The following is a 72,089-nucleotide window of genomic DNA, read 5'->3' as shown; positions in this document are numbered from 1 at the left end:
TTTGAGCGAGAAGAGTATTGGGTATTGCTTGGTTGATGGAGTATTGGTTATGTTCTTTCGGGTTTTGTGTGACATTGTGTCATTTGCTTTTCCGTGGTTATGGAAATGCACTTTGGGTACTTGATGTCGAATTGCGCATGGTTATTGATTTTTAGCAGGGTGGCTTGAGGTATTTAATATGGACCAGTATTTGGATAGGGTCGCGCATTGCAGCAGAGTTATGTTGAGATATGATCCCTCATGTTAGATTCGTATGTTTTGGTTCTACGATGTGTGATAGGTTCTTAGCATTGCGTTGTGGTGGTACTTGTTGAGCTTGCAGGACAGTTCTCCCGTCTGAATCAGTTTTCCATGATTTGAGTATATTTGCAATGTTTCTTATTGGTGCATGGATTGCACGGGTTATGGCGTTAGATTGTAATGATATGGCATGTCACTAGAGTGGTCGTGTTGGATGAGATGAGATCATTGGACTTATAGTGGATACTATCGGAATTGATTACAGCATGTTTGGAAGGATAATATCGAAAGTCGGCTTAGAATTGGCTATAGTTCTTGTCGAATGAGAGGGAATTCCATGACTGGTTAATCTGATGAATGGTTATGAGTTCTGCGTGTTTCTTTCATCATCGGCAGTGTACGAAGGTTTTAGAACGAGGTTTTGTTTGACATAAGGTTTATTACCGATATTGGGTGGTTTTGAGCAGCCACTGTGATTAGATATTATTGCTATGAGTATTTGAGTTGTGTGGTATATCATGTGATTACATCTTGGGTTATGGTTATAGCTTGTTCAGACTTATACAGTGTGTAGATGCGAGATTATGATCTTATAGAAATTCCGGATGTTGGAAATTTGATTCTAAGTTTTATGGGCTAGGTTGAATTAAGAAACTATAGCTATGCTGTGTTGTCGGGCCTATATGGGATAGGGTGACGTGAGATCACCCCAGGGTATGTGCATAGTAAGGTTACACGGCGATTTGATGGCTTTTGGAACAACTCTTGGCACGTTCGAGAACGAACGTATGTTTAAGTGAGGGAGGATATAACGACCCGACCGGTCATTTCAGGTTATTCGGAATTAATTTGAAAGAATGATTCTCAGCTAGAAGCTTTAAATTTGAAAGAGTTGACCAAGTTTGACTTTTTGTGAATTTGAACCCGGAACGGAGTTTTGATGGTTCCGTTAGCTCCGTTGGATTATTTTGGACTTAGGAGCGCGTCCGGATTGTGATTTGGAGGTCCGTAGTAGAATTTGGCCTGAAATGGCGGAAGTTGGATTTTTGAAACGTTTGACCGGGAGTGGACTTTTTGATATCGGATTTGGATTGTGATTCCGGGAATTGGAATAGCTTCGTTATGTTATTTGGGACTTGTGCGCAAAATTTGAGGTCAATCGGACGTGATTTGATAGGTTTCGGCATCTGTTGTGGAAGTTTGAAGTTTCAAAGTTCATAGATTTTGATTTGAGGTGCGATTCATCATTTTGATATTGTTATGTTTGATTTGAGGCCTCGAGTAGATTCGTATTATGTTATGGAACTTGTTGGTATGTTTGAATGGGGTCCCGAGGGGCTCGGGTGTGTTTCAGATTGATTTCGGAACATTTTCTTCAATGTTGCTATTGCTGGTTCTGGTGTGACCGCACCTGCGACTGGTTTGTGTAGGTGCGATGGTCGCAGAAGCGACGAAGGGGTCGCAGGAGCGGAAATATTGCTGGGAGCAGGGTTCCACAGAAGCGGAGATTGCTTCACATCTGCAAAGGCGCAGATGTGGTGAGTTGAGCGCAAAAGCGGTTGTTAGCGCAAAAGTGATATTTGGGCGCGCATCTGTGAGTGCGCAGATGCGGGTATTTACCGTAGGTGCGTAGGAAAGCCTCCAGTGCTTCTCCGCTGAAGCGTGATTTTTGGTCGCAAAAACAACGCTGCATAAGCGGCTATTGTGTCGCAAGTGCGAAAGTGTTGGGCAGAATGATAAATACAAGGGTTCACGATTTTGGCTTCATTTTAACATTTCCAAGCTCGGATTGAGGCGATTTTTCAATCAAATGTCACCATATGAATTGTGGTAAGTGTTCTCTACTCGGTTTTGGTTATATTTCATGAATCTACCTCTATTTTTGTAATTGGATTGTGAATTTAAAGAGAAAATTGGGGGTTTTGGCCTAAAGTTTCATAATATAAATTTTTGAGCTTTGAACATCGAATTGGAGTCGGATTTGAGTGAAACTAGTATGGTTGGACTCTTAATTGAATGAGTTATTGGATTTTGTAAATTTTATCGGGTTCTGAGGTACGGGCCTGGGTTGGGCTTTTGGCCGATTTTGGGTTTTTGATTCAAGATTTGATCTTTTTCGATCGGGATTAGTTTCTTTAGCATTATTTGATGTATTTGAATTGATTTTGGCTAGAACTATTTGATAATTGTATTATCTAGCGGGTTGGGTTAGGTACCATCACGACTCGTCAGAATTTGGATCGTAACAGTTTTCATTAGTGAAGATTATAAGTTCAAGCAATCCAGGCTAGAATACCACATGTAAACATAAACTTTAATTCATACCAGGATCTTGAACATGATAATCTTATACATAATCATTATAGAAAACATACATGAAGCGGAAGCCATTATCACGAAGCGGAAGCGTTAATTGAAATCGATTTCTCGCCCCTTTCTCTAGCTTTCGTTACTGCCGCCTTTAATGATGGAAAAGAAGAATAGAATAGGTGGTAACCCTAATGGGTGGGGAGATGACCAATTTATAGATGTTCCCACTTAATCTGGTACGTCCATCAAGTAACCGATCGGACGGACGAGATTTGTCTTTCATTAAATACTAATTACAGGCCTTAAACCTATTGGGCCACACACACGTAGGAAAAAACTTACACAAGTGTCGCACAATTTAATATTAAAATATCAAAATGTAAGGTAAATAATGGAATAAATTAAAGATATAGAATTATGGCCAAACATCACGCGTGTATGAAGAAAACTTTTGTATGATATACTTCATCCGTCCCAAATTATATGTCGTTTTTCGCTTCTCAAAATTCAATACTTAAAAATGTATTTTTTTTTATTATATTGACATGAGAAGAATTGCAATCGATAGTAATTTTTGTATATAATTTTTTGAATATTTATATTTAAAGTTTAAAATTGAGCCGATCTAATCCAATTTTGCTTCCACAATTAGCCAATTGACTCTTAAAAAGGAAAAGTGATGCATATTTTGGGACGGAGAGTGTGTGTGTGTATATATATATATATATATATATATATATATATATATATATATATATATATATATATATATATGCATATATAAGTATGTAATGTATTAAATATGACGTAAAGTAGAAATTTAGTATAATATATAGTAGTTAATCATTTAGATGTTATGTTTGAAGAATTTCATAGGTGGATAGACTAACAGTGCACATGTTAAATAATCAAAGATTAAATGTACTTAACAAGATATCACAAGAATCAAAACAAAACTTAACTATGACTGTAGACTATAAGAAGAGTAATTTCCATCAAAGAATATGCTTCTTGAGTTTAATAACTAGTACATCTAATTTTCATAATTATTAGTGTATTATTTTATGAATGAAACTTACATATTCAAAACCAAGTAATAAACAGTTAAAGTACATAATTTTTATAATTATAGATATTCAAAAACATCATAATCAAAGAAAATTATAAAGTGAAATTTTTTTCAAGTGAAAATGATATTTGACAATTAGAGTTGTGTTTGAACATGAATACAATTGGAGTTGTCTTTGAAATTATTTGAGTACTTCCCACTTACTCTGATGTGCTTAGACTTCACTAACTGTTCTTAATATCATTTCTTCATGTATTATTTGACTTAAATATTATATTGTAAAGCAGAAGGGGAGCCTTGGCGTAACTGATAAAGTTGTTGTCATGCGATCAGGGGGTCACGGGTTCAAGCTGTGGAAAAAGCCTCTTGCAGAAATACAGGGTAAGGTTGTGACAATAGAGCCTTATGGTCCGGCCTTCTCCGGACTCCGTGCATAGCGGGAGCTTAGAGCACCGGGCTGCCTTTAGGACATATGAATTCTGAATTTGAGGTCTTAAATAATGTCAATTTACAAGCGAAGATAAAATTTACATCATCCACAAAAGTCAACTTAGATCGGGAATTTAACATTTGCTTACATCTAGCTATTAAGCAAAAGCAACTAGACTATTATCATCGAAGCATATGCGATTCTTTTCCTTGCGAACTGCCCATAATATATAGTACCTTTGGCATAAGACATGAGTGATTTCTTGGCAAGAATCTGCAATCCCTTCTCGTTCATATGACCCATTTTTTTGTGCCACAAATCTGTAGAAATCTCATCTTGTGCCACGTTCAATTCACCTTGGCATATTTCTGCATTTGTCCTATACAACGTGCCATGAGCAACTTCCTTTGCAATCACCAATGATCCCTTGGTGAGTCTCCACTTTTGATTTACAAAATAGTTCTCGTATCCATCTCGGTCTAAAGCAATTCCCGAGATCAAGTTCATCCGCAAATCAGGTACATGTTGCACGTCCTTTAGAACCAATGTGCATCCGATATTTGTTTTGATAAAAATGTCACCAATCCCCTCAATCTTTGAGTAACTTGTGTTACCCATTCTCACAAGGCCTAAATCACCTGCTACATATCTGCAAAAAAGATCTCTTACCGGTGTGGCATGGCAAGATGTTGCGGTATCAAACACCCATTCCGACTCTGGACCTGAAAAGTGCATGCATTCCTCTTCCTCGTTTATAAAGAAGACAACATTATCATTATTTTGCACCATGGCGGATGTGTTGTCGTCATTCTTCTGGCCACTAGTTTCACCTTTGCCCTTCCTTGGATTTGGGCAATCTCTTTTGAAGTGACCTGGTTGACCATAATTGTAGCAATTTCTAGCTCTTGCTTTGGATCGGTTCTTAGACTTCCCACGAGCTCCGGATCTACCATAGTTGTTCAAAATCCTTTGATAACTCCTGCCTCTACCTTCTGTGATGAGAGCATGTCCTAGATTTTCAGGCTTTTTTCTCATCTTCTCATTGAGTAGAAAAGCCGATGTGACATATTTCAGCTCAATGGTAGTCTTACCATGCAGGATGGTTGTTGCCAGATTATCGTACGAAGATGGCAAAGAGTTCAATAGCAAGATGGCTTTATCTTCTTCCTCGATTTTCTCTCCGAGATTGGCGAGCTGTGTGATTGGTTCGTTAAACACATTTAAATGTGACAAAAAATTTGTACCTTCACCCATGTGTAGGGCGTATAGCTGCTTCTTCAGGTACAATTTATTTGTTAGGGTTTTGTACATGTATAGGCTTTCCAACCTTGTCCAAATGTCACGTGCTGTGTCTTCATCAATGATGTTATTTACCACATCATCTGATAAGGGCAACCTGATTGCACTAGCAGTCTTTTCATCCAAGTCAGCCCAATCCTCAGCTTTCATGGTATCAGGCATTTTGGCATCAGCATCTAGTACCTTGTGTAATCCTTGTTCGATGAGCAGATATCTCTTCCTTCTTTGCCATGTTGAGAAACCGCTATCTCCGTTAAATATTGCTAACTCGTACTTTACTCCGAACATTTTTGATTTTCACCGAGTATAGTACTACCGACAGTGAATAGTATTTATGTAAACAAGCAGAACCTGCGCTATGATATCAGTTGTTGGGAATAAACCCCCTAGAGAAATAATATTCACAGTAATAAAAATGGAATAATAACGTAGCACCGAGATACGGTAATTAGCAAGAATAAAAGAGTGACAACGAAACCAAGATTTTTACGTGAAAAACCCTTTTGAATAAGGGAAAAACCACGGCCCCGAGACGAGCAACTGATATCACTATAGCAAGGAATTTTACACTTTGTAGCTCCGAATAAAATACTTCAAAGACCACTACAACACTCAAAATAAATAACCCTCTTTTGATATTCCCACCTCACTACAATATCGCTCACTCTCTATTTTTCTCACAGATTATTTTCTTATTCCTTGTTTGTGAAACCTCACTCTTTCTTTCTCTTTTTGTTTTGTGTATCTTCAACTGAATCAGGAGCAATCTATTTATAGACGTCCAATTCTCCTTGCATGCATCATGGATGACAATATCATAATATAAATGTCAAACTTTCACCTTGTGAAAGCAATCAAAAATCTGCCAACCCAAATCACATGTCCTGTAGATTTGGCAGCATGGTACTTTATGTCAAAGGAAGTTTGTCTTCCTTTCATATTCATGGGATGGACCCCACAATCTCCCCCTCCAGTCCCATGCACCTGAAGGAGGTATCTCCAGTTTTTCATATAGAGTTCATGCCGACAAGTTATTTGTATAGGTCGAACATGTCTCTTGCTACCATCTTGGTTAGCATATTCGAAGGATTCTCACTTGTATGGATCTTCTTGACCTGTATATATCCATTTATCTATTCTTTTTATAATCCAGTGATATCTCACGTCTATATGCTTCGTCCTTGCATGATACATGGTATTTTTGCTCAGGTCTATTGCACTTTGACTGTCACAATAGACGACATACTCGTTTTGATGTAGTCCAAGCTCTCGTAGGAACCGTTTCAGCCAAACCATCTCCTTGCCAGCTTCAGTAGCGGCAATATACTCTGCTTCAGTTGTAGAGATCGAAACACGCTTCTGCAACTTCGACTGCCATGATATAGCTCCCCCTGAAAATGTGAACGGGTATCCTGTAGTAGATTTACGATTATCAAGATCACCTATCATATCAGCATCCATGTAGCCCTTCAAGATTGGATCAGATCCTCCAAAACACAAGCAATCTCCTATAGTACCTCTTAGGTACCTGAGTATCCACATGACTGCTTCCTATTGTTCCTTTACAGGATTTTCAAGGAATCTGCTAACAACACCAACTGCATGAGCAATATTAGGTCTGGTGCATACTATTGCATACTTCAAGCTTTTGACTGCTGAAGAATAAGGAACTCTAGCCATGCTCCCTTTCTCTTCCACTGTTGTAGGACACATCTTCTTGCTCAATTTTAGATGACCAGCAAGAGGTGTGTTGACTGGCTTAGCATTCTTCGTGTTGAAGTGTTCCAGTATACGTTTAATGTACTTCTCCCGAGACAGCCACAACTTTTTGCTTGTTCGCTCTCGAACTATCTTCATACCCAGAATTTGTTGTGCTGGGCCCAAGTCCTTCATATCAAATGACTTGGACAAATCTTCCTTCAACTTTGCGATCAACCCCTTGTTTTTTCCTACAATTAACTTGTCATCCACATACAACAACAAAATAATAAAGTTGTTGTCAGAAAACCTTTTGAAGTATACATATGGATCAGAATATGTCTTTGTGTAAGTTTGACTTTTCATGTCAAACTTCTTGTGCCACTGCCTTGGTGCCTGTTTCAACCCATAAAGACTCTTATTCAGTTTGCACACCATGTGTTTTCTTTCAGCTACTTCAAATCCTTCTGGCTGCTCTATATAGATCTCTTCTTCCAAATCTCCGTGAAGAAATGCAGTTTTCATGTCCAACTGCTCCACTTCAAGATCTAGGCTAGCTGCTAAACTCAAAATTGTTCGAATAGAAGTCATTTCAACAACAGGTGAGAAAATTTTGTCAAAATCAATACCTTTCTTCTGCTCGAAGCCTTTTACCACCAATTGAGCTTTGTACCTGACAAGCTTGCCATTTCCATCTTTCTTGAGTTTAAAAACCCATTTGCATTTGAATGGTCTTTTACCCTTTGGAAGTTCAACCAGCTTGTACGTGCAAATTTTTTGTAGAGATTCCATCTCTTCTTGCATGGCTTTCATCCACTGGTTCTTTTCTGGATGAGATAACACCTCCTTAAGACTTTCTGGCTCCCCTTCATCACTAATAAGGACATACTCTGTGGAAGGGTACCTACATGACTCTACCCTTGGCCTCTCTAATCTCCTCAGAGGTTGAGGTTGTTCTTCTTCATGAGTGGGGTGCTCGACTTGCTCGACACCATCATCAAGTTGCTCCCCCTGCTCAATAACCTTACCAGGTTGCTCCCCCTGCTCGGCAACCTCGTCGGTCCTACTTTCTGCACTTGTGGGATTGTTAGAAGTAGAAGGAATAGTAACAAGGTTAGGAATTATACCATTCTTGGCCTTCTCTGGCATATAATCAGCAGTTCCAACTTTACTTTCTCGGAAGACTACATCTCTGCTTCTGATGACCTTCTTCTTTACATGATCCCACAATCTGTATCCGCACTCTTCATCTCCATATCCGATGAATATGCAAGGAACAGATTTATCATCAAGCTTTGTTCTCGGCTCCTTTAGTACATGTGCAAAAGCTCTGCAACCGAACACCTTCAGATGCCAGTAGGACACCTCCTTGTTAGTTCAAACTCTCTCTGGGATGTCAAACGCCAACAAAAATGATAAACTCCTATTGATCAGGTAATAGGCTGTCTAAAATGCTTCACCCCAAAATGACTTAGGCAGTTTAACCATTCTAAGCATGCTTCTCACCTTCTCCACAATGGTGCGGTTCATCCTTTCGGCTACACCATTGTGTTATGGGGTTCCAGGAACTGTCTTTTCATATCTGATCCTATGTCTTGAACATTACTCTTCAAATTCCCTTGAAGTGTACTTACTTCCATTGTCACTTCGGAGACGCTTTAGCTTTTGGCCTGTCTCCCTTATCACCATAGCATGAAACTTCTAGAAAACTTGAAACATCTGATCTTTGGTATTCAAAATATAAACCCATAATTTTAGTGAAGCATCATCAATAAAAGTAACAAAATATTTGTTACCGCCCATCGATTTATTTTTCATTGGACCACAAACATCAGAATATACCAAATCAAGTATATTCAATTTTCTTTTAGACGATGTCCGAAATGAGACTCTATGCTGCTTACCAAATAAACAATAGTCACAAGGTTTTACCGTTGTACATTTGGCGTAAGAAATGAGTGATTTCTTGGAAAGAATCTGCAATCCCTTCTCGCTCATATGACCCATTCTTTTGTGCCACAAATCTGCAGAAATCTTATCTTGTGCAGCGTTCAATTCACCTTGGCATATTTCTGCATTTGTCCTGTACAATGTAATATGTGCAACTCCATTTGCAATAACCAATGATCCCTTGGTGAGTCTCCACTTTTGATTTGCAAAATAGTTATTGTATCCATCTCGGTCTAAAGCAATTCTCGAGATCAAGTTCATCTGCAAATCAGGTACATGTTGCACGTCCTTCAGAACCAATGTGCATCCGACATTTGTCTTGATACAAATGTCACCAATCCCCGTAATCTTTTAGAAACTTGTGTTACCCATTCTCACAAGGCCGAAATCACCTGCTACATATCTGCAAAAAAGATCTCTTATCGGTGTGGCATGGTAAGATATTGTTGTATTAACCACCTATTCCGACTCTGGACCTGATAAGTGTATGCATTCCTCTTCCTCGTTTATAAAGAGGACAACATTATCATTGTTTTGCACCATGGCGGTTGTGTTGTCGCCATTCTTCTGGCCACTAGTTTCACCTTTTCCCTTCCTTGGATTTGGGTAATCGTTTTTTAAGTGACCTGGTTGATCACAATTGTAGCAATTTCTCGCTCTTGATTTGGATCAGTTCTTAGACTTCCTACGAGCTCCGGATCTACCATAGTTGTTCAAACTCCTTTGATAACTCCTGCCTCTACCTTCTGTGATGAGAGCATGTCCTTGATTTTCAGGCTTTTTTATCATCTTCTCATTGAGTAGAAGAACCGATGTGACATCTTTCAACTCAATGAGAGTCTTACCGTACAGGATGGTTGTTGCCAGATTATCGTACAAAGATGACAACAAGTTCAATAGCAAGATGACTTTATCTTCTTCCTTGATTTTCACTCTGAGATTGGTGAGCTGTGTGATTAGTCCGCTAAACACATTTAAATGTGACAAAAAGTTCGTACCTTCACCCCTCTGTGGGGCGTATAGCTGATTCTTCATGTACAATTTATTTGTTAGCGTTTTGGACATGTATAAGCTTTCCAACCTTGTCTAAATGCCACGTGCGGTGTCTTCATCAATGATGTTATTTACCACATCATCTCATAAGTGCAACCTGATTACACTAGCAGCCCTTTGATCCAAGTCAGCCCAATCCTCAGCTTTCATGGTATCAGGCATTTTGGCATCAGTATCTAGTACCTTGTGTAATCTTTGTTGGATGAGCAGATATCTCATCTTTCTTTGCCATGTTGAGAAACCGCTATCTCCGTTAAATTTTGCTACCTCATACTTTACTCGGACATTTTTGTTTTTCACCGAGTATAGTACTACTGAAAGTGAATAGTATTTCATTGAACGCGTAGAACTTGTGCTCTGATACCAGTTGTTGGGAATAAACTCCCTACAAGGATAATATTCACGGTAATAAAAGCGAACTAATAACGTAGCACCGAGATACGATAATTAGCAAGAATAAAAGAGTGATAACGACACCAAGATATTTACGTGGAAAACCCTTTTGAATAAGGAAACAACTACGGCCCCGAGACGAGCAACTGATATCACTATAGCAAGGAATTTTATACTTTGTAGGTCCGAGTAAAATACTCCAAAGACCACTACAACACTCAAAAAGAAATAACTCTATTTTGATATTCCCACCTTACTACAATATCGCTCACTCTCTATTTTTCTCACAGACTATTTTCTTATACCTTGTCTGTGAAACCTCACTCTTTCTTTCTCTCTTTGTTTTGTGTATCTTCAACTGAATCAGGAGCTATCTATTTATAGACGTCTAATTCTCCTTGCTTGCATCATGGATGACATTATCATAATATAAATGTCAAACTTTCACCTTGTGAAAGCAATAAAAAATCTGCCAACCCAAATCACATTTCCTGTAGATTTGGCAGCATGGTACTTTATGTCAAAGGAGGTTTGTCTTCCTTTTACATTCATGGAATGGACCCTACACTACACACAAAAATAACTCAATTAAGCTCAAGTGTCGCACAATTTAATAGTAAAACACCAAAATGTACGGTAAATAATGAATTATGGCCAAACATCACCCATGTATGAAGAAAATTATTGTATGATATACTCCATCCGTCTCAAATTATGTTGTTTTTCGCTTCTCAAAATTCAATATTTTAAAATATTTTTTTTATTATATTAACGTGAGAAGAATTGCAACTGACTAGATCTTTGCTTCCTTTCCGCTTTTGTTATTGAGAGCGGAATAACCCTTTAGTTATTCCATACCATCACTGACTAGATCCTTGGTCACTTAAATCCATTAAACAATAAAAAATTCATGTCATTATTGGAAAGGTTAAAAAACAAACAGATTTGAGCTCAAACAGCGAATTCTTATGTAAGTGCTTCAAACCTAAACTAATAGATTAAAGCATAAACCAACGGAATCACCATCCAAGCAATACATAGTTAATTTGAGCAAATATGCAGCAGGGTATTTAAGGCAAGAATTTTGCCATAATAAATGCAAACCCACATCTAAGCGAAACACCAACAGATACGTGAAACAAAGACTTGAGATAAGAGATTGAACCTTTAACAACAACAAATATTCCTTTATTAGCAAACTCCTCCAATGAAGTTACAACAGCTAATATCGATGCCGTATGGACTCAAACAAAGACAAGCCGCCGGAACTCAAACGTGATCCCACCGGAGACCCCCTTTTTTGTACTATTTTTCGCTCAAATTTGAAATACCAAAAATTGGGTTTTTCCTGCTGGATTTTTACTCGGTTTGAGAGGTTGTTTGACTGTTTTTTGTGGTTGAAACCAGTAGCTGGTGAATAAGGGGAGTAGAAGAAAGCTACTAATTTTGTGTGAAGATGACGAGCTTAATTGTGGGCTTTGACATTAATGGTGAAAAATGAGAAGGGAAGAAGATGCGTGTGTGGTTAGGAAAAAGAGAAAGCTCGGCTCCTCCTTTTGTGTTTTTCTTGCCCCTTTAGCTCTTAGGTGCTAATTTTTATCCGATTCCTCCTCCCTCCTTTTGCGAAGAGAACGCCCCCCTGTTTTCTCTCCCCTATGTTTTGACTTTCCTCTTCCACTTTTTTATTTTCCTCCCCTTTTTGACTTTCCTCCTCCCTCCTCTTTTTGACTTTCCTCCTCCCTTTTTAATTTTTCTCCTCCCCTTTTTGACTTTTTGTTGTATGTGTTTGGGGTAGTGATGAATCTCCTTCTTTTTTTTTGTGAGTATCCGTGTGTGTTGGTGGAGGGATTATGTGAGGGAAGTGCATGGGGAAAGTGAGAGTGTGAATGGAAAAATATTCACGCAGAGTAAAAAATATTACGAAAAGCAACTTGGGCGAAAAGTACTTCTACCCGGAACTATGAGCTGGATCCCCCTAGGAGAAAAGGTTCTACCTGGGTTAAACTATGTAAAACAGCCTGAGCGAAGAGTGCTTCTACTTGGAAATATAAGCTGGATCCCCTAGGCGAAAAGGTTCTACATGGGTTAAGCTACGTAAAACATCCTGAGCGAAGATTACTTCTACCCAGAAGTATGAGCTATATCCCCTTAGGCGAAAAGGTTCTACCTGGGCTAAGCTACGTAAAACAACCTGAGTGAAGAGTACTTCTACCCGGAACTATGAACTGGACCCCCTAGGCGAAATGGTTCTACCTGAGTTAAGCTACGAAAAATAACCTGAGCGAAGAGTACTTCTACCCGGAACTATGAGCTGGATCCCCCAGGCGAAAAGGTTCTACCTGGGTTAAGCTATGTAAAACAACCTGAGTGAAGAGTACTTCTACCCGGAACTATGAGCTGGATCCCCCTAGGCGAAATGGTTCTACCTGAGTTAAGCTACGTAAAACAACCTGAGCGAAGAGTACTTCTACCCGAAACTATGAGCTGGATCCCCCAGACGAAAAGGTTCTACCTGGGTTAAGCTACGTAAAACAACCTGAGTGAAGAGTACTTCTATCCGAAACTATGAGCTGGATCCCCCTAGGCGAAATGGTTCTACCTGAGTTAAGCTACGTAAAACAACCTGAGCGAAGAGCATTTCTACCCGGAACTATGAGTTGGATCCCCCTAGGCGAAATGATTCTACTTGAGTTAAGCTACGAAAAACAACCTGAGCGAAGAGTACTTCTACCCGGAACTATGAGCTGGATCCCCCTAGGCAAAACGGTTCTACCTGAGTTAAGCTATGTAAAACACCCTGAGCGAAGAGTACTTCTACCCGGAACTATGAGCTGGATCCCCCTAGGCGAAATGGTTCTACCTGGGTTAAGCTACAAAAATGATTTGTATGAACAATAGTGATGCATGCTGAAAATAAAAGAAAATTAAGATTTTGCGGAAACTTACCTTTCATGACTTTCGTCCTTTAAGAATCGCCATTTTGCACTGCTTTGTTCCTGCTTCAAACAAAGGAAAATTGTTAGTTTTAGAAGTGGTGGTCAGTTTGTGGCCTTGATGTCTTTGGCAGCTTGGCTTTGTTCCCATTTGTTTCAGGAAGACCAACTGTATTGGTAGTTGGCTACACTGCTGGTAGACTCTGTTGTTGCTTTCAAGAAACTTTTGCTCTCTGTACCAACCCTGATTGTGTTTGTGGCTCAATCAGCCTTATCCCAACTAGAGATCTTTGCTTAGGTGACCTTTTCCGATATCTTGAATAACTTCTTGCTTTTAGAGCAATTTGTTTGTAAGAGAGAATCGCAACTGGGTATGCTCTTTTGCGTGATGTGCACATTTCATAGTCTCTGTTCAGTACTACAGGGAACCCGTAATCAATCTTGCAATCTTTTCTTTGCTTGTTTTTGACAAATAGGCAGACATAAATATCTTTTGGGGAACCTTTGTATAGCACGAATCCTCAAGACTTGTCAACTGTAACAACTATGTGTGCATGTTACTTCTCTGATAATGTTATCTTGAATGTTCAAGCCAGAATTTTCTTTGTGAAACTGAAAAGCTGGTAGGAGATTTTGAAATCCTTTCTTACTTGTTTTGACAAGGACTGACTCAAAGCAAAGGATATAATGATGCGAAGAAACAATATTTACAAGAGATTCCTTCATGAGGAAGGAAAGAAGGAAGAATTTATATATATATGGAAGAGGCTTTGTTTTTTTTTTGAATGAGGTAACTAGCCTTAATGATCATGACATGCATTTTGGACTCAACGGCCTAATCTATCAAACTGATCTAATCATTCCTTCTGTTATTCCTTCGGGCCTTGAAATCGTGCTTGTTTGTATTAATTCTTTGCATCAGTTTCACGACTTACTTTCGACTAGTGGTGCCCCGAGAGATTTTCATCGACAAGTCTCTCTCATTTATTTATCTCTATTTACAGTCGTCTTACAGTGCCTGTGAGGATTTTCACTAGTAAGACTCTCTCATTTATTTATCTCTACTTACCGTCGTTCTACAGTGCCTGTGAGGGTTTTCACTAGTAAGACTCTCTCATTTTTTTCTTTTTTTTTTCTTTTCTTGATCCCTTGAGTGAGAACGATGACCATGTCCTCCATATGACAGCCATTGCTCATTGCGGAGTTTCATTGGCATTCTCAAAACTGATCAGGAGGTCTTGTTTGGAAGGCTTTTGGATATAGTTAGAAAGAAAGGACGACATGAAGGCTTAAAATAAACTCAATATGATGGGTTTTACATTTACAACTCTTGGAATCGACTATTTAAAAAATAAACTAAAACAAACTCATGCCCCAGGTTTAGATACTGGATTTTTTTATTTTTTATTTTTGGAGTTCTTATTTAGTTGGACCGAACCGTGTAAGGCTGCCTACGTATCCCTTTTTTTATGGAGTCAGGTCAAACGTAATTCAAACATCTGACCTAACTATTTTTTTTATCTTTCTTTTTTCTTTTTTCTTTTTCTCTTTTTTTTTCTTTTTTTTTCAAAATAAGTTGCCCCAACTTTTATTTTCTTGGGGCATGGATCTTTGACTGTTCTTTTCTTATTCTTTTTTTTCACTTGAACTTTCTAAGAGTTGCCCCAGTTTGTACTCTAGGGGCATGAACTTTTCTTTTTATTTTTTTAATTTCATTTTTGTTTTGACTTTTGACTCTAAACTTGATTCCAAAAGAGGGTGGTCAAAGAAAATTACACAAGCTCAAAAGGGGTAACGAAGGGTATAAAGTGTTTGAATAGCAGAAAAAGGGCCTCCCAGCCTCGAGAACGCCAAACATAGTATCCTTTCGTGATCACAACATTGATGAACATGTCTGTCTTTTTGGTGTGTCGTGGTCAAAAGACACTTTCCATCAATTAATGTCAAATTTTCCACCAAACTTCAGTTAATTCTTCCTTAAACCCGATCTTCACAATGATTTGAAGGTAAAGATCATTAACCCCACGGATATGACTATTCTAGTTCCACATGAATTTGAACCGAGCTTAATTCCAAAGTGTTTCGACTGTGTATTCATCCTTAAAAGTGTCTTGTTCTCAGTTAACTAGTTCAAGACTAAATCAGTTATCTAGGATCTGACCAAAAATTTTGCTTGCATGTCATGTCACTAGAACTAGCGTAAAAAGAACTATGCACAAAATGGACACAAATTGACTGACTATTTTTTTTATTGAATAAAGGATAGCGGGATCTGATAACATAAAAAGAAGAAGAAATGACGACAAAATAAGCTACCATGTCTCCTTAATGGATAAAAGATGAGTGACTTTCCAGTTACTAAGCGACATCTTAGCCACGGACTTGCACATCAGTATTACTACGACATTCAACCATTTTTATTGCTATGGATTCAGCACTCAAATTTTTACTTTTGATTAAACCGCTCCCCATATTGGCTATCAGATTTTAGGACTTACAACATGTGAACTTTCACAATAACTAATTTTCCAAAGGACTTCGACGAATTCGCATGTCTCCCTATCATCACAGATCAGCCAAGCAGAACATGTCTTGTTGCTCAAAACTGGTAGAAGTCAGCCAACATTTGCCTCCATTTTTATCACCAACTTGTCTACTTGCCTTTTCGTGACCTTAGTTGGATCAATAATAGTGGTTCTTGTTCCTTCAGTTGAGAAGATGATAGAGTGATCCTGGATTATTTTCGTGATTCACCATTGCAAACCAACAAACCAACCACATTTAACTAGCTTTTATTTCAAAATAACAAGCATGTTAGAATGCACACACTCTTCCTCTCTTTCTTCTGTTGTTTTTCAAAACCATTCGATCGAACCTGATGTGGGTTGCCTAAGTATCATGTGGGAACATGAATCAGATCTTGCGTAGTTCGGAAAGATCAAAAATAAAATAGATAAACTAATTCTTTTTTTTTTTACTCATATACAAATAATCCGACAAAATCTCCTAGCAACTAAAATATTTTTAATTTTTTTTTTTGGGAATTGGTGAAAGACATACTTCTAAAGAAGAAAGAAAATATTTTTGGATTTTGATTTTTTTTTTTTTTGTAAATTTCAAAAGAAAGAAAATATTTTTTAGGATTTTAATTATTTTTTAATTTTGGGAGAACTTTTTTTTTTAAAAAAAAGGAAGAAAATATTTTTGAATTTTTGGATTTGACGTTTGTGATGACCCAAAAGGTCATCTTATGTTTTAGAACTCAAATCTGCGCTCTTAAGCCTTAAAAATCTCATTTTTACCCCCATCAATTTGTGTGCGCAGTCCGGGCAGGTTTCCGGAAAGCTTTTATGTTGAAAATTGATGAAAATAAGAATTTATGCCTTAAAAGTTGATTTTAGTTGACTTTGGTCAATATATTTGGTAAACGGGCCCGGATCCGTATTTTGACGGTCCCGGTGGGTCCGTATCGAATTATGGGACCTGGGCGTATGCCCGGAATCGAATTTGAAGGTCCCTAGCTCAGGTTATGATTTTTTGATGAAAATTAAAAGTGTGGAAATTATTTGTTTTAAAGAAATGATTGATGTTTGGAATTGTTAGTACCGGGTCAATATTTTGGTTCCGGAGCCCGGTACTGGTTCATTACGATATTTAAGACTTGTCTGTGAAATTTGGTGAGAAACGAGTTGATTTGACATGATTCGGACGTCCAGTTGAGAAAATAGATATTTTAAAGTGTTCTTGAGAATTTCATTCGATTTGGTGCTAAATTCGGAGTTCTAGGTGTTATTTTGGCGATTTGATAGCGCGAGCAGGCCCGTGTGATATTTTTAGACTTGTGTGCATGTTTGGTTTGGAGCCCCGCGGGCTCGGGTGAGTTTCGGATAGGCCACGGGATGTTTTGGTCTTGGGAAAAATTTTGTTTTCTACAGATTCTAGTGTCTGGCATATCCTTCTTCGCGTTCGCGAAAGTCCTCTCGCGAACGCGAAGAGTAAACAGGTAAGGCTGAGACATCTTCTTCGTGAATGCAAAAATCTGCTCGCGAACGCGAGGTGATGGGGATTTACCCTCCGCGAACGCGACCGGCTCATCGTGAACACGAAGCACTTGGGGACCTGGGGGAGGGTTGGTCGTTCCTTCATCGCGAACCCGAGCAATGCGTCACGAACGCGAAGGCTAGGGAAGAGTAACCATCGCGAACGCGAGCAGGGTCTCGCGAACGTGAAGGCTTGGCAGCCAGTACCCTTCGCGAACGCGACAGTAGCATCGCGAACGCGATGCACACTGTCGCCCAGTGCATAAAACAGAATCAAACACGGGCTTAAGCCATTTCTTCAACATTTTTCAAGAACCAAATGGGTAGAGGCGATTTTCAAGAGTCATTTTCTTCCCCAAAGTGTTGGTAAATGATTCTAAACCATTTTCTTTCAATTAACCATTATATTTCTTGAATTATCAACTTAAAATCTAGAGTTTTCATGGTAGAATTAAGGGTTAGGGTAGAAATTAGGAATTTCAGAAATTTGGGGATTTAGACCTCAATTTGAGGTCGGATTCCAAAACCAATTATATATTCAGGCTCGGGGGTGATTGGGTAAATGGATTTTGGTCCGAACCTCGGGTTTTGACCAAGCTGGCCCGGGGTCGATATTTTGACTTTTTGGAGGAAAATTTGGGAAATTTAATTTATGTAATATGATTGATTCCTTTAGAAATATTTGATTTTATTGAGTCATTTTTGAATAGATACAAGTGGTTTGGAGGTGAATTCCAAAGGAAATGCTGTGATTGAGAATTAAGTGGCCTTCGGAGCGAGGTAAGTGTTGTGTCTAACCCTGATTTGAGGAAATTAGGAACTTTAGATTACTTGCTAAGTGAAATTCATGTGAGTGGCGTATATGTGAGGTAACGAGTACTTATGCGACGCCAATTTATCTGTTTTCCATATTTCTCTATTTTTCTTATATTGTCTCATTCCTATGCCTAATTGCTACGTGTTATACTAGTGTTGTTCAATTTATCGTTCTTATCATGTTTACGGATTTTCTGGTGATAATTGAGTTTTTATTTCAAAGTTGAGATTGATATTATGGAACCAAATGTTGAAGTAAGGTTTGTACTTGTTATTCTATCTCCCTGTTGTTATTTATGCATTGCATTATGGTAAGGGAGAGTGTTAATGCACGAAGGGTGATGCCGTGCCATATTGTGAGTGTTAATGCACGAAGGGTGATGTCGTTCCATATTGTGAGTGTTAATGCACGAAGGGTGATATCGTGCCATATTGTGAGTGTTAATGCACGAAGGGTGATATCGTGCCATATTGTGAGTGTTAATGCACGAAGGGTGATGCCGTGCCATGATATGAGAGTTAATGCATGAAGGGTGATGACGTGCCATTTCTATTAATTTTATGGTGAGATTGAGAGTAAAAGCACGAAGGGTGATGCCGTGCATTTTTCCTTACCGTATTTACTATTCCTGTTGATTCATGGTATATTGACTGCTCCGGTGATCATTCTGTTGTAGTTCTTTATCTTGTATTCCCCACAGTATGTTCCCCTCCCGACATTTGCTATTTAGTTCTTCATTTTCTGTTATTTGTATATACACTGTTAAATTGTACAGGTTGATTTGTAGGTGCCTTGCCTTAGCCTCGTCACTACTTCGTCAAGGTTAGGCTCGGCATTCACCAGTACATGTGGTCGGTTATACTGATACTGAACTCTGTACTTTCTGTGCAGATTTTGATACCGGCTCGGGTTGATCGAGATTTTGCTATTGGTCCGCTGTCCGGAGACTCAAGGTAGATCTGTCGGCGTTCACAGACATTGAAGTTCTCGTCTATCTTTTCTGTTCTACTGTTTCTTTCATTCAGACAGTTGTATTTCTTTGAAACTATTACTTGTAGAAAGTTTTAGAATGCTCGTGAATTGTGACTTCAGATTCGGGTGGTAGTAATTAATACCGTTTTATGATATTTCGTACTTATTATATTTTATCTTTGTTAATTATTGTTAATTACTGAATGGGAATAAGGACTTGGTTTAATGATTCTCTAACGTTGGCTTGCCTAGTAAGTGAAATGTTAGGTGCCATCACGGTCCCGTCGGTGGGAAATTTCGGGTTGTGATAACGTCTCAAAGAAAAACTTCTAAAGAAGGAATTAAAGAAAAATATCTTTTTGGATTTTTGAAAATTGGGGACCGGAACCGATGAGGTTTGCCTACGTATCTCACATCCGGTGAGAATCAGACCCGCGTAGTTCGGTCGATGTTGACATAACAGAAAAACATGATTTTCTTTTTGTTTTTGGTTTTTTGTTTTTTGTTTTTGAAAATATTTGGCTTATTTTTTAAATGACTCTTCTTTTTTTTTTTCAAAATTACGGCAGAGTTTTAGGACTTTTCAAATACCTGGATTTTTTAGAAGTGGGTAAGTTTCTTTCTCCTCACTCTTGTTTTTTCTTGATTTTCTTTCCCTATTCTAGAAGATGTTCAACATGCAAGCCAAAACAAACAAGTGCACAAGTAGCACGTTAAATGCATCAGGATGGTCTTTTAAATTGGGTACACCTGTCCTAGACGGACCCAACCCGTGTGTTGAGTCCCCAAAATCAAATGCACGTGATGCAAACAAACGTACCTACTAGGGATCCCGCATGAGGTTCGTTCGTCTATGTTTAAATCCTGGTGGAGAAAGGTATCTAGACTGCCTTACTCGAACGGACAACTCGAGCCGAGGAGGGTCACCGTACCGGTAGCATTACTTTCCGTCTTAGCTGGTGGTGCTCCTTGCCTAAAATATGTCTGACTAAAAATCCTTCACCGGGTGGCAAGCACCTCGGCTATCTCAAAGAAAGCGGGCTATGTCAAGCAAATGCCCAATTTTAATTTCAAGAAGACTCAGAGGGGGTGCGTGAGAAGACAATTTATATATATACAGTTCAATAATATCAAAGCAGTAAAAAGCAGGCAAGTAGTACATTAGACACAAATAAATCACAGCATATACAAAATTAATAAAGGCAAATAAAAGTCAACATTTACAAGCTCGAATTCTGATATCCCCAGCAGAGTCGTCAGAGCTGTCACACCCCTTTTCTACCCCAAAAGATGTATAGTTATGGATTGTACGTTAAAGAGTTTTTCCAATTAAAGTGACAAACTTGAGTATGGATTGTTTTATTTACAGAGTCGCCACTTGGAATTGAGTTTTTGGGTGTTCCAAGTCACCTTTTATTTGAATCCCTAGTCAAATGAAGGTTTGACTCTATTATTATTGGTCTGCGAAAATAAAATTCGGGGAGAAATTCTGTTGACTGGGGAGAAGGTGTAAGGAATTCTCAGAGTCTCATGGTTCTAGCACGGTCGCTTTATTGACTATATTTGGCTTTAATTATTTTTGGATAAAGTGTGTTGTATTAATTTTCATGTTTTACCTATGTCCGCTTTTATTGCTTGATTAGATTTACGAAAATTATCTTGAAATAAGTCACGCGTACGTGTACTCGTCTCATTTGGCGTGTCAAGAATCATGTCGCGCGTACGTGTACTCGTCTCATTTGGCGTGTCAAGAATCATGTCACGCGTACGTGTACACAATTCACAACACTTACTTATTTAAGATTGTTTGGCCAAAGTCGCGCGAACGCGTACCTTGATTTATTTTGAGAATCACAATTATGTCTCGCGAACGTGTACACAATCATGATAATAGATTAAAAGCGCGCCTAAAAGTATACTAGCGGTGTTCATTATTCTTGCTAAACTTTGAGATTATTGTGAGGTTGTGAATTATGAAGTAGTTGCGGAAAAATATAGTATTTAGCTATTGATGATTATTTATTACAGAATTTTCTTTATTAATTAAGAATATGGATATGCCATCAGTAAAATAACAATTAGAAATCCACAAGCCCACTAACAATATAAATACACTAAATTATTTAAACTAACTCTCAAAATCAATGTATCAAATTAGACATACAGCAGCAACTAAGAATAAATGTGTAAGTCAATGATTGAGTTCCTAACCCATTAAATAAAACACTTTTGTATAAAGATATAATCTAAATCATGTCTCTCTAGGAACCTTGATCCACTCAAATACATTAAACAATAAAAAATTCATGTCATTATTGGAAAGGTTAAAAAAAAAATCAAATTTGAGCTCAAACAGCGAATTCTTAAGGAAGTGCTTCAAACCTAAACTAATAGATTAAAGCGTAAACCAACGGAATCACCATCCAAGCAATACATAATTATTTTGAGCAAATATGCGGCAGGATATTTCAGGCAAGAATTTTGCCATAATAAACTCAAACCCACATCTAAGCAAAACACCAACAGATACGTGAAACAAAGACTTGAGATAAGAGATTGAACCTTTAACAACAACAAATATTCCTTTATTAGCAAACTCCTCCAATGAAGTTACAACAACTAAAATCGATGCCGAATGGAGTCAAACAAAGACAGCCCGCTGGAACTCAAACGTGATCCCACCGGAGACCCCCCTTTTGTTGTACTATTTTTCGCTCAGATTTGAAACACCAAAAATTGGGTTTTTCCTGCTGATTTTTTGCTCGGTTTGAGAGGTTGTTTGACTGTTTTTTGTGGTTGAAACCAGTAGCTGGTGATTAAGAGGAGTAGAAGAAAGCTACTTATTTTGTGTGAAGATGACGAGCTTAATTGTGGGCTTTGACGTTAATGGTGAAAAATGAGAAGGGAAGAAGATGAGCGTGTGGTTAGGAAGAAGAGAAAGCTCGGCTCCTCCTTTTGTGTTTTTCTTGCCCCTTTAGCTCTTAGGTGCTAATTTTTATCCGATTTCTTCTCCCTCCTTTGCGAAGAGAACGTCCCCCTTTTTTCTCTCCCCTCTTTTTTGACTTTCCTCTTCCACTTTTTTATTTTCCTCCTCCCCTTTTTGACTTTCCTCCTCCCTCCCCTTTTTAACTTTCCTCCTCTCTTTTTTGATTTTTCTCCTCCCCTTTTTGACTTTTTGTTGTATGTGTTTGGGGTAGAGATGAATCTCCTTTTTTTTTTGTGAGTATCCGTGTGTGTTGGTGGAGGGATTATGTGAGGGAAGTGCATGGGGAAAGTGAGAGTGTGAGTGGAAATATATTCACACATAGTCAAAAATTAGGTGCTCACAGCTGCTAAACTCAAAATTGTTCGAATAGAAGTCATTTTAACAACGTGTGAGAAAAATTTGTCAAAATCAATACCTTTCTTCTGCTCGAAGCCTTTTACCACCAATCGAGCTTTGTATCTGACAAGCTTGCCATTTTCATATTTCTTGAGTTTAAAGACCCATTTGCATTTGAGTGGTCTTTTACACTTTGGAAGTTCAACCAGCCTGTACGTGCAATTTTTCTGTAGAGATTTCATCTCTTCTTGCATGGCTTTCATCCACTGGTTCTTTTCTGGATGAGATAATACCTCCTTAAGATTTTCTGGCTCCCTTTCATCACTAATATGGACATACTCTGTGGAAAGGTACCTACATGACTCTACCCTTGGCCTCTCTGATCTCCTCAGATGTTGAGGTTGTTCTTCTTCCTGAGTGGGGTTCTACACTTGCTCGACACCATCATCAAGTTGCCCCCCTGCTCAATAACCTCACCAGGTTGCTCCCCCTGCTCGGCAACCTTGTCGGTCCTACTTTCTGCACTTGTGTGATTGTTAGAAGTAGAAGGAATAGTAACAAGATTAAGAATTATACCATTCTTGGCCTTCTCTGGCATATCATTAGCAGTTCCAACTTCACTTTCTCGAAAGACTACATCTCTGCTTCTGATGACCTTCTTCATTACAGGATCCCACAATCTGTATCTGAAATCTTCATCTCCATATCCGATGAATATGCAAGGAACAAATTTATCATCCAGCTTTGTTCTTTGCTCCTTTGGTACATGTGCAAAAGCTCTGGAATCGAACACCTTCAGATGCGAGTAGGACACCTCCTTATTGGTCCAAACTCTCTCTGGGATGTCAAACGCCAACAGAACTGATGGACTCATATTGATGAGGTAACATGCTGTCTGAGCTGCTTCACCCCAGAATGACTTAGGCAGTTTAGCCATTCTGAGCATGCTTCTCACCTTCTCCATAATGGTGCGGTTCATCCTTTCGGCTACGCCATTGTGTTGTGGGGTTCCAAGAACTGTCTTTTCATGTCTGATCCAATGGCTCGAACAGTACTCTTCAAATTCCATTGAAGTGTACTTACCTCCATTATCACTTTGGAGACTCTTTAGCTTTTGGCATGTCTCCCTTATCACCATAGCATGAAACTTCTGAAAAATTTGAAACACCTGATCTTTGGTATTCAAAATATAAACCCATAATTTTAGTGAAGCATCATTAATAAAAGTAATAAAATATTTGTTAACGCCCATCGATTCAATTTTCATTGGACCACAAACATCAGAATATACCAAATTAAGTATATTCAATTTTCTTTCAAACGATGTCTGAAATGAGACTCTATGCTGCTTACCAAATAAACAGTAGTCACAAGGTTTTACCGTTGTACATTTGGTGTAAGAAATGAGTGATTTCTTGGAAAGAATCTGCAATCCCTTCTCGCTCATATGACCCATTCTTTTGTGCCACAAATCTGCAGAAATCTCATCTTGTGCCGCGTTTAATTCACCTTGGCATATTTATGCATTTGTCCTATACAACGTGCCATGTGCAACTCCCTTTGAAATCACCAATGATACCTTGGTGAGTCTTCACTTTTGATTTGTAAATTAGTTATCGTATCCATCTCGGTCTAAAGCAATTTTCGAGATCAAGTTCATCCGCAAATCAGGTACATGTCGCACGTCCTTCAGAACCAGTGTGCATCCGACATTTGTCTTGATACAAAGATCACCAATCCACGCAATCTTTGAATAACTTGTGTTACCCATTCTCACAAGGCCGAAATCACCTGCTACATATCTGCAAAAAAGATCTCTTATCGGGGTGGCATGGTAAGATATTGTTGTATCAATCACCCATTCTGACTCTGGACCTGATAAGTGCATGCATTCCTCTTCCTCGTTTATAAAGAGGACAACATTATCATTGTTTTGCACCATGGCAATTGTGTTGTCGTCATTCTTCTGGCCACTAGTTTCACCTTTACCCTTCCTTGGATTTGGGCAATCTCTTTTTTAGTGACCTGGTTGATCACAATTGTAGCAATTCCTTGCTCTTGATTTGGATCGGTTCTTAGACTTCCTACGAGCTCCGGATCTACCATAGTTGCTCGAACTCCTTTGATAACTCCTGCCTCTACCTTCTATGATGAGAGCATGTCCTTGATTTTCAGGCTTCTTTCTCATCTTCTCATTGAGTAGAAGAACCGATGTGACATCTTTCAACTCAATGGTAGTCTTACTGTGCATGATGGTTGTTACCAGATTATCGTACGAAGATGGCAACGAGTTCAATAACAAGAAGGCTTTATCTTCTTCCTCGATTTTCACTCCGAGATTGGCGAACTGTGTGATTAGTCCATTAAACACATTTAAATGTGACAAAAATTTCGTACCTTCACCCATGTGTAGGCCGTATAGCTGCTTCTTTATGTACAATTTGTTTGTTAGAATTTTGGACTTGTATAGGCTTTCCAAACTTGTCCAATTGCCACGTGCGGTGTCTTCATCAATGATGTTATTTACCACATCATCTCATAAGTGCAACCTGATTACACTAGCAGCCCTTTCATCCAAGTCAGCCCAATCCTCAACTTTCATGGTATCAGGCATTTTGGCATCAGCATCTAGTACCTTGTGTAATCTTTGTTGTATGAGGAGATCTCTCATCCTTATTTGTCATGTTGAGAAACCACTATCTCCGTTAAAATTTGCTACTTCGTACTTTACTCAGACATTTTTGTTTTTCACCGAGTATAGTACTACTGACAGTGAATGGTATTTAATTGAACGAGCAAAACCTGTGCTCTGATACCAGTTATTGGGAATAAACTCCCTACAGAAATAATATTCACGGGAATAAAAGCGAACTAATAACGTAGCACCGAGATATGGTAATTAGCAAGAATAAAAGAGTGATAACGACACCAAGATATTTACGTGAAAAACCTTTTTGAATAAGGGAAAAATTACGGCCCCGAGACGAGCAATTGATATCACTATAGCAAGACATTTTACACTTTGTAGGTCCGAGTAAAATACTCCAAAGACCACTACAACACTCAAAAGAAATAACTCTCTTTTGATATTCCCACCTTACTACAATATCACTCACTCTCTATTTTTCTCACAGACTATTTTCTTATACCTTGTCTATGAAACCTCACTCTTTCTTTCTCTCTTTGTTTTGTGTATCTTCAACTGAATCAGGAGCTATCTATTTATAGACATCTAATTCTCCTTGCTTGCATCATGGATGACATTATCATAATATAAATGTCATACTTTCACCTTGTGAAAGCAATGAAAAATCTGCCAACCCAAATCACATTTCCTGTAGATTTGGAAGCATGGTACTTTATGTCAAAAGAAGTTTGTCTTCCTTTCACATTCTTGGGATGGACCCCATACTACACATAAAAACAACTCAATTAAGCTCAAGTGTCGCACAATTTAATAGTAAAACACCAAAATGTAAGGTAAATAATAAATTATGGCCAAACATCACCCATGTATGAAGAGTATTATTGTATGATATACTCCATCCGTCCCAAATTATGTCATTTTTCGCTTCTCAAATTTCAATATTTTAAAATACTTTTTTTATTATATTAACGTGAGACGAATTGCAACTGACTAGATCTTTGCTTCCTTTCCACTTTTGTTTTTGAGAGCGGAATACCCCTTTATTTATTCCTTACCATCAATGACTAGATCCTTGTTCAGGTTATGAAAGTGATAGTAGATCTGGTAATCCCTACAATTTGTGATCAGCTTGCTAAGTTGGTTGGAGATCGAGATGATTACTTCAGCATTTCCTTGAAGAATCTGAAGAAGGTTAGCACCAAGTTCTTAATTGTTTCACAGAAGAGAAACATCAAAAGACAAGCCTACTTGAATGAAGTTTCTCAGAGGAATGACTCAATATTCTTTGCTACAATTGGAAATTTCGTCATCCTTCCAACCCTTGTCACTTTAGACATTGCAATTGCGACAGGTTATGTGCAGCTATTTCCATGACTTGTATAAAGATCCACTGTTTCTGTTACTAATATAATGAAACTCTAATAAATTGGCCTCCTTCATCGCGGACACGGAGATTTCGAGTTTAGCTTCAGGCGCCTTTGAAAAATCAGACCTGACTTTCTCACCACGAGGAACTATCTCCTCCACTATAGGGTAGTTCTCATCCTCGATGGCAGCGGAGATGCCCTCCGCGTGAGTAGGGAAAACCATCGCTAAAGGTACCAGGTAACTTTCCTCGCTGGGACCAGAAGATAGATTAGACATAGTTATAACGAAAGAGAGGGTATTCAAAGTAACGAGGAGTTAAAAACAACAGGGATTGCTAGGGTGGGGAAAGAAGATGCACAACAATGGAATAAGAAGAAGAAGGCACAAGGTTTCGATATGGGAAATCTGTAAAACTCGAGTGTGTGTCTTCACATACCTATTTATAAGAGCTCAGGCATCGAAACCGAGAAATTAGGTCATCATTAGTTAGCACAACTATCGAAGTGACAGATCCAACCAATAAACGCATGCGAAACGTCGCAACGCATCGGGAAAATGCACATTAAATGACGTATAACATAATGACGTCACTTTGATCCAGGAATAACGTAACCCCAAAAGTTGCGGCTCATGAAAGGCCACGTTGCCCACTCGTCCAATCATCTCGACCACGACGAACAGAATCCGCTCATCAAGCTCGTCTGAAGCCGACCTTAATAAGCGAAGGGACTAACTGTATAAGTCAAAATCTGCCCTAGAATATTTAGGACAAGATAATGCTAAAGGAAGAGTCTTCAAGCCGTTATCAGTCGAGTTCGACCGGGAAGCAGCGAGTTTCATGGCCAAAATGTCAACAAGGGTCGACGTCGAGCACCGTTGGCAAAGTTGTAACGGCTAGTTTTCAAATTAGGATATTAAAGAGAATATTATAGTGAATATTCTCTGCACTTATACTATTAGGGTTTGTTAAGGAAATGACTCATATAAATAGAAAAGGAAGACAATGGTGTAAGTCATATGATATTCATTTTGTAAGAATACACTTTGACAAAAGATCTTTTCTCTCTCTCTCTTACTAAGACACAAATATCACCTTTTCACCAAGATTTTTGTCCATATTATTCCATACTTTCCACTAGATCCGGGGATAATTCGAACATTCAAGGATTTGTCTGTCATCTATCATTGTTAGGAGGAATAACCACCTAGTTCCCCCTTTATTGGGTGAATCGTTCCTTCTATCTACTTAAATGCCATTTATTATTGTTCGTTGCTATTTAATGCTCTATTATTGCCCACATCACTTGAAATGATTGTTGCGCACCATTATTATATTTCTATCGGATCTGTCCAATGTTACTCACGCTTTCGGAACTCGCATCTAGAAATATTATTATTAACTATGTTTAACCCCTTAATACATAAGTTTAATTATTTGAGCCAAGGGTTACACTTTTTGGTCAATTAAGTATTGCATTTCGTGTTTAACATCTCAAGCAACAAGAGAGTTGACGTATGTAGGCTTATTTAGTTATTAGAGAACTTTTGTATTAGCTCATATCATTTCTAGCTGCAAGTAGTGGTGTTCCTACATGCTGGCCTTCCGTTTCCTGTCAAAAGATTAATGTAAATAAAATATATTGTTTTCTTCTTTTATGGTGAGGGAAAGTCTGTCCTGCCTTGCCACGGGCTATATTAGTTAATGATTGCTATTTTTTAGTACCGTGTTATGATCCCTATTCCATCTTTAACACATCTTTAACACATTCCACGGGCTTTATCAAGAATGAAAATGTCACGACCCGAAATTTTCACATTCGGACCGTGATGGCGCCTAACATTTCACTTGCTAGGCAAGCCAACGTTAGAATAATATTATCCATTTTTAAAATAATTTTAAATTGATTAATAACAAAGAAACAAATGCGGAAGCAAAGTTTGAAATATAGTGAATAATCCATAAAAATAACGGTGTCTAAATACCATCCCAGAATTGGTGTCACAAGTGCACGAGCTTCTAGAATAATACAAATAAAGGTCTGAATAAAATAAAGCTGTCTGAAAATAAACACACAGCTAAAGTAAAATAGAAGGGGACTTCAGAACTGCGGACGCCATGCAGTTATACCTCAAGTCTCCTCCGAGTAGCTGAAATCCGAGCAAGTCTATGGCACGCCGCTGGGACCAACTCCGAAATCTGCACAAGAAGTGCAGAGTGTAGTATCAGTACAACCGACCCTATGTACTGGTAAGTGCTGAGCCTAACCTCGACGAAGTAGGGACGAGGCTAAGGCGGTTCACTTACATTAACCTGTACGCAATATTAATAACAACAACAAATAATAGAAATAAATCAGGTAACTCATTTATAATAATTGAAGCCAACTCAGCAATCATAATCCATTATTATTTCACCCAAATCTGTTGCAGCATGCAACCCGCTCTCACAATATATTCACATTCAATTCTGTTGTAGCGTGCAACCCGCTCTCCCAATATATTCCTTTTAATCAAGTCTGTCATATATTTATTTCAATCAAGTATATATATAGACTTTTAAATAAGTCTGTTGCGGCGTGCAATCCGATACCCTAATATTGACTTTTAAATAAGTCTATTACGGCGTGCAATCTGATCCCCCAATATTGACTTTTAAATAAGTCTATTGCGGCGTGTAATCCGATCCTCCAATATTTTCATTTACCAATCAATTCTTATAGAAGCAATTCCCCAATAAACGTAACAATTAATACAAAAATTATAAGACAACAAGCATACAATAATTATGATTTAATTATGAAGCAACCAATGACAAATAGCAATTATTATGGAAATCAGGGAGCAAATAGGCAATTTAATATTTAATATGCTAAATATCAAATAATAATTAAGGCACATAATTCAAATAACATGTAACAATTAATGCAGGAATTCAAGAATTAATATTTAATTTATGATTAAAAATAATTTATGATTTTTCAAGTAAGCAGGCAAATAATTAATTTGACGACGTATAGACACTCGTCACTTCGCCTATACGTCGTTTACATGCAATTCACATAACAAACAATTTAAGGGTTCTATTCTCTCAAGTCAAGGTTAACCCCGACACTTACCTCGCTTTGTAAATTCCAATCAATTATTCAACCACAACTTTTCCTTTTAAATTTGCCTCCGAAAGCTTCAAATCTATTCATAAATAATTTAATATATTCAATACTAATCATAGGAATTAATTCCATATGAATTTACAAATTTTCCGGATAAAAATCTAAAATTCATTAAAATATTCAGCAGTGGGACCCACGTCTCAAATCCCAAAAAAACTCATGAAATACGAACACCCGTTCCGATACGAGTTCAACCATACCAAATTTATCCAATTCCGATATCAAATGGAATTTCAAATCTAAATTTTTTATTTTTGGAAAGTTTTACAAAAATTCCAATTTCGTCCATCTAAATCTGAAATAAATGATGAATTTAGACATAGATTTGTGAAATATAATCACTTTATGTTAAAGAACACTTACCCAGTTCAAAGTCGTAAAAATCCCCCTTGAAATCGCCCAAATCCGAGACTCAAAACTCAAAAATGAGTAAAAATGGCTAAGACCCGATTTTATGTATTTTGCCCAGCATTTTCGCATCGGCGGTGCATGGGCTCGCACATGCGACCTCGCATCTACGAAAAGGGGCTGCCAGGCGAGGTTTCGCATCTGCGGACAAAATGTCACACCTGCGACGTCCTCTTGTGCGCAAAAGGGCCGCACCTGCGAAGGCCGCATCTGCGATGGAAGTCTCGCTTCTGCAAGCTCGCACCTGCGGTCAAAATTCCGCAGGTGCAATTATACCAGAACCCAAATTTCAGATTTTTGCTTAAGTCCAATTCTTGTTTCGATTTCAATCCGTTTTACTCTCGGGGTACTCGGGACCCCGCTCGAATATACCAACAAGTCCTGTAACATAATACGGACTGACTCAGGGTTTAAAATCACATCAAACAATACTGAAATTACAATTCACACCCCGATTCGAACTTTGAGTTTTAAACTTTTAATTTGCAAATCTCGTGCCAAAACATATTAAATGAATCCGGAATAACTTCAAATTTGGCACACAAGTCATAAATGACATAACGGAGCTGTTCAAATTTTCAGAATCGGATTCCGGCTCCGATATCAAAAAGTCAACCCTGTGGTCAAACTTGGAATATTTAGCCTTTAAATTGCTAGTTCCGTTAAATGGTCATAACTTTAGCTAGGGACCTCCAAATTAAAATTTGGGCATACGCCCAAGTCTCAAATCACGATACGGAGCTACTTGAACTGTCAAAACACTGATCCGGATCCGTTTGCTAAAAATGTTGACCAAAGTCAACTCACTTGAATTTTAAAGCTCTATTTCATATTTTAATTTATTTTTCACATGAAAACTTTCCAGAAAATTTTACGGACTACGCACGCAAGCCGAGGAATAATAAATGGTGGTTTTCGTGGTCTTAGAACACATAATTACTTATTAAATTTAAAGATGACATTTTGGGTCATCACAGAAAAGCAGCATTCTCTCAAGTCTGTGTCAATCTTGCAAGTGATTCTCAAGGGCATCAAGAATAAAGAACAACATAACAAAGGGCCAACTTCTTGTATTGAGTCATCACATGTCCTTAGTTGTGTTTCACTTTTGTTAAAGCACTTCAATTGTAATTCCTACTTAGCTTGTTTAGAAGCATTGCGTAGGAAACCCTTTATAAATCATAAACCCTTGTGTTTGTGTCTTGGCTAAAGTTAGTCGAGTTGTAAAGTATTTGTAATAGAGTTATTAGAAAATGGCTTGTAATAGAATGTTACAAGCTAGTGAGGGATTAAGAGGTTAATTCCTAGGTTACATAGGTTGTAATCTAAAAGTTGCTCAGTAGTGAAGTTAAAATCCTACAAGGGTAGGTCGTGATTTTTAATCCCGTTGAGCTGGGAATTTTTCACGTAAAATTCCTCCTGTCATTTACTTACTGCAGTGTGCATGGTTTCTGTGGGAACTTATATCTGTGGGAACTAATAGAGAACCTGGTTCTCTATATAGTTTGGTGAACCCTCAAATTCTATCAATTGGTATCAGAGCGGGTTCTTTCTATCAGGCTAACACCTAGAAAGGATCCTCATGGCTGATCCACCAAACTTTGAAGAATGTCAATCAACTTATAGACCACCACGATTTAATGGCTAATACTATAGATGGTGGAAGACAAGAATGCATGATTTTATCATGGCTGAAGATTCATAGCTCTGGGATGTTATCTGCGATGGTCCCTTCGTTCCTATGAGAACCATTGGAGAACCAGCAGTGACAGTTCCCAAGTCTAGGCGTGTCAATCTGCCAAGGAGATATGGGAAGCACTCCAAATAGCACACGAAGGGACAACTCAAGTCAAGCAGTCGAAGATTGATATGCTAACCACTGAGTATGAACTCTTCAGGATGAAGGACGATGAGTCCATTCAGGACATGCACACTCGCTTCACCTCTATCATCAATAAGCTCTATTCCCTAGGAAAAATCATTCCAAGGAACAAACTTGTCAGGAAAATACTCAGTGTATTACTTGGTTCTTGGGAAAGCAAAGTAAATGCTATCACGGAGGCAAAGGGTCTACAAAAGCTAACCATTGATGAACTCATTGGTAATTTGAAAACTTATGAAATGAAGAAGAAAAAGGATGATGAGAGAAGAGAACCCAAAAAGGGAGAAGAACCCAGTCCTCAAGACAGACAACAATGAATCAAGTGGTGAGGATGCTGATATGGCTTATTTGACAAAGAGATTTCAAAAAATGGTCCGCAAAAATGGAGGTATTCCGAAGAAGGGAAGCTCCAGCAAGCCAAGAGGATATGACTTATGTCATAAGTACGGGAAGCCAGGTCACTTCATCAAGGATTGCCCTCTCCTCAAGCAAGACCATTACAAGCACAACATAGACAAAGCAGCCAAGAAGAACCCGATTCCTGACAAAAGATTTAAAAGAAAAGAAGCTGCTGATAATATTGTGAAACCATCTCTTGTTGCATGGGGAGACTCTTCTAGTGAATCTGGAGAAGATGATGCACAAGGTGACACCTCCATGATGGCAGTAGAAAGTGAAGGAGCTGATTATGATTTCATTTTTGCCCTGATGGCAAAATCTGATGATGATGAAGACAATGATGATGGTGAGGTAAACTTTCTGGACGTTCAAAGAAATTTGAAGTTTTACTCTCAAAAAAAGCTTATATCTTTGGCTAATATTTTAATTGATGCTTATCACAGTCTCATTAATGATAGAAATGCGCTAACCATGGAACTAGGATAAATAGAACACGAGAGAGATGATCTAGTGGTGGTTGCGGTTGATCTAAGAGAGACCATTGAGAGTTTAAAAAGGGAAAAGGATATTTTGACCGAGAGAAGTGCAAACATAGAGCATGAGAGAGATGACCTATTAGTAGTAGTTGTAGACCTAAAGGAAACAATTAAGGAACTCAGAAGGAAAAGTAGGCCTATGAACACCCAAAAGGGATAGGAAGTTGCAAGTAAGGCACACCTTATGCTTGAAGATGAGATAAAATAAGTGAAATCTAGTCTGTGTGCCGAACTTGAGAGAAACAAACAACTTCAGGAAGATCTAGGCAGAGTTAAGAATGATCTAGAAAAATCACTCAAGTGGACCTGGTCCTCTGATGTTATCACTGCCTTGTGTAAAAACAATGGGGGAAACAGGCAAGTGATAGGGTTCCAAAGGGAAAAGACTCCTTACAACCCTCATAGAAAGTATGTTACTATACCTGATAACTGGCTTTGCACTCACTGTGGTAATACTGGGCACTTTAAGGAAACTTGTAAGGCCAAGTTTCAATCTCAACAGAAAAACAAAGTTTTTGCTAAAAAGGTAACTACTGTTAGAGAACCTGATCCCTTATATAAAAGATGCATGATGCCTGCTTGGATAAAAAAAGGTCCTGATTCATCCCTTTCCCAATTACAAGGGACCCAAACTTATTTGGGTTCCTAAGTCTAACCCTTGATTTCCTTTTCAAGGGAGCAGCCAATAATGGTACATGGATAGTTGTTACTCGAAGCACATGAGTGGAAGCACAAATGATTTTCTTTCACTCAAAGCCCTGCAAGGATGGAGTGTATCCTTTGAAAACGGCAAAAAGGGATACATTCTAGGAATTGGAAGAATTGGGAAGTTTCTTTCTCACTCAATTGAAAATGGGTACTACGTGAATGGGTGGAAGTACGGCCTGTTAAGTGTCTTCCAAATCTGTGACAAGGGAAACAAGAGTGGTGATCTCAGCTGTCTAAGTGTTGTTGATGATGATGCTGAACTATGGCACAGAAGGCTGGGTCATGCAAGTTTCACGTTGCTGAACAAGTTGGTCAAGAAGGACATGGTTCGTGGCCTGCCCAACTCAAGCTTCAAGGATCACAAGGTGTGCGATGCAATGTGTTAAGGAATGTATACATGTGATCTTTGATGAATCTCACCACTTATGTGGGAAGGATTCACATGATAAGATTGATCAAGAGGGAGAATAGTCAATTGTCCCTGGTGAAGTCATTAACATGGCAAATGTAAAAAGTGATATGATGAGTCACGTCAAGGATTCAAATGACAATGGCACATCTGAATCTCCAACAACTGAAGCTGAAAACATAGTTGCTAATGCAGATCAAGGCACCCCACATGCAGAGAGAGAATCACATTCAGAAATACCTGGACCTTCCCACAACAAGGTTCGGGTGTCTAATTGGAAACACAAAAGTTCACATCCTCTGTAAAATGTGATCACTCCTCTTGATTCAGGAATTCAAACCATATCAAAGGCAAGGTTGGTAGTTCAAGGGTACAATCAGGAAGAAGGGATTGACTATGATGAAGTATTTACCCTAGTTTCACGAATGAAGGCAATCAGAATCCTCATTACCTTTGCGTCTCATATGAAATTCAAATTGTTCCAAATGGATGTCAAAAGTGCATTTCTGAATGGCTTTCTAAAATAAGAAGTTTATGTCATGCAACCTCCTGGATTTGAGAGTCACGAGCATCCTGAGCATGTGTTCAAACTGGACAAGGCACTGTATGGGCTAACGCAGGCTCCCCGGGCTTGCTATGAAAGGTTTTCAAAGTTCCTTCTAGAAAATGGCTTTACAAGAGGGAAAATTGACAACACTCTTTTTCTGAAGAAACGAGGGAGGAACCTACTCATTGTTCAAGTATATGTTGATGATATCATTTTCGGAGCCACAACCGGCTTTCTTTGTGAAGAGTTTGCAAAACTCATGAGGAGTGAGTTCAAGATAAGTGTGATGGGAGAATTAAATTTCTTTCTAGGACTTCAAGTGAGGTAATATCAAAAGGTGACATTGATAAGTCAGCAGAAGTACATCAAGGAGCTGCTGAAAAGGTTTGACATGGAAGCATCCAAAGTTATTGACACTCCTATTGCCACAGCTACTCGTCTAGACATGGATGAACCTGGTTCCCCTGTAAATAAGACCATGTATAGAGGGATCGTAGGATCACTTTTGTATCTCACAACAAGCAGACCAGATATCGTTTTCAGTGTGGGACTGTGTGCCAGGTTTCCGTCTAATCCCAAGGAATCTCATCTGAAGGCTACCAAAAGAATCTTGAGGTATCTTAAAGGAACGCATGACCTAGTTCTCTACTATCCCTCAGTAGATAACCTTGACTTCATAGGGTATGTTAGTGCTGACTATGCTGCTTATCTGGTGGATAAGAAAAACACTTCTGGTATGGCACATTTTCTGGGTTCATGTCTAATCTCATGGGGCACAAGAAAAATAAAACTCAGTGGCCTTTTCAACTGCTAAAGCTGAGTATGTGGCAACCGCCTCTTGCTATGCTCCACTACTGTGGATCAAGCAGCCGCTAGAAAAGTTCGAGACAATGTTGAGAAAGGGCTCATCTGCATGAAGTTTTGCAGCATAGAAGATCAAATTGCAGATATCTTCACCAAAGCACTGAGCAGAGAGCACTTTGAAAAGAATCGCTTGGCACCAGGGGTGATGAAGTCTAACCAGGGACCTGGTCCCTCGATGATTGGCTATGAAAGAACTGTACGGGTAAAATAGCTAAAAAGTGTTTTCTAGTAAAGTCTAACTCACCTCTATACCGTTACATGTAGATACGCATGACGATTACAGAGCAGACAAGTAGCTAATGCATTGCACGATTGGTCAAAGGATGAGGCTTACATTTTCAAACTCTGTCAGGGAACCTGGTTCCTTTGACACAGGTTAATAGCTCCTTTGTACTCTCATGCATAATTTTTTAAACGGCTGAAACGGTGCCACGTCATTATATTATCAATTTCCTTTTGGTTTTTGAATCAAAGCGTCTCACCCTTTATGAAGCTACCCGAATACCCAAAATTGATACCCCAACCAGTCTCTATCTCTTCTCAAATAAATCTATTCACAGTCACTTTCAGAACTGTTCATATCACGAATCCAAAATTCCCCTTTTCCCTTCTTCAAACTCTCTTCTTCAACTAAATACACTCGACCATGTCTGACAATCAGGAAACACAAAATGTTCCAAGTGTCGTCCCCACTGTGTCCTCACCTATTAAAATATCAGTACCGGATAGTACTACTGGGGCACCAACTGAGGGACCTGATCCCTTCACCAAAGAGGAGCCAACCCTTGGTTCCTCTCAAGCACCCCAGGTCAGTATTGATCCTACTCTTTCTCCTCACTTCTACGCTGAGCCTTTGTCCATGGTTGTTCCTGAAATGAGATCGTTATCTGAAGGGGAGAATGAGGACAGTGTAGATGATTATGATAATGTGGCTATTGCTAGTTTTATCAAGGTTAGGAGTAGACAGGCCACTACTCAAGTGCCGACTCCTAAGAGACCTATCACTAGGTTGCAGAAGAAGGAAGAATTTGAGTCAGTTTTAAGGAAAACAAGAAGAGGAGATTGGTGAAAGATAGAAAGGTTGTAAATGAGAAGGCAGTGCCTCCTGCACTAGTCGTTGATGTTGATGATGAGGTAGAAGAGGAACCTGGTTCCTTGGTTCGTAAGTCTTCAATGAAACTTACTGTTCCAAAGTCCAAAAGGGAGTCATCTGTGAGTGAAATGGACTTGAGCAAGGTTGAGGATGAAAAATCTTGTGAAAAGGTAGTTGAGGAATCTGGGGAACAAGTGATAGAAGAATCAGTTGAAAAAGTGTCTGCGAAAAGGGTGTCTGGGAAATCTGCTGAGAAATGAAAGAGTGCTCGCACATCAGTAAAAAGGAAGGGTGATGCAAGTGAGGAACCTCGTTCCTCCAAAAAGACCAAGATTGATGATACCCAGGATGCTAGCAAGGAAAAATTGAAAAATCAAAAGGTGCTGTGGGGCCATACATTTGCCCTTGATATTCTAGATATGGCTGGCATGTGCCAATTGGTGGAGATCTGTGAATTCCAACAGTGGACACACCTGTTCACAGGTGACTGTCCCAAAGTTTATGAAGGTGAAATGCGCAGTCTTTATGCCGACGTTTTTACAGTTGAGGATGATCATATTTGTGTGATGGTGAATGGTGTTGATCTTGTGATGGACTCTGCTGTGCTGGGAACTATTTTGGGAGTGCCCGCTGAGGGTTTGTCTTCTATTCAGGGAACCTGCTCTTCGAACTTTAGAAATGCTATCTTGAAGGATAATACAGTCCAGCAAGGGGAACGGGTACACAAGAAGGCCCTCCTTCCAGTGTACCAACTGTTGTTTGAATTGGTGAACAAGGTTTTGCTCTCTCGTGTAGAACAAAGGTCTATTACATCTCGGGCAGACTTGGTTCTCATGGAAGCACTAGATAGATACACAACTATCAACATGCCTGGCATCATGATAGAACACATGCAGAAGGTGGCAGAGTTCAAGGATGGTAATCATGGGATGCCTTAAGGGTTCCTCCTCACTAAAGTTTTTGAGTTCTTCAAAGTCCCTTTGGGAAAAGCCAAAGTGGGTACTCATAAGCAAACCTTCTCTAAGACCACCCTCGAGGAATGTGAGTGCATTGATAAGGTTGGAGGAGTTGGCAGCACTCTACTATCTCCCAGTTGATCAACGCCCAAAATAGTGCCACTGATGAGATAAGGAAGCTGAAGGCAAGGAATGCCATTCTTCAGGGTCAGCTAAGTCAGCTTCAGGAGGTACCTGGTTTCCGCAGCTCTCACAGCACAGAGGTTGCCCGTATGACGAAAGAAAATGCCGACCTCAGAAAACAAGTTGAGGACCTGAAGGAGAAACTGCTCAATGAGCAGATGTCAGCTAATGCTCGCATGGACATCCTTCTTAAAACCCTTGCCTCTTCATCTAAGCCTTCCCCCTCCAGTGCCCCCTAGAATGTGTTCCCTTTCCAGTATCAAATGCTAGTGTCTGTCCTTTGTTTTAGTTCTGATGATATTTATGACTGGTACTTCTGTTTTTGCTGTTTTTTATTTTGTGGATGTGTTGGTAACAATGGAACTACTCCCTGCTTAATTTCCAAAAATTAATAGAAGTTTCATCCTTTTGCTATGTATGTCTTGCTCTTTATGCTCTGTTTTTAGTCATGTTGTGTGCACACAAGTGGCATAAGTTAACTCAAGCTAGACTTCTTTCTGTTGTAAGCCTGTTACTAATCTTTTTATGATGCCAAAGGGGGGAAAATAATTCAGGGGGAACAGGTTGGGTAACTGATTCAGGGGGAACTCAGGAAATGCTGGTTCTTAGGGGGAACATGAATTATAAGTTTGTCATCATCAAAAAGGGGGAAATTGATAGGCTATATGTATATCCCTATTATGTTTTGATGATCTAACAAACTTACTGTCAAGAACCAGATAAGGAACCTGTTACACATTCTCAAGACCTTAAGATCAAAAGGATCCAGCTTGGGATATGGTTCAACTCTTCAGAGTCAAAGGAACAACAGAGGGAACAGATAGCTACCGTTTCCCGAGAAAACTGCACAAGTCAACTGCCCGATCTATAAAGTTGCTGCCTGCACACGCTACAGTGCAGAAACAATGCAGCAGTCAACTTTATGGGGAGTGCCCTTTACCTAACTTGCTTACATCATTCAAGTGATGTCACAAATGAGTTATTTACATCAAGCAAAGGTAAAACAAAACACTTGCACGTTCAAGAATGAAAAGCAGCATTCTCTCAAGTCTGTGTCAATCTTGCAAGTGATTCTCAAGGGCATCAAGAACAAAGGACAACATAACAAAGGACCAGCTTCTTGTATTGAGTCATCACATGTCCTTAGTTGTGTTGCACCTTTGTTAAAGCACTTCAATTGTAATTCCTACTTAGCTTGTTTAGAAGCATTGCGTAGGAAATCCTTTATAAATCATAAACCCTTGTGTTTCTGTCTTGGCTAGAGTTAGTCGAGCTGTAAAGTCTTTGTAATAGAGTTATTACAAAATGACTTGTAATCGAGTGTTACAAGATAGTGAGGGATTAAGAGGTTAATTCCTTGGTTACATAGGTTGTAATCTGAAAGTTGCTCAGTAGTGAAGTTGAAATCCTACAAGGGTAGGTCATGGTTTTTAATCTCGTTCAGCTAGAAATTTTTCACGTAAAATTCCTCCTGTCATTTACTTACTGCAGTGTGCGTGGTTTCTGTGAAAACTTATATCTATGAGAACTAATAGAGAACCTAGTTCTCTATATAGTTTGGTGGACCCTTGAATTCTATCACTTAGTCTTGGATCCCAAGAACGCATGATTGCGTAGAATTGTCATAAACGCCTTGAAATAATCTGCATATATGATCTCAACTTCAGGGTACTTCAATCGTAGCTCCTCCAACGCTTGCCATAGATGATCATTGTGCAATGTTGCAAAAAAATTTAGTCCTTTGTGACATTGAATTTTCCTGCTATTATCGGAAAACATCATTCGAAAACCTGGAAGGCAACCAATTGGAATAATTCCAGAAACCACAAAGTGTTTGGCCTCTGCATCTTTGATCAGTTGTTCGATAGAACTCCTGATTGTCTCCACAACATCAGGGACAAGTTTGGACACTTCGGAAATAGATTTTGTATGCAAAAGAGAGTGCTTGTAATCATTAAAACCAGGCTGAACCATAAAGACGATAGCTTTCTGAAGAACCTTGTTCCCGCCGCAGTCATGAAAAGAGAAGCAATCCTTATAGAAGAGTTTCATAAAGGCAGAAATCTGCGAGTGATGAGACTGCTGAGGCGCTTGGGATGCCATTCTTTATGAAGGAAAAGGGACTCATAACTGTTGCTCCAGGCGTCATGAAACTAATACCGGACTCAAACTCAACGCCTTCTTCGGTGTAATGTTGTAGAGAAGGCAGACCAAGCACAACGGCTAAATGATCAGAAGTAGAAGCAGAATCATTGTCTCCGAGGCTGTAAATAGAATAAAACGGGAAAGTTTCAGCCTGCGCGTAAGCGGAAGAAGGAGCAAAAAAGAAAGAGGAGATCACTAATAGAAAGATGAAGAAACAATGGTTGGTAAGGGAAGCCATTGAAAGAGAAGAAACAACGATCAGTGAATTAAAGGAGGTAGGGAAAAACTTAGTTTAGGTTAGTGGTAGTATTTATATATGTCCCTCATCCGTGGAGTTAAAGCAATGTTACAGAAACCTAGTAGTAATAGGAAAAATTCTGACTGCGGCAGATTTCCATATATTCTTTATGTTCTTACTTTTGCTTCAAGTTTCTATTAGAGAAACGCTTGAATTTGCTTGATTAAAAAGGCCTACGATTTAGGTAGGAAGGTTGATGTTTCCATATTCAATTTTGAAGCAGAGTTTAAAACTATAAGGTAACTTTATTAAATGCCAAGAATTAGGAAAAGAATTCTGAATGGATTTCATTTAGGGAAACTTTCATAAGTATCACATTTTTAAATAATAGTACATACAGAATCCTAACATCATTAAGTATATATCAAATGAGGCAGTGTATTATTTACATTTGTAGATACCTAAAAGAATTTGGCATCTTCTTAATGTCCGAGAATGTCGCAATTTCATCCCAAAAATCTCTCCTAAAAAATTAGGACTTCACTTTTATCTCCTTAATTCTTGCCATCATCTCCTAAATACATTCATTGCCAACACATCATTCCCCTCCCGCCCATAAATCATGTTTAACTTCTCCTATATTCTTTTCCAATAGCCTCTTAATAAAATGTACAAAATATATTAAGTATATTATACATACATATCCGTCTATTATATGTTCATATATGCATCCATATCTTCCATTTTCAAACCCAAACTCAACACCAAGTATTATACCTGTCACGACCCAAAATCTTCGAAAGGTCGTGATGGCGCCGGACACTATTGTCAGGCAAGCCAACACCAATAATTAGTAAATTCTCATTTTAATATTTTTAAAATCATAGATATTCCCCTCAATTAAATAGCAGAAGATGTAGTTTATAAAATACGTAATAATATCTTTAAAAATGTCCAATACAGTGCAATCCATAATCATCCCAAAACTCGGTGTCACAAATGCATGAGCATTTACTAAGAATGTAAAATAAAATACAACAGTTGTCCGGAATTCAATTGGACAGGAAAAATGTAAGTACTCTGAAGGAGACTCGGTTGACTGCGGAGCGTCGTATAGAATGCAACTCACCTAAGTCCCCTCTATAATCGCGCTTCTGCGCCCACGAGGCCGCTAAACATAGGTGTACCTGCACAAAAATGTGCAGCAAGTGTATCATGAGTACGTAAATTAATGCGTACCCAGCAAGTATCCCACCTAACCTCGAAGAAGTAGTGACGAGGGGTCGACTCGGACACTTACTATGGGCTATAATCAATATACCAATGATATGATAAATTATGGATTTTTATGATGTAACGGTAAACACAATAACATGAGACAAGTAAATAATTCTCTTGTTAATAGGGGATTTCCAAATTTATCTTCATCTTTTAACAATTTAAATCTCCGGCCAGTGAGGCTATATCAATTATCAATAATTCCCCAAACAATCAATTAAGTCATGCGCAAATCATGCCGAGGTTGTACGGCCCGATCCAACAAATATTTAAAATGTGCACTGCCAGAGGGTCGAATGGTGCGAACCATAGATGCATCTATTTACTACCGAGGTGCTCGACCGGATCCACAAATAATAATTATTTTCAAGAAACAAGTTTCTCATTTACAGTCAAGTATCTCATACAAACCTTCAAGTGAGTGAGTTTAACCTTATACAATTCTTTTATCAATTTCTATCATGACTAAGTGATTATATTAGCAAGTAAGGGCACAAACATTCTAAGTATAGCATGATACAGGTCCTAAGCTACCCGGACAATAACATAATAATAGCTACGTACGGACTCTCGTCACCTCGTACGTACGTAGCCCCCACAATTAGGTACAAACATTTATTTAATTCACCTATGGGGTTAATTCCCTCTTACAAGGTTAGAAAGGAGACTTATCTCGCTCCGAAGTTTCATAACCGGCTCCCAAGTCATTCAATCAACTCAAATTGATGCCCAACGCTCCAAAACTAGTCAATAAATGAGCAAATCCACAAATATATACTCTAATACTCATTATAATCCTATTTACAATAATTCCCAACTCTGTTCGAAAAGTCGATAAAATCACCTCGGGCCCACATACCCGGATTCCAAAAAATTTCAAAGAAAATCATTATCTACCTTATGAACTCAAATATATAATTTATTCCCAATTCCATGCCCAAATTCGTGGTCAAAATCCAAAATACCAAATTCTAGGTTTTTCTACCAAAACCCCCCACAATTTATACTAATTTCCATGTTTGAATCCACATAAAAACCATGTATTTGACTCAAAATAGGTGGGAGTTACTTACCTCATAATAAATGATGAAATCTCCTCTTCAAAAGCTCCAAAATCGCCCAATCAAAATGAAAAAATGGGTGAAACGAACCCAAACCTCGATTAAAAGCATTCTGCCCAGCCCGACCTTTGCACCTGCGATCCAATAGCCGCTCCTGCGGCTCCGCAGGTGCGGTCCAAATTCCGCTCCTGCGGTCCTCACTGTACAGCCAAGACCTCGCACCTGCGGAAGTTCTTCGCTTCCACGAGCATCGCAGGTGCGACCTGCTATGCGCATCTGCGCAATTTACGCACCAGCGGTAGCTGCCTCGCGCCTGCGCACACGCAGGTGCGGTTCTCCAGTCCGCTTCTGCGGCTCCCCCAGCTCCAGTCCCTTATCGCTTTTGCGAGCAATTCGCCGCACCCGCGATCTTGCACCTGCGGCCAAAGTCACGCAGGTGTGATTACAGCAGAAGCATTAAGCTTCAGAAATTCTTAAGTCCAAAAATCGATTTGTTAACCCTACGGAATCCACCCGAGGCCCTCGGGACCTCAACCAAAAATACCAACATCCCAAAACACGTTACGAACTTAGTCGAGCCTTCAAATCACATCAAACAACGTCGAATTCATGAATCGCACCCCATTCCAAGCTTAATGAAGTTTAGAATTTCAACTTCTACATTCGATGCTGAAACCTATCAAATCACGTCCGATTGACCTCAAATTTTGCACACAAGTCATAATTGACATTACGGACCTAATCCAACTTTCGGAATCAGAATCCGACCCCGATATCAAAAAGTCCACTCCCGGTCAAACTTCTCAAAATTATCCAAATTTCCAACTTTCGCCAAATGATCTCAAAATGATCTACGGACCTCCAAATCCATTTATGGACGCGCTCCCGATACCGGAATCACCACACGGAGCCATTCCCAGACTCAGAATCCCAAACGGACATTGATAACATTGAAATGCACTTCAACTTAAATTAATGAAATTCTTTCAAAATGCTAACTTCCGCAATAGGTGCCAAAACGCTCCCAGGGAATCCAAAACCCGATCCGAATATACGCCTAGGTCCGAAATCATCATACGAACCTGCCGGAACCTTCAAATCCCGATTCCGAAGCCGTTTACTCTAAAATCCAATCTTAGTCACTTCTTTCCACTTAAAGCTTCCGAAATAAAAATTTTCTTTCCAAATCAATTCTGAACTTCCGAAATTTCATTCCCGACCACGCGTACAAGTCATAATACGTGAAGTGAAGATGCTCATGGCCTCAAACCGCCGAACGATACACTAGAGCTCAAAACGACCGATCGGATCGTTACAATACCTAACCCCAAGTAAATGTTAATCAAGTTGTAGATAAAGTGCATACCATTTTTATATCTTCCATTTTCACACCCAATCTCGACACCCAAGTATTATACCTAACCCAAGCAAATGTTAATCAAGTGGCAGATAAAGTGCATACCATTTTTATACCTAAACACAATTAAGTAAACAAAATATCCATGTATTTTTAAGACGAAGTACATACCATTTTTATACCTAAACACAATTAAAATCCATGGTATATTTTGGTTATCTAATTGTGTTTAGGTATAAAACTTTTATGTACTTTCTCTTCAAAATATCCATTAGTATAATTTTAGTATGATTCGATTTACTCTTCATAAGACCATAGATAACTTCCACGAGTTTTACAATATAATTTAGTATAATTTATTATATTCAAGTATAATTTCCGTATAATTTATTATATTCACAATATACCTTCAATATAATTTATTATATTCACAATATAATTTTTATAAAATTTATGATCCATAGTAAAATTTTAATATAATTTTTATACCCAGTGTACAATTTCAAATACGATTCAATTAAATAAACTCCCCAAAGATTTCAATTGTATAATTTGAGTGTAATTTAATTATATCCACAATATAATATTAATATAATTTATTATATCACATTAATTATTCTAATTATGATTTTTGAAAGATTCTAAAAGTCTTTACTCGTTAATAAGGATAAAAATAAATAACTCTATTTTGATATTCCTACTTCACTACAATTTCGCTCATTCTCTATTTTTCTCACAGATTATTTTCTTATACATTGTCTGTGAAATCTCACTCTTTATTTCTCTCTTTGTTTTGTGTATCTTCAACTGAATCATGAGCTATCTATTTATAGACATCCAATTCTCCTTGCTTGCATCATGGATGACATTATCATAATATAAATGTCAAATTTTCACCTTGTGAAAGCAATGAAAAATCTGCCAACCCAAATCACATTTCCTGTAAATTTGACAGTATGGTACTTTAAGTCAAAGTAAGTTTGTCTTCCTTTCACATTCATGGGATGGACCCCACACTACACATAAAAACAACTCAATTAAGCTCTAGTATTGCACAATTTAATAGTAAAACACCAAAATGTAAGGTAAATAATGAATTATGGCCAAACATCACCCATGTATGAAGAAAATTATTGTATGATATACTCCATCCGTCCCATATTATGTTGTTTTTCGCTTCTCAAAATTTAATATTTTGAAATATATTTTTTACTCCTTTCGTTTCAATTTATGTGAACCCGTTTGACTGGACACGTAGTTTAAGAAAAGAGAGAAGACTTTTGAACTTGTAGTGTAAAATGAGGCAGATATATTTTGTGTGGCTATAAATCATTGCATAAAGGTAAATTGTTTCCAAATTAGGAAAGAGGTCATTCTTTTTTGCACGGACTAAAAAGGAAATAGGTTCACATAAATTGAAACGGAAGGAGTATTATAATAACGTGAGAAGAATTGCAACTGACTAGATCTTTGCTTCCTTTCCGCTTTTGTTATTGAGAGCGGAATAACCCTTTAGTTATTCCTTACCATCACTGACTAGATCCTTGGTCAGGTTATGAAAGTGATAGTAGATCTGGTAATCCCTACAATTCTTGATTAGCTTGCTAAGTTGGTTGGAGATCGAGACGATTACTTCAGCATTCCCTTGAAGAATATGAAGAAGATTAGCACCAAGTTCTTAATTGTTTCACAGAAGAGAAACATCAAAAGACAAGCCTACTTGAATGAAGTTTCTCAGAGGAATGACTCAGTATCCTTTGTTACAATTGGAAATTTCGTCATCCTTACACCCCTTGTCACTTTAGACATTGCAATTGCGACAGGCTATGTGCAGCTATTTCCATGACTTGTATAAAGATCCACTGTTTCTGTTACTAATATAGTGAAATATTTTAATTTTTGAAAGTCCTGCTAGTTCTCGAGATGAATCGTCTTTTGGAGTTGTTCATTAACAGATCATTACTAGTAAAAGGTGATCGAATGGGCACTTTTCTCTCGCTTGAGTCTTTTTCGTTTGTAGGTGTCACCACAAGAACTAGAGCTGGATAGAACTAGCTTCATATGTTGTGATGGTGTTGGATATTCTTAACTCATTGATTGAACCTCTCACGATAGTGAAGCCGGTTTTGTTTAGTGTAACTTCAGATCAAATGCAGATAAAACCATTCGTTACATTTCCACATATATCACCAATGCAGCGTTAGTTACAAAATTTAAACCACATGTAAAAAGGTGGCCCCAAAATTCCTCATATTAATTGCTATACATGATGCTCTACATTGATAGTACTACACATAACTCTCATTTTTGTTTTTGAATTTCTAACAAAATTGGAAAGAATTTAATGTTAGTAAAAAGACAAGAGGGTGCTAGCCACATTGTACTTACAAAACCGAAGGATTGCATATAGATATTCATAACACGCAGCGGAAGACAATAACAATCCTAGGAAGATTTTTTCGTATTTAAAATTTATTTACATGTCAAAGATCGGATCTTAGACGTACCTGGTGAATAGAGTCTCGTTACAAAGATTTCTTCGATAGTGCGAAGACTCTATGCATATCCACACCGAGACTGATTCTTGTTATCAACTCTTTGATCAATGAAACACGCGAACAAACTAAACGAAAAAATTATGTTGAAAATTTTCTCAACAATCTCAACCCAAAGGTAGAAGAACAAGAAATACTTTTCTTGTAATTGTATTTTCTCTCCTAGCTTTGTATTGCACTCTCACTTTCACTAAGTGATTTTTCTTCTCAAGAATTGATGGGGCAAGTTTTTTCCATCACCCTTTATTTATCATCGTGTATAAACCCCTTTCCTATTTGGTTGATGTAATGATTTACTTAGGGTAAAAGTTTATTCCTAAAGGTTGAGATAGTATGTACATTTACGATGAAGTATCGGAAGATGAAAGCAATACTTTGGAATTGAATAGGCTGCATTAAGTAGTACAAATTTATTATTTATTGGAAGGTAAGTTTACTTTTGAGTACAAGAATATTAATGACGTAGTGTATATATAATTAATGGGTAAAATAGTCCTTCAATTTTTATGGATATTTTGGTAATTCGACTTTGACATTTGGAGCTTCGTACTTTTAGTATAACTAGTTTTTGAATATGTGCGTTACACGTGTATCCCTAATTGTTCAGCACAAATTTCTTATCTCATGTCAATCAGTTCAATCCCATGTCAAGTTCAAAATGGTAAATTATAGATGAGCCTATTTGACCGACTTGACAACTGAATATATATAAAATAATTAGTTACATTGTTTAACCTGCACATTCAGTTAGGTAGGTATGACAAAATTCTTGTTGTGGACATTGATATCGCTTTACAAAATATGACATTTACTTATTCTTGTGAGAGAAAATCTTATGCAAATACAAGCCAATACAGGGGATGGACATGATCGGAAGTATTTGTCTTTTTCATTTGTTATAGTAAACGCTATCCAAAGAAAAGGAAAAAATAATCAAATCCTCCCATAAGTTAGTGTTTAATGGTATCCATCTATTTAGGAGCAATTCACCTATTTTTATATGAATTATCTATCGAGTTCCAAAATAATTAACATAACTATCACATGCTCTCCTTTGTTTTTTATATGAACCTTTACAATTGCTAGTTCTCCTCTTTCTCATGCTTTTTGTTTTTTTAATTCTTTCTAGCAAATCCGTACTTACTTAATTCCCTTTTTAAGCTATTTAGAGCCCGTTTGGACATGACCACTTAGTTTGCTTATATTGGTTTATCTTTCACTTGGATAATAACTATCACATCCTCTAAAGGAATATTGATATTTCAATTTTTTAAAATAGCCAGTACTCACTCATTATAAAATACATTGTATACGGTTAAAATCGGGCCCACCCGATTTTACTATTTGACCGAGACCGGGAGGTTGCATCGAAGGATGGCTTCGTAACGGAACAGACTAAATCACGAGGATAAGATACCGAGTTCAGAATCGAGGTATATGTCGAGATCGAGGCTAGTAGCGATCGATGCCAAATGAGGCAGACATCGAGCAAGATCGAAGATAGCACAATAACAGAAATGCGAGATATACGTGACTGGCCGAGGATCATGGCGTAAATCTCGGAACGGATCAAATCAGAAACGGTTAATTAACTAATCATGAGATTTCCTTATGTAATTAGAATTATACTATAAGCGGAATTCCTCTACTATTTAAAGGGGGGTTCTAATCATTTGTAAGACACATTGTTCACAAATATCAAAGCAATATAATTCTCTTTCTCGTTTATACTATTGTTCATCAGCTTGTTATATTTTAATTGTTCTTACATCAACCAGTTCGAGGGTATCCAAACTCGAGGGCTGAGTTCCATTCTAACACTGGTTTGCTTTGCTTTATAGTTCATTTCTGTTATTAATCTTCATATTTATCAATTGGTATTAAGTGAAATCACGTGTCCTTAGAACCACATTATAAGTTTAATTGTTATCCAATTTTAAGGGTAAACAGTTTTGCACCCACCTTGGAGCCAAGGATAATAGTGATTGCTTAATACTGATTCCGATAACACACACTGCTTTATACTTGTTCTCGTAAGAATCTTTGTTTTCAGGATAAACATGTCAAACTCACAAGCAACGCCTACACATGGTGACAACGGCTTCGGATTTCACGGGAAAAATGACAATATAGCCGCCCCAGGGATCGAGGCGCCACAGGCTGGCCTCGAGGGAGCGCCAATTGCAAATTCCTTCGATGTCAATTCACATGTCGCCCTAAATACAAATTTGGGCATAGATCCCGAAGGTAGCGCACGCAGGGAAGTTCGATCAGGTGGTCGAGGTACGCAGGGTGGAGAAGATGGTAGTGTTAGCCTCCAATTGATATTCGAAATGTTACAGGCTCAACAAGCCGCTATAGAACAACTACAAAATCAACATCGAACACCGAGTATGATCGATCCAGAAGTCGTCCACAGGATCGAGACTGTGCCGGAAAGGTGGAACGCCAACGAATCGAGGACTGACCCCGCCATTATGAAAATGCTCGGGGAGCTCACTAAACAGATTGAATCGGGAGAAAAGAAAATCGAGGCAAATGACAAGAAAGTGGAGACATACAACTCACGGGTTGACCAAATAACAGGGGCACCGCCGATTCTAAAGGGTATAGATCCAAAGAAATTCGTACAGAAGCCTTTCCCTCCAAGTGCGGCTCCAAAACCCATTCCGAAGAAATTCCGAATGCCAGAAATTCCTAAGTACAATGGGACCATCGACCCTAATGAGCATGTCACTTTTTATACATGCGCAATAAAAGGGAATGACTTGGAAGACGATGAGATTGAATCTGTTCTACTGAAGAAATTTGGAGAAACCTTGTCGAAAGGAGCAATGATATGGTACCACAATTTGCCGCCTAATTCCATCGATTCCTTCGCCATGCTTGCAGACTCCTTCGTAAAGGCACATGCCAGAGCAATAAAAGGTTGCGACTAGGAAGTCGGACCTCTTCAAGGTGAAACAAAAAGACAATGAAATGTTAAGGGAATTCGTATCTCGGTTCTAGATGGAATGCATGGAACTACCACCGGTCACAGACGATTGGGCTGTTCAAGCCTTTACTCAAGGTTTGAACGAACGAAGTTCGGTGGCATCACGACAGCTAAAGAAGAATTTAATTAAATATCCAGCGGTAACCTGAGCCGATGTACATAATCGGTACCAGTCAAAGATCAGTGTCGAGGATGATCAATTGGGGGCCCCTTCCGGTTCCATTTATCCAAATAGGGTCGTCGGCAGAACTCAAAGGGATATCGACAGCGAACCCCGGTCAAACAGAGATCGATATCAACCATACAACGCAGATCGTAGAAACAACGTCCGAGGATGCAATCCCATCCAAAATGATCGAAGGAACGATCGAGGACAGAGCTCTTGAGGGATGATGAGCAAAAGTGGCTTCGATAAACATGCCGATCCCACAGTAACACCATGATTATCAGAATACAACTTCAGCATCGACGCATCAGGTATTGTGTCAGCCATTGGGAGAATCAAAGATACTAGATGGCCCAGACCCCTACAAACCGATTCATCCCAAAGAAACCCTAATCAAATATGCAAATACCATGGTACACATGGTCATAGAACTGAAGACTGCAGACAACTAAGGGAGAAGGTGGCCCGTCTATTCAACAAGGGTCACCTTCGATAATTCTTGAGTGATCGAGCTAAAAACCATTTCAGAGACACTGATGCAAATAGGAAAAACGAGCAGGAAGAACCACAACACGTGATTCACATGATCATTGGTGGGATCGATATTCCACAAGGGCCTGTTTTCAAACGCACTAAGGTATCGATCACCAGGGAAAAACGAACTTGAGATTATGTACCAGAAGGCACTTTATCATTCAACGATGAGGAAGCGGAAGGGATCTTACAACCCCACATTGATGCATTGGTAATCGCTATCCCTGCGAATAAAATTCAGGTTAAACGTGTTTTAATTGATCCAGGAAGCTCAGCCAATATTATTCGATCGAGGGTCGTGGAGCAGATCGGCCTACAAGATCAGATCGTACCCGTAGCTCGAATTATCAATGGCTTCAACATGGCGAGTGAAACAACTAAAGATGAAATCATCCTACCAGTAATTGTAGCCGAAACTATTCAAGAAACAAAGTTCCATGTGATCGAGGGCGATATGAGATTCAACGCACTGCTCGGAAGACCCTGGATTCACAACATGAGAGCGGTCCCCTCAACCCTTCACCAAATGCCAAGTTCCCAACACTGGATGGAGTAAAAACGGTGTATGGGGAAAAACATGCTACCAAAGAGATGTTTGTGATCGACGAAGTAATACTAGTATCGGCGCTTTCGTCAACAAAGGGATCAGAGTCCAAAGGAAAACAAGAAGCTAAATAGCAACCACCAGCTCGACTCAGTCGGAGAAGCATGGAATGGACGAGCACAATGACTACTGGACCCCTCGATCCTTCATAATCCCCGAGGATTCCGACGCCACCAAATCGGCAGTCGAAAAGCTGGAGCAAGTCATACTGATCGAGCATCTACCCGATCGAAAGGTATACCTGGGTACGGGGTTAACCCCCGAGCTCAGGGAAAAACTCATTAAATTTCTTATCAATAATATGGATTTGGTCCCACCTAGATATGACAGGGACCCCGCCAGAGATCACTACACATCGACTGAGCTTGGACCCAAAGTTTCGCCCGGTAAAACAAAAGAGAAGGCCCCAGTCCGAGGTAAAACATGCATTCATCAAGGACGAGGTAGACAAACTTCTCAAAATAGGATCCATTCGGGAAGTAAAATATCCCGAATGGTTAGCAAACGTAGTCGTAGTCCCTAAAAAGGGAAATAAACTCAGAATGTGCATAGACTATAAAGATTTAAACAAAGCATGTCCTAAAGACTCTTTTCCTCTGCCGAATATTGACCGCATGATCGATGCCACGACCGGCCATGAGATCCTTTGTTTTCACGATGCCTACTCCGGGTACAATCAAATACAAATGAACCCGGAGGATCAAGAAAAGACTTCGTTCATCACTAAGTACGACACCTATTGTTATAATGTAATGTCGTTTGGACTAAAAAATGCTGGTGCCACTTATTAACGCTTAGTAAATCGAATGTTCGAAGAGCAAATAGGTTTATAAATGGAGGTTTATATTGACGATATGCTAGTTAAGTCCCTGCGAGCAGAGGGCCATTTGACACATTTGCAGGAGACCTTCGATATACTAAGGAAATACTACATGAAACACAACTCAGAGAAATGTGCATTCGGGGTCAGCTCGGGCAAGTTCCTCGGCTTTATGGTATCAAATCGGGGGATCGAAATCAACCCCGATAAGATCAAGGTAATCGAAGACATCACAGTCGTGGACAATGTTAAGGCCGTACAAAGATTAACCGGGCGCATAGCCGTCCTAGGACGATTCATCTCGAGGTCTTTAGATAGAAGTCACAGGTTCTTCTCACTGCTCAAAAAGAAGAACAATTTTGAATGTACCCCGGAATGCCAACAAGCATTGGAAGAATTAAAGCGCTACCTCTCGAGCCCGCCACTGCTTCATACTCTGAAAGTGAATGAGCAACTCTACTTGTACTTAGTAGTATCGAAAATCGCGGTAAGTGGGGTCCTAGTCCAAGAAGAGCAAGGTACGCAATTTCCTGTTTACTATGTTAGTCGAACTTTAGGTGAGGCCGAGACCCGGTACCCACACATAGAAAAATTAGCTCTTTCCCTAATAAGCGCCTCTAGGAAATTAAAATCATATTTTCAGCGTCATCCGATCTGTGAGGTGACTACTTATCCCCTTCGTAATATTTTGTATAAGCCCGAACTTTCGGGCTGATTGGCCAAATGGGCAGTCGAGATCAATGGGTACGATATCGAGTATCGGCCCCGAATGGCCATAAAGTCTCAAATCATAGCGTACTTCGTGGCTGACATTACGCCAACCCTCGTACCCGATGTCGAAAAGGAACTATTATTAAAGTCGGGTACATCATCGGGGGTATGGACCCTCTTCACAGACGGCGCTTCGAACGTTAAGGGGTCCGGGCTAGGCATCATTTTGAAGCAACCCACGGGTAATAAAATTAGACAAGGTATCAAAACTTCCAAGTTAACTAACAATGAGGCCGAGTAAGAGGCCATGATTGCACGTCTCGAGCTAGCTAAATTTTTGGGAGTAGATGTCATCGAGGCCAAATGTGACTCCCTGCTTGTGGTAAACCAAGTCAACAGAATCTTCGAGGTTCGAGAAGATCAAATGCAGAGGTACTTGGAAAAACTACATGTGACTCTACATTGGTTTAAAGAATGGAACCTGCATCATGTGCCTCAAGAACAAAACAACAAGGTCGATGCCCTTGCAAATTTGGGGTCATCAGTCGAAGACAACGAGATTAGCTCGGGGACTGTCGTACAACTTTCAAGGCCAGTAATCGAAGAAGGCCACACCAAAATCAACTCCACAAGTCTGACCTAGGATTGGAGGAACAAATATATCGAGTACCTAAAGAACGAGAAGCTTCCATCGGATCCTAAGGAATCGAGGACTCTACGTACAAAAGCCACACGATTCACATTGGCCGAAGATGGAACACTATATCGAAGGATGTTCGATGGACCATTTGCAATATGTTTGGGACCAGGAGATACTGACTATGTCCTACGAAAATCCACGAGGGCACCTATGGAAACCATTCCGGTGCCGAATCATTAGTTCACAAAGTCATCATAGCAGGATACAATTGGGCCGATATAGAAAAGGATACAAAAGAGTTTGTTCGAAAGTGTGACAAATGTCAAAGATATGCGCCGATAATTCACCAACCCGGAGAGCAACTCCACTCAGTCTTATCCCCATTGCCATTCATGAAATGGGAAATGGATATCGTCGGCCCTTTACCATCGGCCCCAGGTAAAGCTAAATTTATTTTGTTTATGACTAACTATTTCTCTAAGTGGGTTGAAGCACAGGCATTCGAGAAAATTAGAGAGAAAAAAGTCATTGAATTCATCTAGGACTACATTATATGCCGATTCGGGATGCCTGCCGAGATCGTATGCGACAATGGAAAGCAATTCGTCGGCAACAAAGTGACAAATCTTGATATGTATCAATTGGTATTAAGTGAAATCACGTGTCCTTAGAACCACATTATAAGTTTAATTGTTATCCAATTTTAAGGGTAAACAATTTGGCGCCCACCGTGGGGCCAAGGATAATAGTGATTGCTTAATACTGATTCCGATAACACACACTGCTTTACACTTGTTCTCGTAAGAATCTTTGTTTTCAGGATAAACATGTCAAACTCACAAGCAGCGCCTACACATGGTGACAACGACCTCAGATTTCACGGGAAAAATGACAATATAGTCGCCCCAGGGATCGAGGTGCCTCAAGCTGACCTCGAGGTAGCACCAATTGCAAATCCCGTCGATGTCAGTTCACATGTCGCCCTAAATGCAAATTTGGGCATTGATCCCGAAGGTAGCGTATGTAGGGAAGTTTGATCAGGCGGTCGAGGTACGCAGGGCAGAGAAGATGGTGGAGTTAGCCTCCAATTGATATTCGAAATGTTACAGGCTCAACAAGCCGCTATAGCACAACTACAAAATCAACACCGAACACCGAGTAGGATCAAACCAGAAGTCGTCCATGGGACCGAGCCTGTGCCGGAAAGTTCGAACGCCAACGAATCGGGGACTGACCCCGCCATTATGAAAATGCTCGATGAGCTCACTAAACAGATTGAATTGGGATAAAAGAAAATCGAGGCAAATGACAAGAAAGTAGAGACATACAACTCCCGGGTTGACTAAATAACGGGGGCACCGCTGATTCTAAAGGGTATAGATTCAAAGAAATTCATACAGAAGCCTTTCCCTCCAAGTGCGGCTCCAAAACCCATTCCGAAGAAATTTTGAATGCCAGAAATTCCTATGTACAATGGGACCACCGACCCTAATGAGCATGTCACTTCTTATACATGCACAATAAAAGGGAATGACTTGGAAGACAATGAGATTGAATCTGTTCTACTGAAGAAATTTGGAGAAACCTTGTCGAAAGGAGAAATGATATGGTACCACAATTTGCCGCCTAATTCCATTGATTCCTTCGCCATGCTTGCAGACTCCTTCGTAAAGGCACATGCCAGAGCAATAAAAGGTTGCGACTAGGAAGTCGGACCTCTTCAAGGTGAAACAAAAAGATAACGAAATGTTGAGGGAATTCGTATCTCGGTTCTAGATGGAATGCATGGAACTACCATCGGTCACAGACGATTGGGCTGTTCAAGCCTTTACTCAAGGTTTGAACGAACGAAGTTCGGTGGCATCACGACAGCTAAAGCAGAATTTAATTGAATATCCAGCGGTAACCTGGGCCGATGTACATAATCGGTACCAGTCAAAGATCAGGGTCGAGGATGATCAATTGGGGACCCCTTCCGGTTCCGTTTATCCAAACAAGGCCATCGGCAGAACTCAAAAGGGATATCGACAGCGAACCCCGGTCAAACAGAGATCGATATCAACCATACAACGCAGATCGTAGAAACAATGACCTTGGATGCAATCCCATCCAAAATGATCGAAGGAACAATCGAGGACAGAGCTCTCGAGGGCTGACGAGCAAAAGTGGCTTCGATAAATATGCCGATCCCACAGAAGCACCATGATTATCAGAATACAACTTCAGCATCAACGCATCAGGTATTGTGTCAGCCATTGGGAGAATCAAAGATACTAGATGGCCCAGACCCCTACAAACCAATTCATCCCAAAGAAACCCCAATCGAATATGCAAATACCATGGTACACATGGTCATAGAACCGAAGACTGCAGACAACTAAGGGAGAAGGTGGCCCGTCTATTCAACAAGGGTCACCTTCGAGAATTCTTGAGTGACCGAGCTAAAAACCATTTCATAGACAGTGATGCTAACAGGTAAAACGAGCAGGAAGAACCACAACACATGATTCACATGATCGTTGGTGGGATCGATATTCCACAAGGGCTCATTTTCAAATGCACTAAGGTATCGATCACTAGGGAAAAACAAACTCGAGATTATGTACCAGAAGGCACTTTATCATTCAACGATGAGGAAGCGGAAGGGATCTTACACTCCATAATGATGCATTGGTAATCTCTATCCCTGGGAATAAAATTCAGGTTAAACGTGTTTTAATTGATCCAGGAATCTCGGCCAATATTATTCGATCGAGGGTCGTGGAGCAGATCGGCCTACAAGATCAGATCGTACCCGTAGCTCGAATTATCAATGGCTTCAACATGGCGAGTGAAACAACTAAAGATGAAATCATCCTACCAGTAATTGTAGACGGAACTATTCAAGAAACAAAGTTCCATGTGAGCGAGGGCGATATGAGATACAACGCACTGCTCAGAAGACCCTGGATTCACAACATGAGGGCGGTCCCCTCAACCCTTCACCAAATGCCAAGTTCCCAACACTGGATGGAGTAAAAACGGTGTATGGGGAAAAACATGCTACCAAAGAGATGTTTGTGATCGACGAAGTAATACTAGTATCGGCGCTTTCGTCAACAAAGGGATCAGAGTCCAAAGGAAAACAAGAAGCTAAATAGCAACCACCAGCTCGACTCAGTCGGAGAAGCAGGGAATGGACGAGCACAATGACTACTGGACCCCTCGATCCTTCATAATCCCCGAGGATTCCGACGCCACCAAATCGACAGTCGAAAAGCTGGAGCAAGTCATACTGATCGAGCATCTACCCGATCGAAAGGTATACCTGGGTACGGGGTTAACCCCCGAGCTCAGGGAAAAACTCATTAAATTTCTTATCAATAATATGGATTTGGTCCCACCTAGATATGACAGGGACCCCGCCAGAGATCACTACACATCGACTGAGCTTGGACCCAAAGTTTCGCCCGGTAAAACAAAAGAGAAGGCCCCAGTCCGAGGTAAAACATGCATTCATCAAGGACGAGGTAGACAAACTTCTCAAAATAGGATCCATTCGGGAAGTAAAATATCCCGAATGGTTAGCAAACATAGTCGTAGTCCCTAAAAAGGGAAATAAACTCAGAATGTGCATAGACTATAAAGATTTAAACAAAGCATGTCCCAAAGACTCTTTTCCTCTGCCGAATATTGACCGCATGATTGATGCCACGACCGGCCACGAGATCCTTTGTTTTCACGATGCCTACTCCGGGTACAATAAAATACAAATAAACCCGGAGGATCAAGAAAAGACTTCGTTCATCACTAAGTACGACACCTATTGTTATAATGTAATGCCGTTTGGACTAAAAAATGCTGGTGCCACTTATTAACGCTTAGTAAATCGAATGTTCGAAGAGCAAATAGGTTAATAAATGGAGCTTTATATTTACGATATGCTAGTTAAGTCCCTGCGAACAGAGGACCATTTGACACATTTGCAGGAGACCTTAGATATACTAAGGAAATACTACATGAAACACAACTCGGAGAAATGTGCATTCGGGGTCGGCTCGGGCAAGTTCCTTGGCTTTATGGTATCAAATCGGAGGATCGAAATCAACCCCGATAAGATCAAGGTAATGGAAGACATCACAGTCATGGACAATGTTAAGGCCGTACAAAGATTAACCGAGCGCATAGCCGTCCTAGGACGATTCATCTCGAGGTCTTTAGATAGAAGTCATAGGTTCTTCTCCCTGCTCAAAAAGAAGAACAATTTTGCATGGACCCTCGAAAGCGAACGAGCAACTCTACTTGTACTTAACAGTATAGGAAATCGCGGTAAGTGTGGTCCTAGTCCGAGAAGAGCAAGGTACGCAATTTCCTATTTACTATGTTAGTCGAACTTTAGGTGAGGCTGAGACCCGGTACCTACACTTAGAAAAATTAGCACTTACCCTAATAAGCGCCTCTAGGAAATTAAAACCATATTTTTAGCGTCATCCGATCTGTGTGGTGACTACTTATCCCCTTCGCAATATTTCGCAATTACGCCAACCCTCGTGCCCGAGGTCGAAAAGGAACTATTATTAAAGTCGGGTACATCATCGGGGGTGAGCACCCTATTCACAGACGGCGCTTCGAACATTAAGGGGTCCGGGCTAGGCATCATTTTGAAGCCGCCCACGGGTAATAAAATAAGACAAGCTATCAAAACTTCTAAGTTAACTAACAATGAGGCCGAGTACGAGGCCATGATTGCAGGTCTCGAGCTAGCCAAAGGTATGGGAGAAGAGGTCATCGAGGCCAAATTTGACTCCCTGCTTGTGGTAAACCAAGTCAACAGAACCTTCGAGGTTCGAGAAGATCGAATGCAGATGTACTTGGACAAACTACATATGACTCTACATCGGTTTTAAAAATGGACCCTGCAGCGTGTGCCTCATGAACAAAACAACGGGGCCGATGCCCTTGCAATTTTGGGGTCATCGGCCGAAGACAACGAGATTAGATCTGGGACTGTCGTACAACTTTCAAGGCCAGTAATCGAATAAGGCCACACCGACATCAACTCCACAAGTCTGACCTAGGATTGGAGGAATAAATATATCGAGTACCTAAAGAACGAGAAGCTTCCATCGAATCCTAAGGAATCGAGGACTCTACGTACGAAAGCCGCACAATTCACATTGGCCGAAGATAGAACACTATATAGAAGGATGTTCCATGGACCATTGCCAATATATTTGGGACCAGGAGATACCGACTATGTCCTACGAGAAATCCATGAGGGCACCTGCGGAAACCATTCCGGTGCCGAATCATTGGTTAACAAAGTCATCAGAGCAGGATACTATTGGGCCGATATAGAAAAGGATACAAAAGAGTTTGTTCGAAAGTGCGACAAATGTCAAAGTTATGCGCCGATGATTCACCAACCCGGAGAGCAACTCCACTCAGTCTTATCCCCATGGCCATTCATGAAATGGGGAATGGATATCGTCGGCCCTCTACCATCGGCCCCAGGTAATACTAAAATTATTTTGTTTATGACTAACTATTTCTCTAAGTGGGTTGAAGAACAGGCTTTCGAGAAAATTAGAGAGAAAGAAGTCATTGACTTCATCTGGGACCAGATTATATGCCGATTCGGGATATAATCTGGGAAAATGGAGAGAAATACTGCCCTTAGTCTTTTGGGCGTATCGAACAACGTCAAAATCCAGTACGTGGGCAACACCGTTCTCTTTAGTATATGGCGTCGAAGCTCTGATCCCGGTTGAAGTCGAGGAACCTAGCGTCAGGTTTCGATATGCAACGAAAGAGTCAAATCATGAGGCTATGAATACAAGCCTCAAATTACTAGATGAAAAACGGGAAGACGTCCTAGTTCGAATGGCCGCACAAAAATAGCGGATCGAAAGGTACTACAATCTAAGAGCCAATCTTCGACGCTTTAAAATCGGGGACTTGGTTCTGAGGAAGGTCACCCTCAATACTCGAGACCCAAACGAAGGAAAACTTGGCCCGAACTGGGAGGGACTGTATCAGGTACTCGATATCATCGGAAAGGGATCCTACAAACTTGGTACGATGAATGGCGAACAATTACCAAACAATTGGAACATATCACTCCCAGTTCGGGCCAAGTTTTCCTTCGTACGACCTTCTCTATTTTTGTTTATATTTTATACTAACCATTTGCAGGTGTTTAATCGAAGACACCAAAGGATTCTTCAAACACAAAGTCCTTAGATCTTAAAGCATGCGTTGCACTCTTTTTCCCTTAGACCGGTTTTTGTCCCAAATGGGTTTTTCCGGCGAGGTTTTTAACAAGGCAACCATTGTTCGTGCTAACTTAGAGCAATTCAATAGTATCTGAGGCTCTTTTACAATCAACCTCGAATACTGGGGGGCATCACCCTCGGATAGTTACAAGGAAAATACTTCGTGTCGACAGGATCTCGATAGGTAAAGGACCAAACAGTCAAATGAACCGTGTCCATGTAGATTACTCGAGCCCTAATGGAAAAACATGTATGCATGTATAATCTATTGAAAGAAGTATTTTTCCTTACCTAATGTTCCATGGCTTAGAGAAATTTATACTTTACAATTTCATACTTATGATCTATTGTGGAAACTAACTTAATGGCAGATCACAACTGAAGTTCAAACAATTTACCCTATATTCGGGGACTGCCGTCCAAAAAATCGACATGATCAAATTACTAAACCTCAAAATCGTAAGACCTTAAAAAGGAAATCCTCGATTTTATAGGCCACGTCCACCCCACTCGGGGACTGATACTTCGAACGAGTTCGAAGTATAGCAGGGAAACAAGCCTAAGGGGCAAATCCCAATCTAAAGGCTACGGACAAATTAACACGGTTTAGAGACATCCGAATTCCTTTATAAAACATGCCTTCAAATATTCTCATAAATCGGTTAAAAAAGGCAACCCTCGGCTGAATTACTAAGGGTCTCGATAATATCGACTCTCGAAAAACCCTAAGGGAGAGCGAATTGTTCGAACTCTCGGACAATTTTGTGCTAAGACAAAACAAAGCAAAGGATTTTGATAACACCAATCCTCGAAAAACCTAATGGGTACAAATTTATCTCGTGGCATGACAAATTTTTATGATTAAATTTTCAAGCCGAAAAATGGGAAAAGCCATTCTTTTGAAGCCATATCGGCCTAATTCAAGAGCCTAAGGGCAATTTTATTTTTTAAGTTCGAGAAATCGTCCTTACTCAACTAAAATGTAAGGGTCACTCTACTTCAAGTTCGAGCAAGTACTCACTCGATTTTAAAGACTACACTGCTCCGACTTCGGCCTAGTTGCCTAAAGTCCCAAACTTGTGAGTAAAATCTCCATAAGGCATGAAGGCATGAATGAAATAGAATTTTCATGAGGCATGAAATAGAATAAAGGCAAGTCAAAGAGAAAAAATATCTTTTATCTGTACGAAAATATTTACAAGGACCGATCAGGGTCCCGCACAAAAAATCAAAAAAGAAAAGCCTAAGATTCCTAATTTTCCTCAGGGGCAGCTTCTTCTCCATCGAGGTCCTCCCCATTCTCGCACCCGCTCTTGCTGCCATCATCATCGGAAGAGGCCAATGCTCTAGCATCAGCTTCAAGCTCTTTAGCCTTTATTATTTGATATTGACGGCAAAAATCAACGATGATAGGGTCGAGAGGGCCCAACGTGAAAGGGTAAGTTTAAACACTTAGAAATCCTTCCACATGGGTGGTGATGTCTTCTTCGGGGGTCAGGATCATCACCTCTTTGCCCGCCCAGTTGCAGTCTTTCTTTACCTTCTTAAGGTATCCCTCAGTTATCGAGCATATATACCTCGATATTGGCTTGCATCGAACAGGAATCGACGAGGCTTTATCGGTCTTGAAATCGGAGTTTAGCGCAGACCCCCCAGGAATGCATTCCTCAAGAAGGGGTTCCACCGGCATTTTCCCGCTGACCGGTTGAGAAGATGAAGCAGCTTCTTTTTGTGGTACCGTTTTCGATGTTTTTGCCATTTTTGTGTAAGTTTGAAGAAGAGGAAGATAATAGGACTTGACATTTGAGAAAGGATTAACAGCAAAACCTAAAGATTTGTAAAAGGGAAGAACTTAAGAGATGTAAAAGCTTTGGAGTTAGAAGGAAGTGAAAGTAAAGTTTGAATCTATGAGGAAGGGGTCTATTTATTGGATTCACGGCAATGGTTCAAAGGCACTAGTGGGCGACCACCAACTGACACCCATTAATGACTTGTAGAACTGTACCGACGGGACGTTTCGGTCACTCCCGTCGTTTACGTCACGAGGATGACGTCATGATAGGTCGAGGTAGAAAATCAAAGGCTTAATTCATTTCTTGTCATTTCACTCCAAAAAATGAGGGGACTATCTGTATACGGTTAAAATCGGGTCCATCCGATTTTACTATTTAACCGAGACCGGGAGGTTGCATCGAAGTATGGCCTCATAACGGAACAAACTAAATCACGAGGATAAGGTACCGAGTTCAGAATCGAGGTACCTGTCGAGATCGAGGCTAGTAGCGATCGAAGCCAAATGAGACAGACATCGAGCAAGATCGAAGATAGCACAATAACAGAAAGGTGAGATATCCGTGACTGGTCGAGGATCATGGCGTAAACCTTGGAACGGATCAAATTAGAAACGACTAATTAGCTAATCATAGGATTTTCTTCTATAATTAGAATTATACCATAAGTGGAATTTCTCTATTATTTAAAGGGGGGTTCTAATCATTTGTAAGACAGATTGTTCACAGATATCAAAGCAATATAATACTCTTTCTCATTTATACTATTGTTCATCGGCTTGTTATATTTTAATTGTTCTTACATCAACCAGTTCGAGGGTATCCAAACTCGAGGGCTGAGTTCCATTCTAACACTGGTTTGCTTTACTTTATAGTTCATTCCTGTTATTAATCTTCATATTTATCAATTGGTATTAAGTGAAATCACGAGTCCTTAGAACCACATTATAAGTTTAATTGTTAACCAATTTTAAGGGTAAACATACATGAAACCAATCAAAGATGTCATCCATAATAAAAATCAAATTGAAACTATGAAATCATATTTTATTTATCGAAATTTGGAAAGAAAAAAAAATGTTGGCAATCTTTGATAAGTTTTGAGTTTGTTTACTAATTTTTATTTTTAGTGAAAGAGGACTGTAAATTGGTCTTAAAGAATAATAGGTTACTGTATTAAATTAAAGAAGAAGCAGCACTGTACCTCTGCCTGAACTCTCATGTTTGTTTTTGAATTTGTAATAAAATTTGAAAGAATTTAATGTTAGTAAAAAAACAAGAGGGTGCTAGCCACACTGTACAGAAAAAACAACATTTGAGGGCCTACCCTACCAAAGCAAAAGACTGCTTCTTCAAACCTCATCATACCAAAATTAGAGCAAATTAAAACAAACCTTAATCTCTAAATCTTGGAAGTGTGCCTTTCTGTTGCCGCTGCATGATGATCTTGTGCGAACTTAAACTCTGGAAATACAAAATCATTTTTGCTGAAGAGAATGTCAATCATATTCTTCGAAGCGTTAGATGTTTATCGAAATCCATCTCAATGTATATGCAAAGCCCTATCAGAACATGTTACAACTCTTTTCTCTCCACACTGTTTATGCGGATCAAAATTAAACGAACCCCTTCTATTACTACCGCAACAAACTTTCATCAACGTCTTACTAGTCTTGAATCCCAAGAGTGCATTGATTGCGAAGAATAGCCATAAATGCCTTGTAATAACCACATATATAATTTCAACTTCAGGGTACTTCAATCGCAACTCCTCCAACGCTTGCCACAGATGATCATTGTTACAATCAGATGACTGTTTTTGACATGATAATTTGCTTATAAACTTCCATTTTATTTCTGTTTCTATGTCAGGTTATACGTCATAACGCCTACGCTAATTACCCATATGCCAAGGAGTTTGGCATTAAGATTATTGACAAGTTGGCACAAGTTGAGGCTCCTCACTGCTTTTTAAAATTTGATTCTTCTCATCTGTTTGTTTTTCATTTATGTTCAGTTAATCGGCACCAGGGACAAGTTTGGACACTTCGGAAATACATCAGTTAAGCTTTGTCCTTCATGTGCATCTGAGTTGGCTACTTTACAAAAACACTAACGTCAAACATTTCCATGTGCATTTGTTATACAAAAACAGCCAGCTTTAAGGCCACAACATCCACATATAGTCATCTGCGTCATATTTGCGCTAATCCGAGCTGTATAACTCAAATGCTGAGGATCCAAGGATAGAAAAGATCTTACCACGAATATCAGATAGGTCACGCTCCCCTAACTTGTCAATTAAAGAACCCATTCCCCTTAATTTATGTACTCAATTTTCAAATTTTCAGTGTCAGAAATTAAGCATAGAAAAACAAAAACAAGAGACACTGCATCATTCGAGACAAATCAAAGAATTGCTTATTGATTAGTAAACACGAAAGGTATACAGTGAGAAGAGGAAATCAGCCTCTGTACATACAAAACAATATTTGAGGGCCTACCCAATATATATCAAAGTACAAAACTCTTTGTTTGTTCGAACCTCATCAGCAAAATTAAAACGACTCAGATTGGACAGAGCAAAACAAATACTAGTATTTCAGTAGTCCACTACGTTATTAGCATGCAACTCCAATAAATGCCTTAGACCATCTCTAAATCGTCCAGAAACCTTGGAACGGTGCCTTTCTGCTGCAGCTGTATGATGATTTGTTGAGAACTTAAACTCTGGAAATACAAAACCGTTTTTGCTGAAGAGATATCAATCATATTCTTCGAAGCCTCCGGTGTCAGTCGAAATCCATCCCAATGTATATGCGAAGCCCTATCTGAACATGCTACAGCTCCTTTCTCTCCACATTGCCTCAGAGGATCAAAGTTAAAAGGACCGCTTCCAGTACTTCCGCAACAAACCTTCATCAACGTCTTAGTCTTGAATCCCAAGAACGCATGATTGTGTAGAACCGCCATAAACCCCTTGAAATAATCTGTATATATGATCTCAACTTCAGGGTACTTCAATCGCAGCTCCTCCAACGCTTGCCATAGATGATCATTGTGCAATGTTGCGAACAAATTTAGTCCTTTGTGACATTGAATTTTCCTGCTATTATCGGGAAACATCGTTCGAAAACCTGGAAGGCAACCAATTGGAATAATTCCAGAAACCACAAAGTGTTTGGCCTCTGCATCTTTGATCAGTTGTTCGATAGAACTTTTGATTGTCTCCACAACATCAGGGACAAGTTTGGACACTTCGGAAATAGATTTTGTATGCAAAAGAGAGTGCTTGTAATCATTAAAACCAGGCTGATCCATAAAGACGATAGCTTTCTGAAGAACCTTGTTCCTGCCGCAGTCATGAAAAGAGAAGCAATCCTTATAGAAGAGTTTCATAAAGGCGGAAATCTGCGAGTGATGAGACTGCTGAGGCGCTGGGATGCCATTCTTTATGAAGGAAAAGGGACTCATAACTGTTGCTCCAGGCGTCATGAAACTAATACCGGACTCAAACTCAACGCCTTCTTTGGTGTAATGTTGTAGAGAAGGCAGACCAAGCACAGCGGCTAAATGATCAGAAGTAGAAGCAGAATCACTGTCTCCGAGGCTGTAAATGGAATAAAACGGGGAAGTTTCAGCCTGCGCGAAAAAGAAAGAGGAGATCACTAATAGAAAGATGAAGAAACAATGGTTGGTAAGGGAAGCCATTGAAAGAGAAGAAACAACGATCAGGGAATTAAAGAAGGCAGGGGAAAACTTAATTATTGCCATCATCTCCTAAATACATTCATTGCTAACACATCATTCCCCTCCCGCCCATAAATCATGTTTAACTTCTCCTATATTCTTTTCCAATAGTCTCTTAATAAAATGTACAAAATATATTAAGAATATTATACATACATATCCGTCTATTATATGTTCATATATGCTTCCATATCTTCCATTTTCACACCCAAACTCGACAACGAAATATTATACCTAACCCAAGTAAATGTTAATCAAGTTGCAGATAAAGTGCATACCATTTTTATACCTAAACACAATTAAATAAACAAAGTATCCATGTATTTTTAAGACGATGTACATACCATTTTTATACCTAAACACAATTAAAATCCATGCTATATTTTGGTTATCTAATTGTGTTTAGGTATAAAACTTTTATGTACTTTGTCTTCAAAATATACATTAGTATAATTTCAGTATGATTTGATTCACTCTTCCTAGGGCCATAAATAACTTCCACGAGTTTTACAATATAATTCAGTATAATTAATTATTATATTCAAGTATAATTTCAGTATAATTTATTATATTCACAGTATAACTTCAGTATAATTTATTATATTCACAATATAATTTTTATAAAATTTGTGATCCATAGTAAAATTTTAATATAATTTTTATACCCAGTGTACTATTTCAAATATGATTCACTTAAATAAACTCCCCAAAGATTTCAATTGTATAATTTCAGTATAATTTTATTATATTCACAATATTTCTTGAGTTTGACAATGTATTCTTAGTGTATTCCGAGCTGTTGTGTATTTTAAGTATATAAAAAATATATATATTGTTCAACGATGTATAAAAAGCGTATAGTACATGTACAACCTATACATCATGTCACGATCCAAAATCCATTATAGGCCGTGATGATCCCTAACTTAATTAATTTAATTACTCATTTTAGTATTTGAAATCACGATTTCCTTCAATTTAATAATAAAAGATGGGTTTTACAGAGTAAATAAAAATATTTTTTACAATTTCAATACCAAACAACTCATAATCACCCAAAAACTCGGTGTCACAAGTGCATGAGCATCAACTAGGAAGTAAAATAAAATACAACATCTGTCCGAAATACAAATTGGACAGAAAAAATATAAATACTCTTAAGGAGATTCTGCTGGTTGCGGATCGTAGTATAGAATGCAGCTCACCTAAGTCCCCGTAATAACCGCGTCTCTGCGCCCACAAGGCCACTAGACATATATGTACATGCACAAAAATATGCAGTAAGTGTAGTATAAGTACGTAAATCAACGCGTACCCAGTAAGTATCCCGCCTAACCTCTAAGAAGTAGTGACGAGGGTCGACTCCGACACTTACTATGGGCTAATAATAAATACTGATATTATACTTAAGCATGGATTGTATGAAATAGTTATAAACTCAATACCAAAAAGTGAGTGGACAATTCTTTTATTAATAGAAATTTTTTCCAAACTTATTCTCGTCATATAACAATTTATATCCCAAGCCAAAGAAAGCAACATCAATTATAAGATGGGTTCCAAAGATTTATCATGCGCAAATTATGTCTAGGTCGTACGGCCCGATCCAACATAATATTTAAATTGTTCACTGCCGAGGGTCGAACGACACGAACCATCGATACATCTATCTGCTATCGAGGCGTTCGACCCGCACCACAAAAGAGAAAACACATTAAACAACCAATTCAAGATTTATTAAGGGGCAACTATTCCAAGAATTACAAATTCTCATTTAACGGTCAAGTAAATAAAGTTTAACCTTTTTACAATTCCTTTATCGAGTTTCTAAATATTTTAAACAATTAAATTAACAAGTAGGGCGCAAACATTGCAAGTACAATATGATATGGGTCCTAGACTACCCAGACATAAGCATAATAGTAGCTACGCACGGACTCTCGTCACCTCGTGCGTACGTAACCCCCACAAATAGAAGCACATAATAATTTAATTTACCTATGGGGTTAATTCTCCCTTACAAGGTTAGAAATGAGACTTACCTCTCTCCGAAATACCATAACCGGCTCTAAAGCCTTTCCAGCAACTCAAACCAATGCTCATCGCTCCAAAACTAGTCAATAAAGGTGCAAATCCATAAATATATACTCTAATACTCATTATAATTCAATTTACAATAATTTCCAACTCCGCTCGAAAAGTCGATAAAAATCACCCTCGGGCCTACGTGCCCGGATTCTGAAATTTGTTTTGAAGATAAACATTACCCATAACCCCACGAACTCAAATATATAATTCATTCCAAATTCCATATCCAATTTCGTGGTCAAAATCCAAAAGTACAAATTTCTAAGTTTTTCTTCAAAATCCCAAATTTCTAAAATTTTCATGCTTGAATCCATATAAAAATTATGTATTTAACTCACAATGTGAAGAAATCACTTACCCCATAATAGCTGATAAAGATGGCACTCCAAAATCTCTCCCAAGGCTAGCTCCAACGAGAGAAAAGAGGTGAAATGAGCCAAAACCCGATTGGGCTAACTTATGTATTCTGTCCAGGCGACCTCCGCACCTGCGCTCACTAGACCGCTTCTGCAGTTCCGCAGGTGCGGCAAAATGTTCCGCTTCTGCGTAAGTCCCCCAGCTGCCCAGCCCGCTTCTGCACTAAACTCCCCGCAGGTGCACATCCGCTTCTGCGGTAAATCGTCAGCACTTGCGGACACAGTCCCACACTCCCTTTTTTGCTTCTGCGACCTCCTGGCCACTTTTGCGGCTCTGCACCTGCGGCCAAAATCTCGCAGGTGTGGTTACACCAGATGGCAGCAGCTCCAGCATTCCTCCAAGCCCAAACTCGATCAGTTTACCATCTGGAATCCACTTGAGGCCCTCGGGACCTCAACCAATTATACCAACAAGTCCTAAAATGTCATATGAACTTATTCGAGTCTTTAAATCACATCCAACAACACTAAAAACATGAATCACCCTCCAATTCAAACTTAGTAAACTTTGAAACTTCAACTTCTACGATCGATGCCGCAACCTATCAAATCACGTCCGATTGACCTCAAATTTTGCACATAAGTCACATTTGACATTACAGACCTATTCCAACTTTCGGAATCGAAATTCGACCCCGATATCAAAAAGTCCACTCCCGGTCAAACTGCTCAACACCTTCAAATTTTCAACTTTCGCCAAATGACCTCGAAATGACCTACGGACCTCCAAATCCACATCCGAGCGCTCTCCCAATACCAGAATCACCATACGGAGCTATTTCCAGACTCGAAATTTGAAACGGACATCGATAACATTGCAATGCACTTCAACCCAATTTTATGAAATTCTTCCAAATGCCAACCTTCCGTAATAAGCGCCGAAATATTTCCGGGTCATCCAAAACCCAATCCGGACATACGCCCAAGTCCAAAATCATCATACAAACCTGTTGGAACCTTCAAATCCCGGTTCCGAGTTCGTTTACTCAAAATCAACCCTTAGTCAATTCTTCTAACTTAAAGCTTCTGAATTTAGAATTTTCTCTCCAAATCAACTCCGAACTCCCCGAAATTCAATTCAGACCACACGTACGAATCATAATACCTGAAGTGAAGCTGATCATGGCCTCAAACCGCCGAACGACGTGCTAGAGCTCAAAACAACCGGTCGGGTCATTACATTCTCTCCCACTTAAACATATGTTTGTCCTCGAACGTGTTAAGAACTGCTCTGGAGTTGTCTGAAATCACTGTTTAACACCTCGTGCACCTACCCATGCTACCACAACTCAGTTGAGCACATTAGCTCGAGCAAATCTGAAGATCCTCCCCTTTATTTAGGTAAATAGGCCTTAGAGCCAAATTCAAACATCCAAAATTCTCTATTAGGCCTGCTTCCAACATACGGACACCGTTTCAATCACTACACGATGTAACAATACATGATTGTATACTCTCACTGAATTCACACCATGCACCGCATTATTCACATGACCATAATAACATCCTCTGACAACAATAGATGAAATCCCACTAATCTGATGCTCACAACACACCTTATAACACATATAAGTCTTGTTCCAACTCTTGAAATGTTGTCACGACAGAAGAGATGTGTAGAAATTCATACCAACTGCCAAGTCAACAAAACCTTGATTTTCTCCTCTAGACAAGGACCATTACCTCATTATGAACCAAATAAAGGTATTTGCTCTTTAATACACTTCATATAAATCCGATCGCAGTGATTTCAGGTCCATTAATCTCGTCTCACCCAGTATACGCTGCTCAGGCAATAAGCCAACTCAGACGCTGCCAAAAATCTCATATGATGCCACAATGTGCCAACCAGCTACAAACTCGAATGTGATACATAAGAAAAATGAACTCTGGAAAGAACTACTCAACCCACGTAACTAATTAAACAACCGAAAGGATGTTATGAACCTTCCTAAAAATGAGAAACAAAACACACAAGAATAGATATGGGGAACTGTACTCAACATCATATTGTTGCAGCGTGCAACCCGATCCACACATGATACCGTTGTGGCGTGCAACCCGATCCAACCATAATATCTCTGTGGCGGCGTGCCACCCGATCCTCACATAATAATAAATAGGGAAATACCCATCAAGCCAGAAATGTTTATACCTACGAAATACCCGAATATCAACCACAAGCACACGGAGTGCATAATACAAATCCCGGGGAGACGGGTAGCGTCATACACTATAAAACTCAAGCACAACTAAGGTGCGATATATGATCTACATCTCGAGAGCTATCCTGCTCACATAACACCACCGCTATGCGGGACCTCAACACATTGTACAAATAATCAAGTCGTCTCACGACCCACATGGCACAATAGAGTATTACATGAAATAGCTGGCTACGAAATTAACATCCCATGCATGAATACTCCTCTATAAGGAATGCTATGCTGAATGAACATACCCAGGCTGGTGTAGAATACACATCCACATCTAGAACCATCAACGGACCTCAAACTGATTCTTATCATACCATGCTTGGGAAATTAACCTCTCAAGGATCCACAATGACCTTTTTCCCATGACACACAAGAACAGCCGTCGAATCCGGAACAAACTTCCACAATTCACAACCAACTGAACAGAGCGCCTTTCAAGCCTAAACTCTCACATTAACGATTGTACCAAATCTCCATACTTGGTTTCAATCTTTAATCAATCAAGTGACTACATATCACACTTATACAATCTTCCTATGGTATATGCTCCCACGACCTTCCACATCAGGTAACAAGTCTGCACATCCATACCACCGGCCACACTAATGATGTAGCCGCAAATCAATACACAAAGCCTCTTACACAAGACACCGATCTCAGGTGATGCTAAAGACAATACCAGCTTACTCTAAACATATGAATTCTTCCCTGCTCATCCGAGCTCGTGAAATTCTTGTCAGCACCGAACCGCAACCTTGATCCTAGGCTTCCAAATTCCCATGCCGCTCACTGCACCTAACATGCCAATACGTGAGAGTACCAGAATTCCATAATAACCCATGATCCACTAATAGAATAAATACTTCATCATATAGAAACCTTTTACTTAGCTCATTTCATAAGAACCAATGTAACACGCAACTAAATTCCCAAACCGCAGAAAATACAACCTCATGTCGTGATCCAAACTGCCATAACTCTTCCGGAAATCCCTTTACACAACAAAGCCATACGAATCGAATACCTCCCAAATCAACCAAGTTGTGGTGGCGCTCAAGCCCAAGTTTATAACCACAAACTACATGTATAACTTCACACTGGAGAAACTGGTCACTGCCATAACCGTGCTGATTCAACCATTACCAACCGAGCCACATCTTCTAATTTACTCGGGGCTTGCCCTAGAAATATAATAGCTCTATTCAAAACATCATGAACCCAAATCCGCACTCATCCTGAGTGACCTTATTTCATGAGACCACATTATCTCAAAAACCCACGAACCATCTCATACCCTCCTTATGCGCATATTCACATCTTCAACTAGTACACCCATTCTGAAAATCCCTCTATGAATCTGAAGTTATTTTCCCCCATTCCTCCAATTCCACACCGCAGACTGAAGGTAACGTAGATCACTCCAAGCCACTTTTCATAATCTACTCCAAAATCTCAATACCTAACCATACTACTGGCTCAAAATCCTTAAGCATCTCACTTTGATTTTTTTTTTGAACCCACTAGAACCATTGTTGAGAGTCACCCACTCTGACTTGTTCCCAATTATGATCAAACTCCAAGGCCCTGCTAGCACATGAACACCTTCTCAAAGAAGCACTCGGCTGACTCACTTTCCTTGTACATCACATCTACACGAAGCATAAACTCCGAGTCTTCCCAAAGCCTGAACATGAATCGATAAGGCCAATTGTAGCACACATTCCTCAAATCCTTGGCTCAAATCACCAATGATGTTCTCTTTCCTTAGTCGTAACAACCCACCAATATGCCGATAGCTAGAAACCTCATAAGTAGACAACCAAGCAATCCAATTGTAGGCGATGTGCTCTCCCACTTAGCTTGAAGCTACCATTACATGACCCTGGAACCTAACAAGATTCCTTCTTCCTTACTGACATTACCTCGCGCAATCGACCAGCCAAATTCCTCGAAATCTTCCTGTTAACCATTTCATGAACGCTCTCAAAATATTGTGAAGGGGATAAGTAGACATCACACAGATCGGATGACGCTGAAAATATGGTTTTAATTTCCTAGAGGCACTTATTAGGGCAAGCGCTAATTTTTCTAAGTGTGGGTATCGAGTCTCGGCCTCACCTAAAGTTCGACTAACATAGTAAACAGGAAATTGCGTACCTTGCTCTTCTCGGACTAGGACCCCACTTACCGCGATTTTCGATGCTGCTAAGTACAAGTAGAGTTGCTCGTTCGCTTTCGGAGTATGAAGCAGTGGCGGGCTCGAGAGGTAGCGCTTTAATTCTTCCAATACTTGTTGACATTCTGGGGTCCATGCAAAATTGTTCTTCTTTTTGAGCAGTGAGAAGAACCTGTTAATCTTTGTACGGCCTTAACATCATCCACGACTGTGATGTCTTCGATTGCCTTGATCTTATCGGGGTGTATTTCGATCCCCCGATTTGATACCATAAAGCCGAGGAACTTGCTCGAGCCGACCCCGAATGCACATTTATCCGAGTTGAGTTTCATGTAGTATTTTCTTAGTATATCGAAGGTCTCCTGCAAATGTGTCAAATGGTCCCCTGCTCGCAGGGACTTAACTAGCATATCGTCAATATAAACCTCCATTTATTTACCTATTTGCTCTTCGAATATTCGATTTACTAAGCGTTAATAAGTGGCACCAACATTTTTTAGTCCAAACGGCATTACAAAGCTTAACTGATGGTATCCCCAGGGATAGTAAGACCATCCCCCCTCAACCTTGAGAGGAATCAATTTTTTGATAAAGCCCGT

At 39.4% G+C, this 72,089-nt stretch overlaps 2 protein-coding genes across 2 annotated transcripts; both read right to left on the bottom strand.

Moving 5' to 3' along the window:
- Positions 1-39,274: 39,274 nt before the first annotated feature.
- LOC107810835 (GDSL esterase/lipase At1g28570-like) lies at positions 39,275-39,799 on the bottom strand. Its single transcript, XM_016635665.2, has one exon. It carries the CDS (start codon positions 39,797-39,799, stop codon positions 39,275-39,277), a length of 525 nt encoding a protein of 174 aa, XP_016491151.2.
- A 23,454-nt stretch (positions 39,800-63,253) lies between these two features.
- LOC142168677 (GDSL esterase/lipase At5g45910-like) lies at positions 63,254-64,590 on the bottom strand. Its single transcript, XM_075229289.1, has one exon. The coding sequence runs from the start codon at positions 64,553-64,555 to the stop codon at positions 63,491-63,493; it is 1,065 nt and encodes a 354-aa protein (XP_075085390.1). The 5' UTR covers positions 64,556-64,590; the 3' UTR covers positions 63,254-63,490.
- Positions 64,591-72,089: the final 7,499 nt, after the last annotated feature.

This window comes from Nicotiana tabacum, chromosome 2 (assembly GCF_000715075.1).
Source record: "Nicotiana tabacum cultivar K326 chromosome 2, ASM71507v2, whole genome shotgun sequence".
NCBI lineage: Eukaryota > Viridiplantae > Streptophyta > Magnoliopsida > Solanales > Solanaceae > Nicotiana > Nicotiana tabacum.
This window is presented reverse-complemented; position numbering and strand designations above follow the sequence as displayed.

Excerpts from the sequence above, each read along its gene's own strand:
- LOC142168677 (XM_075229289.1), bottom strand. The coding sequence starts at position 64,555 with ATGGCTTCCCTTACCAACCATTGTTTCTTCATCTTTCTATTAGTGATC.
- LOC107810835 (XM_016635665.2), bottom strand. The coding sequence starts at position 39,799 with ATGGCATCCCAAGCGCCTCAGCAGTCTCATCACTCGCAGATTTCTGCC.